Genomic DNA, 71,739 nt, shown 5'->3' with positions numbered 1-71,739 from the left:
AATAACTCTTTGATTTGTCGTCAATAAATAAATTTTAATCTTTTCTATCTTTTTTATTGAATATCAGAATCATCTATATAATGAACTCTGCAACAATCCTTGCCGTTTTAGAGCCGACATACATGAACCTCTTCATGTAGTTGATATGTTACTTTAAGAAATATCGAATCAACTATATAACGCAATGTGTGTATATTATTATTATATTTTTTCATAAAAACATATGTCACAGAAGTAAATGGCGGCTGTTAACCCTTATGTCGTATGCTTCTTCCATATTTCGTGTATCATGGTGCCACGTGCGGTATAGAAGCGTGGAGGAGGGGGGGGGCTGTAGGGAGGAGAGGAGTGTATCGGGTCTGAATTAGTTCGTGGTCGGAGTCACGTCGCTACTATACTTGGCGTTGAGTAACATTACTACAAATAAACTACAGTAAATTGTTGTTATTGCCCTATTCTTGTTTATGTTATCGTTCTACAGGTTTCTTATGGCATCTTTAGTCATGCTGTCATATAAATATGTATGTTTAGTATATGTTTATTTTTAACTACTGCTGTAATTACAGAAATTGAATACGAATGTAATGCGAATTATGGTCGTAATTAAAGGTCTGCTAAAAACAGTCGCGCCCTGATGATATTAGTAAGGACAATTGTATTATAAAAATAATAATACTAATGTTAGTAAATAAAAAGAAAAGTACATATGTTTGAGAATAAAATTGTCTAATTGAATCCCGGAAATTTTCAACGTAATCAAAATGGAATTAACTTATTAGTATCCAAGGGAACCATAATTGGCATAGACAACAGAGAGCGGCTTAACTTGGCTGAGATTCCATAAGGCTTGATGTTGGAGTCACGTATGAATAGACAGGGGAACGGACTTTGCCTTTCAAATACTTATTTGTCTTTATAGCAGAATTACACGAACTGTACAAACATATATGGCATAACGTCTATTTTACAAAAAAAAACCTATGTTGCCTGAGTATTCTAAGTGTTACACAGAATAAGTTTGATAACTAAACTTATAAAGGTTGGGTAAAGTAAATATACACAGACATACAGTAAGGAACTAAGTAATCATAAAACGTTTCGGATTGTGGAAATTAGTATTTTTACTTATCTTTGTGTGTATGTGTGTGTATGATATTTAAGAACGAATTTTAGGTATTCCCATAACTGGTGTGAGAATGTATTAGTTTAATAACAACAGTTAAAAGTGCTATAGTTTATTCGATTGTAAATGATATATGTCTAGTTTTATATAATTTATGAATACATACAGAAATATATGTAAAGACGCTCAAGTTAATGTGTAGAAAGGTGCTTGTGCTGGTTTCAGGAAGTGACTTACAGTCTCATTATCTAGATCGTAGATTTAAAAAGATGCCAAGGCTTTTTAAAATGTTACAAAAAATAACTCGTTTATTACCTTGTAAATAAATGTTGGACAGATTTAGTTGACGTACAAATTCGTACAGCAAAGGAATAATCTCAATGTTAACTAAGTTTTCATCTAACTTCGAGTTGATCGATGATAAATTAATTGTTAGTAGTTTTTCTCGGATTAGTAGTGAATATTTAAATTGATAACCTTTGGCCTTCTGTTAAAACAGCTAGCTACTGACGCATGTCCATGTTAAGTTAACGAGACACTTACAAATTGACGTAAAAATATAACTTATGTATAATGCAAAATACATGTAGTTATTAATGAAAAAATATTAAATCTTTGATTAAGAATGACGACAGTGAGTGCCTTTATATATTGAAAGAAAGGAACAAAGAGATTTTTATTTGAAAACTGTTATCGTACCCAATGACAAATTGTCATTTTTTGTATTTTGATTTTTTAAGAATAACCGGTTGGTACATCGTTTGAAACAATGATTAAACGTGTACGAGAAGAAGAGAAATATTTATTCGTTTTGAATAATACTCATGCATAAATTATTAAACATGTCGGCACTTGCGAAAATTGCTTTTTTATATGGAGTACTTCGCAAACACTAGAGTGTGGATGCACGTGTTAAAATTGTGGATAGATACTTGAGTTTGGGCACGGACGGTGCGCCAAATACTTGATTCACTCCGAAGGGAAAGTATTTTGCAGGAAAGAAATTGGAATTTATTTAAGCTCTCACTCACGAAAGTGAATCTAAATCGAATAATAGCAACAAACAAAAACACAATATAAGTTTGTTATCATGTTTTATTGTTATTCTAATGAATTCAATTGTTGTCGATGAGATGTTTTAGTTCCATTTAATTTGTGTCTCATGGTGTCCGTTTGTAATTGAAATACAAAGGTAAATAATAAGTTCGAGAAAGTATCTAGTTTGCATTAATGTTGCTGAGTAACTAGCTATACATTGCATATAATTTTTTCTATCTAATAGTCATTATTCGTGCGCGTTTCTAAACTTCGTTTCAGTAACAAAGCTCGAAAGCTCCCCTGACAATCTCGACCTGTCTGAGCATTTACTTTATGATTTTTACAAGATTAACGACTTATTTAAATATACAAAATAGATAACACCTGATGAGAGAATTGCTACCGATTAATAAGCAAGTAATTAATAAGCGAAGTAATTAAAATTTAAATTCAGTAAGTTAAATTAAAATTAAATCTATGAACAATGTACATACAAAACAATATCATTTGGTACTATACCTAAAGATATTATGTTAAAAGCCGTGTATAAAATGAATTAACACGTTAATTAAAGTAAACAACATACCTATCATGTAACTTTACATTAATCATATTCATGCCACATAGATTTAATGTAACTATAGTAATTATAAATTTAATTTGTTAGATATATGATTCTTTACTTTATATAAATAAATAACATATATTCTATATTAGGTGATGATTCAATAAGTTTTTACATTCCGATAAAAAACTAATCGTCTATCGATTAATGTTAGGTTATGCAATATTTTAATCACTTTAATAACTATATTAAAAAAGTTCTAGAAGGTTTTTTTATGAATAAAAATAAAAGACGATCGACAAGTTTGTTTTATTCTGTTAAAATTTTACAAACAACCTACTAGATTAATAAAAAAAAGAAAAATACAGCAGGTGAAGCTGACCGTAGGTGATCTGAACTGATGTTTTAAGGTTGAATAACTAAATGTTCAGCGGTCGATAAATATCCCGGTCATATCTCACCGGACGGCCCCCCCTGGCGCATCCGGCTTAGCCGCATCGCCTGCTGCAGTGGAAGCTTAACTTTATATTAAACCGGACAAATCGTAATAGATCACGCCTACTTAACAATTTACCTTAAAAATTCCATTAAGAATAAAAATTTATGAGTAAATAACGCTAAATTAGGTTAATAAGCGGTTGAGTGAGAAATTTATGACAGATCTTCTGACAAAATCTCAAACTAGAATATAAATATTGTTCTGTAGAATATTGGTGTTTTTTATTTATTTATGTACAGTGTAATAATCTAATCTCTATGGTAAAGTGGGTGGCCCTATAGAAGTAAACTTCGGAAACTATTAACAGCTTTTAGAACCTACCTTATTAAAGTTGACAATGAAGGATATGCGTGGTTTAGTTATATTGAGGGCTTTTCAAAGACACATCTGTATTAATTATATTGGCAAATTCTAAGTATAAATGTACAAACAAGTTATTAATGTTACTCATTCGGATGTAGCGATGGGGGCCGGAGAACAAAATCCGCACGTCGTGTCACGAACTGGCCGGCTGTGAGTCATAGCATGAGGAAGATCTAGGAGCCGATGCCGTCATATCTCATTCAATTCGACCCCAACTCACGAATTAACCACCATTCTTAGTATCTCTACTAGGAAATATAATCATTATTAATCAATTAATATTTACTTCCTTTTTCAATGAAGTGAAGTGACGTTTCGCCATTTCTACACAACTCATATATATATTTTTTTATTAAAAACTTGCCTAGATATTTAGGTTTTTTTTAATGACTTGTTCATTTAATTATTCTTGTTCAGAACTGCGTCATTGTATGATCGTGTTTAAATGTCACCTTCCCTATATTATAATGAAAAAAAAAAAACAAATTGTTTATGAATTTTTGCCTTAAGCTTTGCTTTAATCTTTGTTTTTTTTTTTGTTATGCCCTGGACAATGTCCTAATATTTAAAATAATTTTCCGGATATTTTTATGGAGCGACGGTTACTTAAGTTTACATAAATGATTTGATATTTTGTTAAAAATATATTTTTAAGATAGTTGAGAAAGGAATGCAAAATAATGTCCAATTACTTTGTTTAATAGTTTTTCAAGTGTCGGTCGTAAGTTACATAGTTGAAAATGGTGTAGTTGCTATGCAAGACGCGAGATCGTACAACTGTGTAACGGTTCGCACAAAAGGATGCTATTGCCTATATTCTCTTTACATGCAAAATTTATTTAAACAAGTTTCCTTAAATTGTCTTTTACATGTCAAAACAAAAGTATAAAAATGTATAGACGATGTAAAATTTGACTTCACTTGAGCTAATCAAGAAACGAGATCTATTCTTAATTGATGAAACTGAATGTTTGATTCCAATTTTGTACATGTATTATTTAACACGTTAACTGCGAGGCCATTTTGGCGGAACTTTCAGCCAGTGCGTTTGAGGTCTGTTCGTGGCAAAGTTGAACTTTTTTCCAGTGCTATTGAGGCCTCTCCTGCCTCACAAAATTATGTTTTCGAAAAACATTTTTAAAAAGTCCAAATTAGACGATATTTGCTTGAAACTTCACTCTCATGAACTTAAATATGTGCATAATATGAATCTAGCTTCGCATGGAGTTAGGACGTTTCGTTAATGAATAAAGTAAAATTAAAAATTTGTCATCGGTTCTGCCTCAAATCGCACTGAAAGGAATGCCTCGACTAGTGATGGGATTAAAAGAGAGTTGTAGTTACAATAAATGTTTATTGAGTATTAATCACTGAAAATGTTTTTCATTAAAACATGGTAAACAAAAAGATTTGTCACGCTGGACACAAAAAGTCACAATTGTCGCAGCAGATGGGGGATTAATTTTAATATTTTCCAAAATTTTCACCTTTTTTACGCAGCTATTTTCGGTTTTAGAAACATTCTGTATCGCTTTATTTTTACTTTGTTTTTTTTTTTTTTTTTTTTGCGGGATGGAAAAATTTTGTATTCGGAATCACTTTCGCTCTCATTTTCTGACACAACAGTAAATTTAGGACAAATCTGAACATTTTTTAAAACAGCTTGCTTTGTAACGGCAGTTTTCTTAGTTGGAACAACATTCTGTATCACTTTTCTGTGTTGTAACTGTTTCATCTCTTCCGAATCACTTGAGGAATTTGAATCACACAACTTGAGTCTCTTTCTGCATCGTTTATCCATAATAAAGCTAACTTAGTTAGAAATCGTAAGAATTCGACCGCGCTGTTGCGTTGACGGGCAGCGTGTTCTCTTATCGAAACTTTCCACAACCCTATGCTAGGATGCGCGGCGCCCGCGCCGCCCGCGCTTCGTGCAGTGCGGCCATGAGGCCTACAAATTTTGAGATAGATTTGACCTCAATCCGCACTAGGCGTAATTAATTTCTTTTCAGTGCGTTTGGGGCCTGTGGGACCTCATTTTTATCTAATTACGCCATTGGGCTAGATATCGCAAGAGAAACATTTCTATATATTTGTCTCTGTCGTACTCATAGAAATACTGATCTAGTAGCCTCCCGCACAGAGCGAAACAACCCGATTTTGACTGCCGCACCAGCGAGAAGTCACGCTTAGGGCCTGTCCTGCCTCAATCCGCAGTTAACGTGTTAAAAAATATTTGGAAATTTCTTTGCGTCCAGTATATCAAGTACGATGCGGTAATTTAACAAGTAAACACATCACCGGTTCTGAAGATGGTTTACGTCTATGGTTTTAAAAAATTCTCTCCGTTAGAAAAAGCTTCGTCGTGGCTATGGCGTGGTGTCAGTAATTGACACAGGCTTGCGGTTGTCCGGACCAATTTGTATGTTCACATTGTTTCTATGAATATTATAGTCACGTAGAACGATGGTGTTAACTTATCCCACGACCTGCATTCATTTTGCAATCTTCAACTGCTTCTAGTTACGGAAAATTATACACCTATTTTTAAATTCCGCGCTGTATTTATATTGCATAAAGTAAACTAAGTACATTGTTACTGTCTGATGTATCTCTTAGCTTTATATTGTTATTTAATATTAGAACTATATTAAGTATATGGTGTAATTTAGGCATTGGATCCACAAAAATTAAAATATTTTTTTATATGTTTAGTCTTAAGTCTATTGTTCTTAAGTCTAGATTCTTTTTAACATTATCAGAATATATAAAGAGAATAGCAGATTTTTAATATTTAAGTTCGCTTTTTAAAAAAATCTTTACCATTTGTAAACGGGGTTCTTTTCTTCTGTTGGAGTTTTAATTTTGGTAGTCTTGATTATATTTTTTGCTATTAAAAATAAGTAGGCTAAAAAATTTTAAACCTGCAAAAGACTACAGAGATTTATAAATTAAAAACAGCAAATAATAGTATTTATACCGATATACATATCTGAGTACCAATCTCATGTAATGTGACTACGCAATTCATAAAATGGAAAACTTATCTATTTCCCCGTTTACGTAAAAATAAGTAGAAATATTAAGCAGTTGCGGTGATGTCTAAATCTGTGTAATAGCAACATAAGCAAGCGTAACGTTGTTGTTGTTGAAGCGAGTCCGCATACTCGACCTAGACATTGATTCTGAATATATATCATCATCCGGCGTTATTATGTCCATTATAAACTCATTAGCGTCGCGGGCAACGGCACTCGGCGCGGCCGCCAAATTACCAACATTATCAATTTATACTCGCCGTGCACAAACAAAAAAGTCGAATGTAGGAGACCGGTTCCCGTTAACAAATTCGTATTGTGCAACGTAGCTAGTGAAATTGTAACGCATGTCTTACGGCCGCCGCCGCCGCAGCACCGAGCCGTGGTAGGGTTGGATACCGCTACGATCGGAAATGCCGGGCCAATGCCGGTGGGGTTACTAAATGCTTTCACTGGCTCGTTGTCCGTCATCAATCATCCTCCGCGTCTCCGCGATCTCCGCGGTCAGCGCGCAACGCATGAGCGACATCGCATTAGCACAATCATTTATAACTTGACCGACGTCTACCTTATTGAATCCAATGCATTTACATAGTCTTACGATGTCTGATTATACACAGCTCCGCTCGCTTCGCTATTAATCGATTTACAGACTGATAAATGAAACTCACTGCAATGTCGGTGTGCACCTTATCTATATCTACTTACAATTGGTATTCGTTAATGAATAACTTGACACCTTTGAAGTTTTTCTTTTATTTTTAATAATAAATGCAATAATGAATTTACGCAATATAGCTTGACATGTTTAAAAACAGATTGCCCAATATATTTGAGGTTATATTATTCTGAAGTAAAGGACATGTAAAGTCTGTAAAATGTGTAAAATCTCAAGTAAACGAAATGTAAAAACAAATGAAAATTATAGTATTATCTCAAAGATCGATGCATCTGTTATTATAATATCTTCCCGCAAACTGGTTCGGCGAAGCCCGAGCGAGCAATTTAACACAACTCTCATCAAATATTCAGAGTTGAACTTAATTGACAAATAATTGACGAATCAAATCAATCGTTGAATCTTAGCCAGGTGGGCAATGATCGAAAAATTGTGGGTTTTGAGAGTTACGTAAGATAAATTTGTAAATGGAAAATATTTCCATGATTCAGTATGACACATATTTATGGTTCAATCGAAACAAATTATATAACTTCAGGGGAATGTAAAAAAATTATATTACATTTGTTTTTACTTTTTAGTCCGCAAATAACGTACAAATGTAATGTTGTAGAATATTTCTAGTACTGGTTTTAAAACCTTTTTACATGTAGTCATGGAAAGGGCATATTTTTATGGTTTTTATAATAGCCTCATGTCTGAACAAGACATGTAGCCGCTGTGAGGCTGAAATAGATGCTTGTTGGTACGAGATGAGAAATTTAATTCGAAATAGAAGCAATTATGATAATATGTATTTGCACACGTATGTTATAATAGTTGTTAACATTCTATTCGTTTTGTAGCGATTTATTTAATTTAATTCTATTAATTTTTTAGTATTTAATAACTACAGATTATACAACGTTTCGTAAACGTTGTATTGTAACAGTTTCAAATGGTTCTTAATGATTATAATTAATACGTTGTTTAGGTACATTCGTGCATAGCAAAATGTTTACATATATTTGTTTTATCGATGTTTAAAGCTAAAGGTCATTTCCTCGTACGGATCAAATTCAAGTAACGAGCATCATCACGTCTTTAGGCTTTTAATTCCCGCGGATGATAACACGATGTACGCGGTATAATAGGCCGGCCTTCGCAAGGACAACGCTCTATAAGGTCGTTACAACATTCTCACTCCAATAAAACTCGAATACGTGAACACTGTATAATTACAACAATTAAATAATAGCTTTTGGCCTAGGGAATACATGTAATTATCCTATTCGATGGTTAGTGAATTTATCTAGAATTTATTTCGCATAAATAAACGTTTGCAAGCCTTATATTTATCCAATACCAAAGAAATTAAGTCGTTTGTTGAAAGTTTTTTAGGCAGCAATTTTTTAATTCAGGTCTATAAAGTTTCAGTTGATTAAATAGAGTTACAAAGTTTATATTATGAATACTATATGTTTTATATTACAGTTTGTACCACGTAAAAGGGAACTTGGCATATTATTACGATAGAGACAACGGACGAAGTACGCACGGCATTTTTCGTCAACATTTTTTTCGTCGTATAATTTTGCCACTCGAAACCTGTTTCCTTTTCGTGATACGGTTTCTTAACTAAATTGGACCTCTTTTAATAAAGTCAATATCCCTTTAAGCGACTTTTTACATTCCCATTGAGTTTTAAGACCGGTTGAGATTTATTCTGTGTTATCACAATCGTCTCGGCAAAGACACATTATTTTAAACGTCCAAAGAATTTCGAATTCACTTCGTTAAGATTTAATATAACATAATTTTCAAATCCTTTTAATATTTTTTGATATATGAGAAGAAATATTATTTATCACTAATATTTAAATAACTAATTTAAATTACAATATGTTAATATTTTTTTCCTTAATTCTATTAAGTAGAAAATGTACCTTAAATTCCTAAGGTTGAATTTAATCTTGGATTTATTATGCTTAATTTAGCGTCTTAAAAACGATGACGTGTTATGCGGGTTAAATACAACATAATTGTATAGAGTATTGTTGTCGAATATTGAAAAGATTTTTTAAAGGGACATAATTTTTTTATTAGGAGTTCCTTCTGAGAAACGTCGATAATTTTTAATAAATTGCTTCAAAGGCCAGAGAATTCTGATTTTAGTTCAAGGTCAAATATTGCGCACGAAAATTTGTCATTAATTATGCCTTTTTACCTGAAATACAATAGGCTGGAAATATAAGCACGATTAAAAAATACATAGCTTTTTGCTCAAAAATATAAGTTCAGGGTAATACATACTTGTTTAACACACAGAGAATATTAATATAAAAATAGATTAATTGAAAATCAATACAATAAATCCCTAGGAAGCAACATGTTCGCATCATCGTCCAATTGCAAAGTCATCGTGTTGGCGTTGGTAGCGATCCTGTACGTCCTCCTGCTGCCTCGAGCCGCATATCTCAAGTGTCCGTCTCATCGTGATTTATCCAACACGAGAGTTACAAATGATGTAATAACTACGGCCGCTGAATAATTCCGTTCGTATATTCATCACGTACCGAGCCTTCTATTTATTGAAACTGTAAACATAGTTATGAGAAAGCGGTCGAGCTCAGATCGTGGATGTAGGAAAGGTGAATGCTAACGGACGAATGTAAGCTAATCTGTTCATTAATGTGAACGTACGGAAAAATATTTTGTTGATAAATGACCTCGTTATTATAACGGGCACTAGTGTTGCATGATTTTCATTTCGAGGCCGCCATATCTCCGGCACGTCACACATCTCGACATTCGACATGCAGCCTGGACATGTTATTAATGCTTTTTGCATTACCTATTGTTATTAGATGGTCATTGTTTTCTAATTTATCTATAGATCTTTGAAAATAATGCGTTTAGTATGTAAAGATATCATTCTTATCTCTAAGGTGACCGCAATACATGTTTTAAAATTTTATTAACACTAATACACTAAGTAATGTCTGCATGTACGACCTTAATGAATTTAATACCAAGTTCAGTTCGAAAATAATGCAAACAAAAGCGACGAGCACCTTCCAGAACAGAATTTTAAGTCGATGTACGCGCAAATTGTTAAACATGAAGGGTTAGTGCATTTCGCGTGCGGCGTGACTCAGTCCCTGACATTCCCACCAAGGTATTCACAGGAAAGACTTATTAAGCCATTATGATAATGTGACCGTGGGATCTCGGTTATATCACATGAGTACGAGTACTTGCTCTTCGTTTGGCACTGAAGACGAAGAGAGGACTCGAAAGGCAGCGATGAAGCGGGCGCATGCGATCGATTGACCAAAATTGCGAATTCAATTAACTTTTTCATTTAAAGTTATGGCTAGAATCGATGTCGGCACAGAAACTCGACCCACTTCGGTGGCACGAAAGCACTTTTTGCATCAGAAATTAATAGAGGATGTTTAATTTGGACATGATTTGGTTTATGGGCGGCGAGAAGGCCGTTCGGCGACCTTCCGAATTTTGATCGTGGGGAGCATTGACCGTTGCGAAGTTGTCGCCGGCCGGAGCGCGCTCGGGGACGACACATCATAGTAATTAAGTCTTAACGATTTTCCATACATTAAGCGATACACGTTCATTAGAATCGCAATTTCGCACAAACACGAACGTGCTAGAGCGCGAAAACATGAAAAACGTTTATCCATATTTAACTTTGGTTGCACTGATATGTTAATTACAACTTTTATCTAGTGCTTAATGGAATAGTTTAGAGGTGAAAATATATTAGATAAAGTAATTGATTTAGAAGACATTATTTGATAAATTAAAGTAATTTTTGAAATTCAGTCAAGCAGTCTTATTTGGAAGCACTTTTGCCAGTCAATTTATTATATGATACGTAGAACTTTGGAGACTGGCGAATAGAGTATAATTAGGCACGAGTAAAAAAAGACAAGTAATTAAGTAAGTTAATACAAAGACAAGGAAAAAATGAAGAACTTATTGCGCTATATTAATTTATTTACTTTACACTTAAAAGTGTAAAATTTATGAAAACTACCTATGTAAAGTCTAGTGCTAGGGCGGAAAAGATGCGATGTGCTGTTAAGTTTAACGATAATATTTTAGTAACAAGTAAATGAAAATAAAAGTATGTGTCTTTTTTATTCGCTAACGGGATGTCCGTTTTCTTTATGTATGTTTTTGTCTTTATGACTTTTGTAAACACACCTAGAGATTTTTTAGATTTGAAGGCTTTAAAGAAAAGTGTATCCAAGTACATTAATTAATAATTTGTAAGAAATTATAAACAATGTGTGATATGACACATGCTAATACTCGCAACTTAATATTATTATTTTCAATAAACAATTATAACCGCAAACATTACATCAATATTCTCAAAACGTGTAGTCCGAGTGTGTGTATTTAGTCACAGTTTCGGTACATCATGCGTAAAAATATTATTTTTTATTAGTCATAATTAATTTTATGCGTTTTGAGTGGTAATAAAAATGTAAATAATATCTTTAATTACACTAGTTGGTATTTCCATGACTGTGTAAAATGTATGATACCGAAGTATTAGTATTAAATATGTATATATATTATAAAACTATTGTGATATAGAGAAAATACTTCATAAGTTAGACAATGACAAGAATACATAGATGACAAGAATAAATTCTCCGTATGCTTTCGTATTCCCTAGCTATGTATAGTGCAAGTATTATAAGTGATATTTTTATCATCCAAATTTCAAACATTTTACAAGGTCCAATTGAAATAAATAAATTAGTTAACGACTGAAATTTAAAATGAACATTTTATTTACATAGAAAGAAATAAGAAGGTTTGATGTAATTGAAGGTATTAAACATTTTACGTACGCGTTAATAAATAATTTATTCGATACATATGGTTGAGTTATAAATAAATAAACGTTTAGCTTTAATTTGCCGACATTCGTTTCTCTGTATTGTGAGCTTTAATTTAAACAGGCTCTGTACATACATATGCACATATCAACTAGGTGTAAAAGACTAACACCGGTTTAAATACATGTGAGAATTTCTACTTGAGTGCAATGTGTAAGAACAATTTGAAAGAAACTTGTTAAACATAAAAAAATGTGATTATTTTTAAACAGTAAAAATACGTTTCGTATTAAATTGAACTCTTAAGTAATGATTTATAAATTATTCAGAGTTGTCTATGGTACTAAGATTAAATTCAAACTTAGTACCGTACACTCTATATATAAATCACATGGAATATAAAACTATTTAGTTTTACTAATTGTCGCCCATTGGTCGAAAATTTACTATAATTCATAACCAAAGTTTTTATTTACAATTTGACTGAAAATAACTTTATACATTTTTTTTACATCACGTTCATCCGTTCACGCAATTTCCTTAAAATGGGGTAAGAAGTGTTTGTTTCACGCTTTCATATTAATAAAATGGTGATGTTACAATCAGCAACGCTGTAATTCTATAACAACACTCTGAGCCGAGTAAATCATTAGATAGTCACAACAGTGTGATAAAAACGGGATCAACAAGTTCAACAAGGAAGCTTCTTTTCATTAGACGCTTATTAGCATTCTAAGGTTATAGGCCTTTGCAAAAAGTAACATGAAGTGCTCATTAACATATTAATAACGACGAGGAAAGCGCTGCGTGCATTTTAATTATTCTTCGCACAGCGTGGTAATTGTTGAACATTAGGTACCGCGACCATCTGACTGGCAATCTATTTGACCATCACATTATGTCACAATAGCGATAGTCAAGAGTAACGATGACCATAAAGACGTGTTATATATTTTATACTATATTTATATTATATTAGATTTTATTTCTTGTGGCAGTCAAACAACCAGAAGATCTTTCATACATATATCAAACAGATGAATCTGTAATCGATGGTTCTGTGAGATGAAAGTTCCGAACTACCGGAGATATGTTTTATCATTGGTTTCTGAAATTAAAAATTATAATAATTATAAACTATTGTGACTAATTTTCACAACTAATTAGCGTTCTCTAATGTCAAAAACCCCATAATCAGTATTTACAAAAGTTAATGTATAAAACGGTAATTGTTATGTTCGCTTGTATTAGCACCTCTCGCTGTTAATATAAATGCAAATGAGGGCAAAAGTTTGTTTAGCGCTCGAATGTGACCAATGACTCAAGTATAAAGAATCTCAGATTCGCATGCGGTTAGGAGTTGGGTACTAAATATTCGCTTGCAATACAATCCCGGTAGGCAGGAGAGTATTATTATTTTTGTGTAACAATGAAAAAGAAAAACATTTCTCACGCAGTTACTTAGCCTTGGAATCTGTCTGTGATCGATAAATATATGCTCTGAATGAGTTCTCATGGGATAGACAGAGAAATGAATCGATTATTAATTGTTTTTTTTGAGCTTAAAGATTGCAAATGTGATGGCTGCAGGATTGGTTGCAAAAAAATAGCTTACATATTCAACTTCTATTCGGAAATGAATCTAGGAATCCAGTTACAGTTATGATGACTTTATTTAGAACATTTTCAATGGTGGTGTCGCAAGGTGCAGTCCCAGGGCGTGATAATTTGACGGGCATCGCGACGTGTCGACTCCGGCGGCTGTAAGACTGCGACACGCGTCCCCGCTCGTGTCTGTCGGTTCGCGTGTTTGCTCTCAGAGTGTAACGCCCTTTGTGTCCCTTGTTTTGTTACAAAATATTGAACACCGTTTCATTTAACACTAACGTTCAAATTATGAGTATATTGACTTGTAACGACACATACCGCTCGCTGATAGACTTCGAAAGGGTTACGTAACACGAAACGATTCAAATTGGAGCGCTCTTACAAGTTACAACCCTAGTATTATTAGTACTTAAGATAAGATCAACTAAAAGCTATAGAGCTATAGAAAAATGTTCGCAGGCTATTCGAATTCGGTTCAGCGATTAAAAACATTATTTTATACTAAAGTATCTGATCTTACGTTTTCGTTCGCTAAAGTTCAAAAACCTTAATTCATACGAAGCTTCTATCTCTCTCGTTTGTTGAGGGTCACTGATTAGTATTTATACAATTTAACTGCCACTTGTTAACATTTCTCATAATAATAAGAACAAAATATAGTTTTTATATTTGCCTTAAATTAACCTTTTAATTTGTTGTAAATTTACTTAATATGATTTTTTTATTTGTAGACATCAGTTAATTTCAATGAATGTATGGTTTAATGTTATGGAGTTAATTAATAATTAACAACTGTAAGAGTTATTTTTTTTTTAAATAATTTTATCGAGGTTGCATTTTGTATTCTCACTAGTATTACAAATGTGAATTTTTTGATATGTGGATGAATGGATGTTTGTTATAAAGTATTTGCATAACGACTCAACAGATCTCGTTGAAATTTAGTATAGATGTAGAACATAGTCTGGAAGAACTACATAGGCTACTTTTTAAGTTTTTTTTTAATTCCGCGCGGACGGAATAGCGGGCAACAGCTAGTAGTAAATAAGAATCTGTGATGTAAGAAGCGGAGAAAGGCAAAGCGATTTTTAATAAGCATATTCTATCTACTACAGTAGAGTTACGACTGAGACGTGACAGCATACTATTTACTTTATTTATTTTACATATTTATTTATACAATGTTATAAATCTTTTTCTTAAAAAGCAACCGCGCATATTATCTATAAAATATTTATGTAAATTTTGAAGTACAAGCGTTATCCTCAGCAAATCAACTTGTTAGAGCTACTATTTAAATAAATTATGTTTCCGCTCTAACTGTTATTCTAAAAATCTTTAAATGAATCATTCAATTAATTGAAGAATTTGACAACAGCATTATAGGAATAGTGACAAGCATTTTATTTCTTAGTCACAAGATTCAAATGGCGTCAATAGATTTAAAATCCCAAGAAAACATATGGCATTCTAAAGCAGTCAAAAGTTTGCTATTTGACTTTGTATATACAAATACACACAAGTATGAATCCTTGCTAAGAAACACATATAAAACATAACCACAGTAAGCTTTTAAAATAAATTATGATTATTAATATCTAATACATCTTGTTAATAATTTTTGCACAAGGTCTATCACGTGTTGAACCTTTACCGTCAATACAATAATAATTATTGCATATGGCATATATTAAACGAGTCTACATTGTTCGGGGCCGGTAATATTAAATCTTAGCTTGTTCAAAACTCATATGAACAGTGAGAGCTTTCAAGACCAAATTAAACTTTCGACGCTGTAAACCTCTTGTCGAGTATGATTATTTTGTATTTAATATGTCAATAAGCTAATGGCATACCGAAGATCGTGTTACTGAGCGACCGGGTACCAGTTTGATGGCGTTTGTTGTACAGTGGCTATGTGCAGGCTCACCGCTTGCCGCTTGTATCTCGCCGCATCTCTACGCAATGGATGCGCCAAAGTAGGAATGCCAATGAACTTAGGACGGCTATTGACAGGTATTGCGTTAAGACAAATAGACGTTCCGGCTGAGACAGACCTCCGTTCACTGGGCTGCTCACTGCCCATTGCCCACCACATACGTACTTACATGTGTGTTCCATCTTATACAATCAAAGGCCTCCTGAGAACTTCTATGTAAATACTCGTCGAGGGTAAATAGAGAATTCTTGTAACTATGTACCTATAACTTTTTATTTTTACAATACTCTCAGATTCGATTTTAGTGTTGTGTGAATGACGCCTCTCTCAGTTTATTGTTTTCCAAATGAATGAATTCACTTTTATTATCGACACCATCCAATACGATATAAAGTAATAAAAATCGATAGGGAAATTGCATTACACCATAATTTATAGGTCTCGTACATTAATACCATATCTATATAGGTACCATGTCCATTAAAAGCCCTTATGAACATGTTTTGTTTAAGAATTCAAAGATTATCTTTTACTAAACAAACATAAAAATAATGTAGTCATTTAAAAAACATTAATATATACCTATATTATGGATTTCAAACTATATTTATAGAAGTTCGATTTTATAGACTACTAATATTATACAGACCTATTTAGTAAACATATACCTAGTAATTGCAAAAAATCTGATCAAACATCCATATGATACTTTGGAAACTGGAACTCGATATGGGGTCACCACATTTGAAGGTCGGATGGACCACCCGATAGCTATAAGTTTTATGGCAATATTATTATCTAGAAAAACAGTGTTTTAAAAATATTACTTAATCAGAACATGTTGTAAGTAAAACAGCCAGTTAAATCAAATTAAAAAGTTATCTTTTTGTATATAAAAAAACATTACGCAAGTAACAAATGAATAACACAACATTAATTACTACAATTTTGAAAAATGACTTTAGAGATCGTTGCATTAAATTAAAAAGTACAGTTGTAGCGAAAATTTCTTCCATGGGCATAGTAATTACGTGGAATGCGTACGCGATGGGCAACCAGCAGTGTGCAATGCGCGGTGGGCAACGCGCAGTGGGCAACACGCAGTGGGCAATGTGGTGTGGGATAGGTGGAATTCATCAACGTTGATGGTGCAGCATTATTAATGGTGACGTTGTAATGAGTGAGCCCATTCCGCTACATAAATCACTTGCACAGAACACCGTCCGAACTGATTACAACTAAGACAGGTCACACATTATTTATTAAAAAAAAATGTTGGTTTTTTAAAAAACGTGTGTTATGAAAGTACACATAAAGTTAATTAGTTGTTACATTTTCATGTACGACTTTCACGTATCTAGATTACACACGAATCATACATTCTCATATAAGGCAGGTAACCGGAAATTCGATTATCGACTAAAAATTATTCTTAACGCGACGCTTAAGTTTTGAGAGATAAATTACGCAGATTAAAAATTGCGTTTCCAAACTTATAAAATAATGGTATCTAACTGTATCAGTATTTATTTCATCAAAGTACGGATTATAAGAAATGCTAAGGGTCCAAAACAAAAAGAAAGGAGGCGAGACAGCGTCGGTGGTGTTGAATGGTGAATCGTTGTCTTTGCGCGTCGTCGTCGGCGGCCGAGCGTGCGCATCGCAAACAACACGCCCTTATGTAATAGAATCACACAATGCTAACGCTGTAATGCCCATTGATTATCTTTTGTATCGCAATATTACATATTGTTCGCTTTAGTGTTGATAAAATATTATATTGCTTCCGAGAGATGTTGGTGAGCCGATGACCTGCAGGAGATTACGGTACTTCTATGGGCAGTGTGTGCTGCGAGCCTCGCTCTGTGCACACATTCCCACCGCCTCGCCTCGCACCGCCTCGCCTTGCACCAACTTGCTGTTAGTTTGTATTCTTAAAGGATGAGAAATATTCACAAACTCATTTGGATAGAATACTTGATCAATATTCAAACACTTAATACTAGTGAAAAGTATTGAAATTGTACATTTAGCGATATTTTTAATAACAACAAGTGCTTAAAATAAAATTAAAACTAACAATCAAAGCCTTTGTTTGTGTACAAAATTTCGACGATAAATAACATTAATAATTTATAATGTAACTATTTAATAATAAAGGCACTTTCTCTTTCAATAAAGAGTGGTTTATCTTGTTTTGATGAAAAATATGTTAATTTGTGCGTTATTAACAATACTGAATATTAAAAATCAAATTATATCAAACTTATTTTTTAGGAAAACAAAAAATAATTCTTTAACGATACACGAAAAACATAAGAAGTTCAAAGCTTCTGACAATGTTTTCGATTGCATTGACGCGCATAAAACGCAAACGCGCTAAAGGCCACATTTCTCTCACTGAGATAAAATAAACTTTGATCAGTTACTCTGAATCCATCCATTTTGGTAAAGTTGTTTTTTTAATTGTTCAGGAAATAATGACGTTAACAATAATTTTAATCAGGTTTTATTAAAAATAGATTATTATTGAATTATTTTTCATTTTCATTTTCACTTCAAGTTAAAGTAACGGATGTATAGTAATGGGCTTGAGCCTAAATTATGTATGAAACTTTGCGAATCCTCACCGCGGTCCGGGAAGTCTCGGGGGTGACATAAGGAGTAGCAGGTAGCTCGGTAACCAACAAATTGTTACAAACTTTCATACTAAGTCTGAACTTAAGTAATAACCTTTGTGCCAAATATTTCACAAACAACAGGGACTTGAACATAACTTTATGTATTGTGTTGAGAAGTATCTACAGGGACAAAAATTTAATACTCTGTTTAATTTATGTCAAATAATATGTAATGTACATAGAAAATAATGTTTTTATTTATTCCTATTTTTGACAACCTTTATTGTGGTATACTTAACAGTGGTAGATGGCAGTTACAACAATATCTTTTCAGGAATGGGCCGGTTCGTCCGGGTCAATACCACGACCACACAGAAGACATGCGTGAAGTGGAAGAAATTCCGCGTTTCGTCTGATGTATGGTACCGGAGGCCTAATTTTAGTCCTCTTTCCCTTCCCACCCTTTTCTTATTAGGAAAGGATGGGAAGGGGAAGTGGATTTGGCGGAAGAGAGGATGCATAGGAAGGAGAAATATCGACTTTCTTTGCGTCTCCTTCTCCGTTGATTAAAGGTAGGCAACGCATCTGCATTTGCGGATGTCTATGGGCAACGGTCTCCTCGCTATTGCGGCGAATTAAGGTGGCCGTTTGCTCGTTTGCCACCTTATGATATATAAAAAAAAGGTCGAAGTAATTTCAAATTCAGCGTTTCGTCTGATGGGTGTGCAGTGCAGAGGCATTTTTTAGCCCTCTTTTCCTTCCCATCCATTTTTCATAAGAAAATGGCGAGAAGAGGATCTTTGATGGAGGGGATTGACAGGAAGAGAGAATATTCTCTTCCTGTGAGTCCCTTACTCCATCGAATAAAGGTAGGCAACGCATCTGCAGCAGCATGTACATGCTGCATTCGCCATTTCGAGTAATTCAGGCGATCGTTTGCTACCTTATAATATAAATTACTGATGCTCTCAAATGTGGGATACTATATACTCGTATACGAGCATTTTATTCTTGTCTGATAGAGATGACGAAGTGATATTGATATTGTTCGTGTGGAAGCAGTATGTGACAGTATCAATTTGGTAAGAAGCCAAGCGTCGCGCGGCACTTCTCAAACTGCCAGAATATACCGTATTTCTTGTTTTAATTCAAAAATTCTGGAAACTCGGACGTCGAGCATTTTTACTTCTCATGGAAAAGAAAGCGTTGAAATATTCAGGCTAAATATTATGCACCGTCATGATAATTATCGCAAAACAAATTGCAACTTCGCAATAAAATGTGGGATAAATTATTCTTTTAGAAAGGATAGTACGTAGTATTAGAACAAAACCATAATTGTGCTCAGACCTAATTAACAAATAAAACAGGTTAAAAAATTTAAATATCATAAATGTAAAAAAATAGATGGACAGATTGTAGTTTGTTTTAAAGGATAAATACCGTTTCTGCAGTGAACGGTGCAGTTTCTTATCGACATAACTGATTTAAACTGTTAAGGAAATGTTCATCAATCCTTTTCGAAAATTCTTTACCGAATTCGTAATTTACTTATTGCGATTTTTATTCTGAAGCACTATGGTATGCTTGCGATATGCAACATAGCGGTTATGTTACTTTTATTTGGGTTGACATATAACTTTTTAGAGATAATATAAGATAGTATATAATTATATCAGTGTAAAATCACAAAAAAATGTTTTTTTTTATTTAGTTCCTGTGCAGTACACGAAGGGTTCGGGTCCCGCGGCACAACCTGCCTTAGACTACACGTTGCAGTGGATGGCGTAATATTGTAAATAGATGAAGTGGCACTTACAAACTCGATGCCCCGTTCATCGCCTGCAGGTGCCTGGTCACTCTATCGGTGTCAGTCGATTCAAATAAGTCACAGTCAAATAAGGCACTTGTGCGGGAAGAATAAAAATGATTCAAGCTACCTACATTAAACCTGCGAACCGCGAAATTTAAAAATAACCACAGTGCATCTGTACCGAACAGTTCCTAATATTTAATTTAAGGGTAGAAAATGCACCTGTTACTGAATTATAGAGAGATTCGTCTCTAACATATAATATTTTTGAATCAATTTCTGTTAAAAAACGACATTGGAGATTTATCTTTACTTAAGCATTATAATAAAGCCATACATGAGTAGGTATACATTTCTCATGTACATCATAAGAGTCACTCTGTGGGGACCCAATTATTGGTAAAGAGGCATCCCACCGTAGCACTTATGTGACAACGTAGTTTCATATTGATTTATTATTGTAAGAGGTCGTTGCCATACGCCGAGGATTCCCAACCCTCGCACTTGTCGTAAACAGCTTTGTATTGTACAACTATAAATATAGTGTTAACGAGGAAGAAATATAAATTTCTTGTGACACCGATGACATTAGAAAGATGTCTAACATAATGTACATAGCGCAAGGTTATAATGAACTAGTCGCATTATCACAGAGGTTCACTTGACCTCCATACTTCCTCGTGACAGTCGTGCACCCCATGACCGCAGACAGGCGTTTATATGATTCTGCATCAGGGTCAAGCGCGTTGCATGCCGAATAAACCGGGCATGATGCAACTGCCACTTATCACTGCCACTGCTGGACGCTAAATTGGCTCAACAACATGAATAACTGCTGCAAAAACATTAATGTCATATTTCGACATTTCCTTTAATGATAGGATCCTAATTTACATTTGTAGAGCAATGATTAAAGCGGGAGAAGACTGTCAATTTGACGGTTGAAATTCCAATTCAGTCAACCTGTGTGAAATCTAGATGTTCTCACAACAATTGTGTGTATAGACATAACTATTTTATATTTTCCTACCTACGGAATTTGTTAATTCGATGATAATTAAAATGAACGAAAAGTCACAATTTAGGTAAAAGATGTATGAGAAAAATAACGTATTTACTTTATTATGTTATGGGTCAATTAGAGATAACATGTTTGAAACTATGAGTGTAACTGTTTTTTCTGAAAGTGACTTTATATTTTAGTAGGTCAATAAAAATAATGCGGTATCGTTTCCGTGTAGGACAATGGCGACATTCGGTGAGTGCAGTGTGGGGTGACCGGCACTCGGTGACGTGTCTCGGTCGCGGTAATGTTTTCATTAAATTAATTCGCTGAATGGCGAGGCGAGCGACGCCGACATCGAGTGCGGACGCCGCGCCGCCTGACGAGGATGAGCGATGACAAGCGGAAGCTCAAACCATTACCAAATGTGAGCACTGTTGTGCACCAACACATGCAACACTATTAGGGATCCTTTACAACCGTTTGTTATACTTGATCCTTACTTTAAGTTTATTTGACATTAGTTTCAAGTTTAATTTAATACTAACCGTGGACAGATCATTACTATGCATTTAATTTTTCTTGCCTCGAAACTTAGTAAATAAAAAAATTGTATTTACTTAAATATTAAATTCTATCTAAATCATCAGAGAAAGCACAGAGCAGGTGAGAGTAGAAATTCTCGATACTTAGGATTAAATAATGAGACATTTTTTATTGTTTATCACTTTCAAAGGTTACTTTTAAATTAATTCATTCTGTTTTGGATACTGTTATTATTGTAACGTTGGTTTGTAAAGGCATCAGCAGAATCGTGACATCTTTTCGTTCAGTAGACTAACATAAAAAACTACCTGTATCCATAAAATTTTTATCAACAACCTTTTTATCGAAAATAAGTGATTTAAATGTTGTTTGTTCATTTGTATCGCAACGATAATTTAGGTTACCATTTTTTTAATATAATCTTTTAAGGTAATAAATTAGGTTGATAATAAATTGAATACAGAATAAATGCTCTAAAATTGAAAATATCCACCATAGCGAAGATTATGTTCATTTTTCATATGAATGAATTTTATAGATGTTTTGGTAAAAGAATTTATTCATAACTGATCACTTTTAATTGTCTAAATACCAGTAAATATTTTAATAGTCATTCTTAAGTTAGAGTTTATGTGTGAACTTTTAAATACATACCTAACGCTTAAGTTTACCGATTCACACTGAAATTAGCGTAAATATGTAAAGTAAACGTTCACTATAAGTAAAAAGTAATAGAATAAATCACATCTTCTGTAATTCTATAATATCCTCTAGACCGTGAAATATCGAGAGTACGAGTCGCCGCGGGCAAAATGTAATGGGGTCGTTTGATTTTAAAACATGGCATACTGTTATCTTTATATGAAACAATTTTTTTAAAAAATATCTATTCTATAGTTTTTCATATCCAAAAAAAAACTTTTTATATTTTAAATACCCTTAATCAGATTGTAAAGAAATGCTTTGGTTCATTTACGAAATGTTGTGACAAGGTTCCTGTCATTGCAAGAAACCAAAAAATAACTATAAACAATATTAATATTATATAATTTAATTATTGACTTTGTAATTTTATACTACGAAAGCATGTTATAAGATAAAACTTATATGATCATAAATTACATCTAAATAGCAATAGTGAATATGGAATAACATATATTATATACAAAAGATAATTTCTTTCACTTCGTAATGTTCTCAATTGTAATGTCTTTTACAATATTATTATATAACAGAAATCATATAAACAGCAATTTTGATATTGTCAAAAGAATCTTTATTTCGAAGGGGCCCAAGATCACAGTTCTGCGAAATCCTAAACATTTTAAAGTAATTAAAGTTAACGAGAAATGATCTGAATAGCGTCCGTTGACACGACGAAATATGATCCTAAAATAACACGATATAAGGGCATGGTGGTACCATTCTCGATTATTTTTACAAAAAGTTAATACATTTTAAAACCATTTTGAAACTCAAACAATCTAAAACATATATTTAGGGAGATTAGGAACTAAGTAACGATGTTAAATCAAACCATGTTATCGCAGGCACCTAATTCAAGCGTGTCGTATCACAGAGCGTATTTTCCGATGCATATTATGCAAATAGGGACCTTCACGCGGCCCGTGAACTCGCATCCTCTCGCAATAAGACAACACGGACCGATACGCAGTTTCCGTCTAGACAGAGATTATGTAAAATGCTATAAACCGATTCGTTTTTCGCAGAGACTCGGATAATTTCCGTTGTATTGTGTGCGCATGCTTTTAATGCAGCGGCGATTTCGAGTTCGCGCTTTGATATTAAGTCTATCGTTTTATTTTATTACGTGCTCTCAGCAGAGTTACGCTTGTTATCTTTTCGTTATGCCTTCTTCGTATGATCCCCTGTTTCAGTGATTCGATTGTGATAAAATAGATTCTTTTAACTCAAAATTATTGTTTTAAATTACACAGTGCGTCCTGCAAGAATACAGTAACGGTAAACCGCTCCTACACTGCCACAGTTATTTATCTATTTTTAACTTTTATCGGAGTTCAGAGAAACCTTTACGACCGAAGTTAATTGTTCCTTTAAATGGTAAACCTATTTTTAAATTGATGGGTAGATGTTACATCTTTATATATCTCGAGGGTTTTGGCACGACGACACAACCTTCGTGTATGCGTTTGGTATGAGGTCGGAAGAATTGCGATAAAACATTTCGCCCGCGCCAAGGTTCCCTATACAATAGCCTTTATTGAAATTTTCCTTAATAAGTAAAGTAGTAAAATGAGCGAAATCAAACAATGCAACAGATGTGTCATTCGGTGGGTCTATATTAGTGGAATAGTTCGCATTGTCATCATTAATGAGGGTCACAAAGTGACGCGCCCTTCCAAAATATTTACAAAGGAACTGCCAAATCCATCGGGCGAGTGTTCGCCGGTGCGCCGTTTTTCGATCCCTCTGAATAGGAATTGCGGAAACTTAATATAAATCGAATAATCCATTCGGGTGTAGGGGACGTTTCGGGAGGATAAATCTCAATAGGGGTGAGGTGGTGCCGGAGCGGAGTGTCGCGGGGGATGCGGGGTGCGGGGTGCGGGGTGCGGTGCAGCGCGGGCGGGCGCAGACGGCGGACACGCGGCCGGCCCGGCCATCTGCTGCGCTGGATAATCGATATTATTTAGCCAGCGAGAGGCTCGGCTCTACTTCGCCCTCTATCAATTTTCGTATGCACTTCCATGTACATGTGATCCCTCATGTCGATCGACATTTTGCTTAATTGTACGGTCTCATAAAATGTTATCACCCGCCAGTCACCTTTGCGACGATGGGGTCTACCTCTATATTAGTGTTCGCAAAACTGATTAAGTAAAATAAATGTTGACTGCAGGGTTTTATTTTATTACACAGACTATAAAGGATGTTCTTGTGTACCATATAAGTGAGATCTTCTTAATGATTATTTCATTTAAAATAATAAAAGGTTTGGTATTTCAAGTATTGGCAAAAATAATTGGTTTCTTTTGTTACTATACATAAATAAATTCATAATTGTTTAGATAATAAAACAAAATTTACATAATGTGTTTATCGATTAGTTAAGCGTATTATACGAGTACGTTTGTTTTGTTTCAATAGAAACAGGCACATTAGCTTGAGCTTTTAAATGAGCTCGAATAAGCTAATTCCTAAGAGACGGTAAACGTTCGTAATGAAGCAAAGGGTAATACAATTATAGAGCTTAAGGATCAGAAGTGAAAGAAAATGAACGTGATTCCGTGCTGGATACTGGCGTTGGAAACAAAAATCATTAAGCGTTTCTATTCATTAACAATTATGTCGGCTAAGTTACAGAATGCACGTTGAATTCTATAATTCACTTCATTGCTAGGATTAATGACATTGTTACATATTTCAATTTTAGGCATTCCTAAGTCAGTCAGTCCAGAGTCAGTCAAAAACGTAAGCGTCACCAAACCTCGTATACGAAAGCAACAGGTCATTTTCATTAGGTAATATAGTACTGCGATCTATCTTCTTTAGGCTTAATAAGTCGAAATGAGGGTTATGTGGACTTTCTTGATTGTTCCTTCACTTAATGACATATTTGTATTTGTATATACATGTTATATATTTCTAACTCTCATATATAGTCGCAAGACTATGTACTTGTAGTAATATACCTACATACTAGTTTACCTAAAGTTTTGGGGGTCAAGTACGACACGGAATCGAGTGCCCTCTGTTAAAAGAGTTAAATACAACACGTACCAGTAAATTGGCGTAAAGTGTGCCAATGAGAGAGACCACTTGTATCGATTTGATGCGGTGGTTTGTATCCATTTATACTTATGTTATAAAGCTGAAGAGTTTGTTTGAACGCGCTCATTTTTACTGATAATTTAAACTACCTAAATTCACAAATAATCTTTGTTCTTGCAAAAACAACTCGCGATCAAAAATACTAAAAAAATTACATTATACGAGTATAACGCAATAATTTATTAAATAAGGATATTAAGAATATATTAATATCAATATTAGACCATCTGCTATGAAACACAAAAATATATAACTTGAGGAACTTAATAACATCAGTAGGTTACCTGTAAAATTTTTGAATAACGAAGTGGTTATCAGCGGATAGCGGGCTATATTGTCAAGTAAGCTTAACCTTGTATATGTATGTCTTTGTATAACAATGAAACCAAAAAGTTGATATAAAAAAAGGACAGAACACCCTCCACCTTGGTTGACCGACTGCCTAATGAAAACTGCAACAAACAATTGAATGCACAGGACAAAGATCATTTAGGGGGCGCTAATTAGGTACCGCTTAGGTCTCGCGTTATACTTTTTAAAGGTTAAAGGGGTGGATATATGATTTTAAAAAAGCTCATAGAAATCACATTTAAGCTATACAATGTATAGCTTATCGTTATGGGATATTATTCACCCTAATTCAGTTTTGTTGATATAAAGTCCAAAAGAAGAAAAAAGTATTAATTTTAAAAATGTAAATTTTAATTGCTTGTCTTGAATATGCTCGTATAATGTTTTGCGTAGTAATTAAATTAAAGTGTAGAATAGATTATATTTAAAATTCGACGATTACGTGCAAAAAAATCTGTTTTTTTGGGATATCGTTGACCTCGTGCATGAACGTGTTTGCTTAATTTTCTAAATGATGACAAAAACTTTTTAAGATATATGTGTGAGAAGACATATTTTATGTTTTTTTTTTTAAATTTCAAAATCTTGTTTTGAACTAAATATTGAGCGTGGGTGTCTGTGAGTAGTAGTTAGTTTTATCTTAATTTTCAACGAATTTTTCACGGTATGATAATTTTAATATTAACGCAATTACACGGAACTAATTGTGATAAGAAAAACAAATAATAACGGAGGCGAGATTCGCTAACTAAGGTGAGTTATTTTTGGCGAGAAACTAATGAAATTCAGCGGCAGTACTGTTCGGTAACAGTATCGGCATTCGCAGCTTCTAAATAATTCCAATGACTTTAGTCCGAGCCGGTCGAGTCTCGTAAAGTTCTTTGATTATCTTCTGGGAGGCTCGGTGCTCAGCTCGTGACGTGTTTACCAATCCTTTCAATTACACATTCATACACATCTCACATACAATATGCATCCAAACCACAAACAAAAACAAAAACTTTGTTACCTCACGTTACCAAAATATTTTATTTTGCATTTGCATGTCCGTGCATCTTTCTTAACTGAGGCGATAAATTTATTTCGTTGTTTTTTAATCGAAAAAGAATTAAAAGTTTGCAAATGCACATAATAAAAAACTAATAAATAAGGAGAAACAGAAAGTTTGTTGAACAACATTAATTACACCTTTTACTTGTTGGATAACTTCACCGCAGTTGAGCCTTCTTCGTATTGTTTTATGTTCTAAATTAGAATAAAATTGTCTGCCAAATTTAACTTAAATATTCACAAAGGGCATCTAGCGTTTTCGTAAGAGTGGCTTTGAAAAGAGTCATGGAAGCATTAAGGGGCAAGGCCCTTTGATACTCTTTAAGAATAATTTTAAGGTTGGGGCTCAAGTAGATACACTTTAAAGCTCATCGATTTTCGTACAATCATTTGAAAACTGTATCATCTAATTTCATATTTTTTGTAACATAATTAGTCTTGCTGTATGTTTAAAGAAAATATTACTATTATTGTTTATAAAAAGTGTTAAAGATTATTTTAAATAAACCCTTTTAAGCCAAAACTTTTACGTTCCAGGTTATATATCAACGTCTTTGGTTTTCAGTTAATGAAAAAAAAAATAGTTAATGTCACTGCAAGGATAAACTCGATTGCAATGAGATGATGAGGTTCGTTGATATATGTATATCCCATTAGTTATCAATGATTAAAATACCAATGAGTGTTCATTTCTAAGAATTAAAAATTACCTGTTGCACTACTCGTATTATATGTTAAGATGGACCTATCATTTCTATCGCACCTATTTGTTTTTTTTTTTGTATTTTCACTTGGCGAGCATTATTTATTGCTTATGTCTCCTAATTACCCTGTATAGAGATATCACGGTTAAATGTTGTGTTTACTTCTAAGGAATAATGAGAAGTCTTGCCAACGACTAAGCATTCAATGTGTATATACTAAATTAGCCAATTGCATTGGCTGAGTAATCAAAATATCCTATCAAATATTTTTCCCCGACAACTTAATAAATTGAAATTACCCTGAACAATGAATCATTATGTTTTATTCCATTTGTTTTATTGTCGTTTAAAATTTAACTGAAAAACAATTTTTTTTTAATAATTGCTACGAATCTATTTTATAATAATCACACACTTTGAATATTTTAGTAATTAACGTTCAAACAAGTCCAAACAATGGATTAGTTCGCTCAGGGAAAACTGTAACGTCGTTAAATGCGTTAATTCGATACAATGAATGTGAACGAGATACGTCAAGATATTTACAATTGAAATTATAATAGGATACACAACCACGTAATCGGTTTGTACTATTAAACAAATTGTGAGGATATTGTAAAGAATCTATTCTTGAGAGTCATCGAGGAATAAGTGACGTCAATAGCAGCGGTCGGCAGCAGTTTTCGAGAAGGCGAGAGCTACAATTAGGTGCGTACTTCCCCCGCGAGAACGTGGTGAGATGTCCGCGCGGTGAGTCACGTCTGACTCGCCTGCGCCTGCCCGCTGCGCCTGCGCATACCCTGCGCTTAACCCGCGGCGGCGCTGCCATCGCGCCAACATTCCACGCGAACGTTGCCTCCCCGCATTCGCAATCCCTCTGATGCAATATTCAACTTTACCTCGTCCTTGCAATGCCGTAATTCGTTATAACGAGTATAATCTCCGGCGTATTTATCTTTATCTCGCTTAAGACTATAGGATCTCGTTTTCAAGGCCTTTTGAATGGCCTTGATTAAATATCTGAAATGATGACAAATAACGACCTTTAACATCCCGGACACTGAAACATTTTGTAATGTAAATATGTATCGAGTACAAAATAAGACAAGGTATATTTAGTGGAGCATGTTAATGTTATACAAATAAAGTGGTGAGCGTCTGACATGTGGAGTGGCAAATTGGCGTCGTCTCCGCATTTGTTCCACGCGGCCGCCGCGGTGGCCGCCTACAGCGGTCCTCAGTCGCGCCACATTCGACCTTGTTCCTTGTGTGTTATGCCTTATGCCTGACCATTTTATGCTGTCTACGACGATGCTGAGTATTCCTCTGTAATAAGCCTTACGAAACGATACTTTTTTAGTTCAACAAGCACGGTTTACCTTTATAAATAGTCACAATCCAGTTCTATTTAAACAGGGCTGTAAGAAAAAGAACAACGTGTCTCTTTGCTTACATCTCTCAGAATAACGTTTAAATAACTGAACATAATATTATAATAATACTTTCTAACAGACTCTATAACATTAGGTATCTTTAAAGTTATAGTTTGAGATTTTTCAGATGCTCAATCCTAAGCGCACAGTCACGATCGGTACCCGATTTCGTCATCTACCAAAAAAAAAACCTTTATGTACGTAGCATAGCAAGTGACCGTTGACGGCTCGATAACCGATAACCCCAACGTGACCGTAAGTACTTCGTTCGATAGCTTCGTTTAGAACTGCCGTTACTTGCAAAATTGCGGATATAATCCTCATCACTTTGTTTAGAGGCGCCAGCTTAGCGCTGCGCATGTTTTTATGTAGCAGTGTTTGATAGGATACGACTCGTTGTAGTCATTTTATATTTTTTGCGGCTAATCCTTGATAGTCAATAGTTACTTAGTCATTTAAAAAGCAAGATTCCGATACAAAGATTGGTTTTTAGTTATTTTGCGATACAGGATGCAGGGTCCGAGGCGTGTCGGAGGGGGCGCGGGAGGCTGCTGCGAGCGCCGCGGCTGTCGGGCCGGACTGGCCCGTCGCTCCGGGTCAGCGATCCAGTCGGCTATTTATAGAGATGCCCCTTAAACAGAGTAATTATTCATTGATTAGCACTGCGAGGAATAGGGGATTGCGTTTCTGATAGCCATCGCGCAAACGAGAACCGTCTCTGGCGCCGAGTTTCTTCGCTCCCGCGCCGCTGGCGATCCCTGCCTCTGGTGTGCCGTACAAACATTGCGCATACATATTTTTAAAGACGATTCACATACGCAGTACTTACGTCGATTAAATCCAATTAAGTCACCTTTTATTAGACTTTTACCTATAACATATTGAAACGCATTTGTAGAATTTTTCCTTAATGTCTGCTAATAATGCATTCCAGAAAAAATTTTAGTAACCACAACATAAAATTATGACAAACATTTGTGAATTGAATCCTACGTTAATGAATAACTGATCAGAACAAATCTTATTGGTCATAAGATGTCAATATTTCTGAAAATACACAAGACAACCGATGCAATGTTAAATTTTTTCTGGAAAAAAAGTACCCTGTCATTTGTCGAATTCAAAAAACGCCATTATAACGGAATACAAGTTATGTGAGTATTTCGGCCGACGCGCTAGACTCAGACTTGTCTGGACGCATTAAGAATAACGTTAATGTAACAAAGTGCTCCTTTGAACTTCTCTGTTGCAGTTACTATGCAATTTTAAGGTCACTAGTATCTTGTACAAAATGATTTCTCGCCTCATGACGATAGGCTCGTCTTCTACCACGTGCTATTATTATATTTGATTCAATTTTTTTAAATTATAAGGTGGCAAACGAGCAAGCGGCCACCTGAATTCGCGAAAATAGCGAATTCAGATGGACGCGACCGCTGACAATGGACATCTTTTAATCAAATGAAGAGAATACTAACCAAAACATACCATATAAATTCCTGTAAAACCGATCTCAGTTTTCAACGTTATTCAAAAGTTTTTTTTGTATACACCTTAATGTATACCTTCATTTTATGCTCATACTAGCTGTTGCCTGCGACTTTGTCCGCGTGGATATAAAAAAAACTTAAGTAGCCTTTGTATTCTTTCAGTCTCTGCTCTTCATCGATGCCAAATTTCATCGAGTTCCGTTGAGCCGTTTTGGAGATACCTTCATACGTCCATCTATACATTCGCATTTATAATACTAGTATTAGTAAAATTTTACATTCATATTGTTATAAAAAAAGCTCTAACAAAAATAACTCTATTTAAATAATGGTAAATTTATTTACTTAACCTAAAATAACTCAAAACACTTATCTATAAATGATGGTTAAGAATCAAGTCCGATACAGAGAACGATGCTTACACAAGCATTCGTGTCCAGTATCACGGAGGCTTCTAAAATAAATATTTCGCTTCTAATACAGAAACTGGTTGGTTACCGTCGCCGTTGGTTTATGGCGAGTGCGGACGTAAGTCTTTGTTAGGCCAACGGCACCAGCGGCATGTCCAGTCACATACGACCACTTCCAACTTGTTAACTCAGTCCACGAGGAACGGGAGAACCCAATAATCGATCCTTAATACTTATCCTAAGGTTATTTAATCAACTTTGTATATAGTACACATAAAATTATTCATCATGTTTCTGGGCTTTCATTATTTTTATTATATTGCCAATCTTAAAATATTTAATGAAATCACTGAATAATGACTCACCATATTTCATTACCTATTCGAATAAAGTAAGTCGAAGTCTATTTAAATTCAGGAATTTAGTGGTTTGAAATTAAAGTTAGGTCACTGATATTTTTAAAGCAGCGAAACACTGTTTATTCTTATTTAGTAACAGCTCATTGTAATAAGTCTTGCATTGATATTTCGAGTACTCCATACATTACAAGTTTTCCAACTAACAAAAAACTACACGACTGAGATATAATTATTGATTTTCCTGTTAGACTGATAAATGTTTTTGCTTATCTCTAATAATGTATTACTAATGGGCTACCAGCACATTCCTCGAAATTCTACAAGATTTTCCATAGTTAACTTTTTTTTTTAGAGTGAAAATGACTTTCTGCACTTCGTCACATTATCTTTAACTTTGAAAATATTATAAATGCGAAAGTTTAGATGGATCGATGGATGGATATTTATTTGAAGGTATCTCCGTTACGGCTAAACGGATCTTGAGGAAATTTGGCACAGATGTAGAACATAGTCTGGAAGTACACATAGGCTACTTATATGTATTTTTTTAATTTCGCGCAGACGAAGTCTCGGGCAAAAGTTACTTGAAAATAATGATAGAAGTCTTTACAAGAACTTTAAATTTAATTGCTGTTCTGATTACGATATAATTAAATAGATACTTAGATATGGTAAAATTTTATCTTACCCTGAATTCGCGACAAAGCCTTCAATACCGGCCTTTTTATTATTCTTGTAATATGTCAGTGGAGTTCACTGTCCTCGTAATATTCGGTTCTACTTAGTTTATTCCAAACGGCATTAATGTACAATGCCCTAGTTACATATCTAAAAATTAACAGTATATACAAAAATTTACTTTAGTATTACTTATTTTATACTTTTGTTTATTATAAAAAGACTATTGTTATAAGTTTGTCATTTTCTTGCATAGTTTAAAAGTGCTCGGGAATAAGTCTATCTTATAAGTACTGACCTATATGTTTTATTTACTCATTTAAGAAAAATGGAATATTAGAATAAGAAATAATAAAATACAGATTAAGTTTATAGTAAAGATATAATAAGTAACAATTGAAAAGAGAAATATACTGGTTGACTACATGAATATATCTCAAGTAACTAATATCAAAGCCTCTAAATCATTATATGGCGATTCGTCCACTACAAAGTGACGAATGACATATTTTTGCACAACCCCACTGACATGGTCATCAAATATATGGCTTCAGGCTTCAGGTGCAGAGTACACTATGAAAAATTCAAGGTGGCCGCCATTACAAAATGGCGGATGACATATGTTTTTGTACAACCATCCCAATATGTGTAACAAATGAAAATATTCCACTAATAGAGTAACGTGATAAAATCAAATTCTAAATATGAAATAAAATCTTAAAAATAATTTTAGCTTGGAGATGGAATTGGCTTACGAAATGTTTTCATAATTTATATTTTATTATTACTTGTTTCATTATAAATATTTATTTTAATATTACTTGTTGTATTATGATAACGTAGAAAATATGTGTCAAATGTGTGGCATGTCAAGTGGAAATGGTGAGCCATTATGAACATCGTTATGCGTGATTATGTCGAACGCCTACAGATTATGCAAAGCATGAGAATTCTTAATTTTGCAGCGTAAGTTATAACCTACAATCAGGATGCGAAAAAAGCACATCCGCTGTAAGAATTGATTTTACCGCCCACAACTGATAATTATTTTTGTTCATTTATAATTTACTTGTATTGTGTCATCTTTATAAAAATAGAAATTACAGATGGACATTTTTATTTTAGACCTATTTATATTTTAAATAATTTAATTACATTCTAAGCTATAGCCATGCATTGATTTGTTTAATGAGTGGTATTGCGAAGAGATTATCCTGCGAGAAAATCCACTACTCTGCGTCCTTAAATAATTAAAGGAAAAGTATTTACTTTTTACGTTCCGGTCAGTAACACTTAACGTGTCTTTTGTAACTGATTCTATGAATACTGCATCAAAACAAAGATGATGAAATACAAAGATATGAAAGCATTTGAGTCGTTCGAAGTAAAAGAAATCCAAGTATTGAACACTTATCACGTTTTATCGAAGCATCACCAGGCCATTCCCAGGCTTGACCGGTTTTATAATCAGAAAATTCGCGGAAGGCTCCAAAGATTCCTTACACATACTGAATATAATATTTTTTATGTACGCTTTAAGGAAAGTTGGTTAATTGATTTAATGTGCGTTGCTCGCTTCAACTTCCTTTTTTTTGTTATGCTGGTTTTTAGTTTTAGTTCGATTTAATTAATTTCTAAATTATAAGCATTTTTATTATTTTTACAATGAATAAGCCAGCGCTTTATCACGATCCCGTCTAATGTAAAGACGTGTTCGTGGATCGATTTTAAACATTTAAGTCAATATTTTGCAAGTAGTTTTTTTTTTAAATTAACTTGTGACAATATTAAAAAAAACTGAAAGTGTATCTGTAAATAGAAGGACTATTCTCGCGATTTGAAACAGAAGCATTAAGAGAATCTATCTGGAAATTTAGGGTGCTTATAAAATGATAATAATAGATGGGTAATAGAGTTCAGCGGGTTATATGTATGTGGCGCGGGGCGAAAGCGATCTGGGGTGGACAAAATCAATAGTCGCTACCTACGAATAGCTACCGGGTCGGCCTGGCCGCGGCATCTGCACGCGCCGCGCCGCCGGCAATCTTTATTTGGCGTATCATCCGCTCCCGCCCCCGCGTACCGTCTTCACACCAGGTGCTGGCTTACCTCATTATTTTGAGATAATTAGACCTTTGTTATTTATAAAATGATAAGTAAGGCTTACGTACCTACTATCCTACATATTTTATTTAACTTATTTGGATCACATTACAATGAGAAACAAAGAATAAATATATGTTGCCTACTCCTGAGACCGTAGAGAATATTTGTTGTGCCCGATCCTAAGTGACACTAGTCGTGATACTCAAACGGTCACCAATCAATCATCTTTCCGCTACAGTTAAGTTTAAAAAAATGTGTGTCATATTGCGGATGCCAAGAAAATACCCTAATAATAAATTAGCATAGTAATGTTATCCGCCGTTATGTCGGGATTGAGACCGTTTTAATTAATGTAAACAAGCGGTTGTATGTTTGATGTCGACTCCTAATGGGTTCCGTAGCTCTAAACGAGATTACTGTAGCACGAAACGACTTTGAATTATCACATCTTTGTAATATATTTGCTAAACGACAACAAAATTTGAACACAGAATTGTTACAACATAAATCATTGACACGGTGTTTTACACAAGACTTAATGTATAACTGTAAGTATGTTTTACTCTTCTTCTCTTCAATATACAGATAATATCAAATTATGGAAGTTTAGGTATAAGAAAATTGGTGAGTCCGAGACAGTTTGTATTATGTACGGGACTCTAAAAATGGCGTCTCTTGGTGTCACTGGCCGTATGTAGCAGTCACTTGTCATAATCCAAATAAAAAGTAATTAATTCCTGTCTATTTAATGTACAATAATATTTGCAAAGATTTCATCACTTTTTTGTTGGATGTATTAAGCTTATCAATAATATTCTCGCGTATTAATGGTACCGTATCTGCGGTTGCGTATTTCACACCTTTTATTGTCTGAATTTATTTAATAATTCTGGATTAATTAATTTTACTGTATAAATCACAACTAAACATTGCTGCTGTAATGAATGGAAAATACAACTAATAAATAACACTCAGTCTCTTCGCCCATAATATCGGCAAAGCTCAGAAATATAGCTTCGAGTTGAGTAAGGCCCTTCGTACACAAGCTGAAATAAATTTGCGAAACCCGGCGTTTTTTTTTGTGTCGTAAAGAATTCGTACACAGCGCGCGTCGTCTATATTTCTAGCTGTCATCAGCAAAGAGAGTCACTCGCAATCTATTTGTCAAGATCGTCGTGAAAAAAGAAAAAAGAAAGTCGCTGCAATTTTCAAAATGTCGAAATCTATATAGAACATGTAGACGCTATGCCTGTACTGACCGAATAGACAACTCGCGTCGGCGATTAAACTTTGTGTTTACAGAGCGCGCGCAACTTGATTCTCGGGACCCAACCTAATAATATTAGTTTCTACAATTTACGTTGCATTGTGTACGAAGGGCCTAAATTTACATTATGGCCCGACTTGCATAAGAACATGGATAAATATGGACAAATAAAAATCCTTCTCTACACTATGCTTGTCCATAAATCTATGTATTTATGTTAAGGCATTTCACTTTGTATATATGTTCCTCTGAAATACTTTGGAAGCGATGGTGTAAGAATATTGCTATATATAAAAAAATATCATATATGAAGTAAGGAATAAATAGTGTTAAATTTTACAAGGTTCAATGCAATTATGACTTCGTATATCCTATTTAGATTACAAGTTAGGGTTTTGTACTAACTTTGGTATAAATAATGTATAAACATAATATTACGTCCTACACGTATCATACAGTGCAAGTGTTGCAGTTTTGTAATTCAAGTTTTGGTAAACGAGCAAGCGGACACATGAATTAGCCGAAATGGCGAAGCGACCGCTGCCCATGGACATTCGCAATTGCAGATGTGTTGCCTACCCAGCAATGCCCTCAATACCCTCCATCAAATCCACCTCCCCTTCCCATCCTGTCCTTATAAGAAAAGGGTAGGAAAGGAAAGAAGACTAAAATTAGGCCTCCAGCACACATCAGACGAAACGCGGAATTACTTCCACTTCACGCCTGTCTTCTGTGTGGTCGTGGTATTTCACCGGGCGAGCCGGCCAATTCGAGCGACTGATGATGTTGTTGCTGGCGTCTATCACTGTTAAAATTATAAATATAATAAAAACAAACTTTTACAGATGTGAAAACACACATTATAAGTAGTTATTTTTTTATATTACAAGGCTCGCCAAAATGGCGAAGCGACATACACATCCGCAATTGCAGAGGCTTTGAATACCTTTAATTAAAGGAGGACTCTTCTTCGTGTGTCTCTATGCACAGATAGATAATATTTCCCTTTCTTATGAGTGCCCTCTAAATCCACTTCCTTTTCCCATCCTTTCTTTATAAGAGAGGGGTGGGCAGGGAAAGAAGACTAAAATCGGGCCCCCGGAACGCACACTCATCAGACAAAACGCGGAATTCCTTCCACCTTGATGCCTTCTTCTCTGTGGTCGTGGTATTGCACCGAACGAGCCGGCCCGTTAGTGCAACAGCATGTTGTTGTTGCTGACATCTGCCATTGTTAAATTCTTTACTGTCTTAAATGCCATCAACATTGATTGATATTTTATAAAAAGTTATTTCATTACTTATTTATTTTTAATGATGAAAGTAATTTCCGTGTATTCATTTAAAGCCAGACTATTGCTTAAGTATTGAAAAAAAAATCTTCAAGGTTATCACTTAAAAATTAATACTGAAAAGATTAATCGTTAAATAAAAAATAAGCAATCGAATAATTTATATCAATTAAACAGAAAGAGCTATCCACGATTCTTCAAGGCTGATAGGTATGTAAGTACTAAACGACGACCAATCGCCACGTTAAAGTTAAACGCCTATGGCCCAATAGAAAAATGTTCAGCTTGTGAAATAAATGGTCATAGGTTTAAAATCATATAACAATTACCAGATGATATAATATCTAAGATTTCTCATAAATAAACTTCAGATCCTTAACATACCTCACTGTTACTGGTACTTACATTATTAGTACTAAATACTTAAATATTTAATTTATGTCACTAAATCCGTAGCAATTGTTATATTAGACAGGAATTTCGCTTTACGTGCGGCAAATTGGGAAGTAAGAAGAATAACGCTGTATGGGATAGATATTTATATCTTCATAAAAATATATTCAGGTAAACGTATGAATACAAAGTAATTTTAATTCACTTGGAAATCCACGATGACGAATTTTACATGATGGTGTCGAGGGAAAACGGTAAATTTACGAAAAACGCACATTTGTGGAATAGCAATTATCAAGATGTTTGAGTCAATCTAAAATATCTAAAATGTTGAGCATCTCTGTTTTATTTTGAATTAAAGTCACGTTAAACGGAATGAAACATACAGACTAGATTCGTTTTAATTCATTCATGATACTACTTGTTAAAAATAATTGCATCATTATTTTAAGTTATGATGTTCCATCCGCAAAGCAGAGGTTCGCACGCAGTGGGAAATTGGGAAAGGCCTATATCCAGCAGTGGTTAGACAAAGGCTGGTAGTGATAATGATGTACGATTGTCGATGATTGATCAGCGAGTTAAGTAGGTTAAATGTAAAAAACATTACTTTAAAGAAGAGAAGGCTGGAATGAATAACAGATTACATTATACAAATTTTGTTGTGTTAAAATCGAGTTTCAGTAGAAAAAAATCTTCTCTAACATAGATCCAATTATAGATAAACAGGCATTCCCTCTCCCTGTTCAGGGATGACAGTACCACCTTATCTAAGAAATTGCGTGGCTAGCTTTATATAATCTCATATAACTTTCTTAATACTTAAAAATGTAACTAATGTCTAAGCAATACAAAAAAAAAATGATCCTAATTTTTGAATATAACGGAGTGACTATTGACATAACGGTTGGTAGACAGGCGTGGAGAAATATAGAAAACTTATTTTTGTCACTTTCATTTTCTTCGCAGAAACCGTGATATATAGTGTGATTTTCTAGGCTTGTTGTGAACTGATTCCATAGTTAAACGGTAATAGGGCAGGAGCATGCATATCCTAATATTTAAATCACATAAAATCGGTATTTAATTGCACAAGATTGGACATCGTTTGATGTCTTCAGTAAGTAATATTTCATAAATTATTAAGCGAATTAAAGATTTAATAGTAGTCAGTAACGGTTTGAGCTCTAGCGCCCTGGGCGAGATTTCTACGGTGCCCTCTTTTATTACCGTATCTTGGGAGGAGGGAGGGAATTAACAGGGTTTTGTGAGACTGTGTAATTCGCAGACCTATCCAGCGCCCTGGGCGGTCGCCCATCCACGCCCTATCCTAACGCCGGCCCTGGTTGTTGCTTATGAATCTGAATTACGAGTACGTGCAGTATAGAACCGAACCTAACGGATTCAAATTAGTTTACATTTATCTAATGTTTATTGCATGTCTTCTACTGTTCGTCTGGAGTTTCTACTTACAGTACGCTTGCTTTTGATTCAATTTCAATATATTATAATGTTATGTGAATGACTACGCAGAGTTGATTTATACATTTTAATTAGTTAGTCCTATTGGTGTGTAAAGCTTATCAACGCTTATATTTGTTTGGCATTTTACAATTTTAATGACGTCATTATATTTACAACGGAAGTAGCTTATCAATTATTATATTTTTATTTCATATATATTTTCGGGCACATATACGTTAGTCAATACATATGATGAGTATCAATTAATTAAACTGAAATATCAACGATAAATAGGACATTACGCGGGGATAATGTAGGCTAAATTAACAAAACAGAATAAAGATAGCCTTATTAACGTTAACGAAAGTTAGACGTAACGTTATATCAAAATAAAGAACGTAAGTTATAAAAGACATTCTACGTAACTATACAAGTGTAAAGTGCATCCCAGAAAAAGATAAGTATAATAATATAAACGCCGTGCGACATATATCACGTCTACAATATCAAAGCACAACTATTGCATAGATAAGTGGCAGCAGCCACTAGAGTACACCGGCTCAAGAGTGAGGGCTTTATTTCAAAACTATCGCTTTGTTTCTCCTCTTACGAATGCAGAGGTGTTCCTGTGGAGCTATCGCGTAGGCAGCGACTCTCCCACTGGTCAGACAAGTCTACACCGACACCGACACCGACGCTGTTGCTATATCGGGATGTTATTGCGGCCGGTCGCATTATCAGAGGAGCCGGGAATCATTTCCGCAACATAACGTCTTCACCGGGCACTCGACGAGCCTGTCGTGTCGCGCGGGAGTGCTCCGATGAGATATGGAATAGATAATCAGCATAATTATGAATGATCAAAGAAATCGACGCGTTGTCAACGGCAGGTAACGGGCATCTATGGTAATTCCGCAAGTGTACATAACGCCGCGGCCGGCGCGAACACGGAAGCGATCGTGACGCGCCGCCCGAGTGGAGCTTTTGCTAATTGGCTGTAACTGATAGATAAGCAATAAAATCAATGGTGGAGGACACCGGCTGCATCTTCAATTTATGTCGATGTGGATTCGCGATGCGTCGCGGGCCGGCGCCGTCCCCCGCCACCGGGCTTCATATTTATACGGTTAAGCGGGCAGTACGCAGAGTTCAAACGTGCGACGGGCGCTCGGGACATTAGACGATCGAGGAGAGAATAATCGCGTGGGTAGAGGCGGTACCGGGCGAGTGCAGTGTGCAGTGCGTGCGGGTCGTGTCGCGGAAAGCTCGGCCGAGAAGCCTCCGAGAGCGCGGCATCGCGCGCTCGCCTCGCGCTCGTCGCGTCAGTGCCGGCCCGGCCGCGCCGAACGCACAACGTTTACACAACTCGACAGCCCGACAGCCCGACAGCTCGACTCCTGCCACGGACAGTGTAGCGCGCATCGCAACCAGAATTGCCGTTTGCCGCCACGATCAGCGCGGACTTGTTTCATTGCTGAAAAGAGGTAAGTTGCTACGTTTTATTTAATCATATAGTAATTTATTTAAAACAGTTTTTACCTGTTTATTTAAGACATCAGTTTACAAATATAAAAAGTTTTAATAAGATCCCGCTCACAAACAGAGGTTCTTAAAGAATCGTTTGTATTTAACGGGCCGTTGAGCTTTTCCGTCGCTACGCTTCTGAAGAGTGCCCCTGCACTTAAAGCTTAATTTGAACATTTTACACCTTTATTTAAAAGTGTTATTAAACCAGGTGTACGATTTGTTGCCTTTGTAAAAGTTTTGGTTGCATTTATTTTTGATTTAGAGATTACAGAAGTTTATTTTAGTTTTTTTCAATGACTTTGCTTAGGAGTTATAGTAATTTGACTTCATAATATTTATTTGATAAAGATAGTTTTCTGAGATGTTAAGGCATAAAATATAAGCGATGTTAATAATACTTAGGTTTCTATGATGCTGTGATATTGATTTTAATGATAAAGTTTTGTTTTCTCCTAACTTTACATTTAAAAAGTAATAAAAATTTCATACTTTTAATTTGAGGGTTTTATGTAAAATATAATAAAGAAAATAATTTAAGTATAGACAAAAATTTTAAATAGCACAAAATAGTAATCAGAACTTTAGTTTATAATAAAATTCTGATTGTTTCTAATTAAAAACTAAACCAAAGATACGGTTGTAAATATTAATTTGGAAATCATTTTTCATTTTCATTTAGAATTTGTAACTTTTTCTGTAAGATTTCAAGGGGTATCTACATAACTGTCGGAGTTTCACTGCTGAAAAACATTACTACTAGAACAAACACAATGTTACATTTGTATTTTTTCAAAATATGGGTATGATAATATGATTTTTTACAAGTTTTTCGGTAAACTGACTTTAATATAGGAATAAGTAATTCATATACATTTCCTCATTTTCTCTTTTCAGAAGACTCTGTAAAAATTTTATGCTTTGAAAGTTTCATAGAATTTTCACATAGAAAAGCTCTTAAAGCATTACTCGTCAAAGTTATTTCGCGTTTACTGCCTTCATCCCATCCCTCTTAGCGTGATTCATTATTCATCTTTGTTTTCTGGCGCATCGCGAGCGTACCGTACTGTAGCTAGCGTAAGTAACACAAAGCGTGTAAAAAGTTAATGGAAAAGTTTTTCATACATGTCTTCAAACATCATGCACCCTTCAGAACAGAAGCATTTGTGCACTGAACTATGTCCTTTTAAATTATACAGGGTGTCCGGAAATTTATATCTATAATTGAACTCTACAATTTCTTGGGTTGAAAATTTATAAAAATTTATAGTCATTGATTTTTCTCTCCAAAAGTCGCGAACTACTCAACTCTATCAAGTCAATAAAAAGTGGTAGCAAATAGGTAAAGTGGATTAAACAGGTCGTTGTATAAATATGGATCAACAAGTTATAAAGCTTTCTTTATCAGGTTTTTGTTTATAAAAAAGTTACACGAAATTAGAAAAAAAGGAAGACAACATATAAAACACTTATAATACTCGCTGTGTAACTTATAAGGCTCGCTGTATGTATTTTACAATTACCCTTCACATTCGTACGCAGAACTACAATTTAAATTGAAACAAGTGAGCGCATTTTCAATGTCAGGTTCCTTTCCATTTGAGCATTTTCGTAGTAATTTGATGACTTATGAATCACGCGCAGAGATATTAAATTAATTTGAATGTTTTTGTATTTTTACTAGGGACTGATCCGTGTATTTGTGAGTGACACAGCCGCGTGCCACGGTACCGAGCGTGGCGGATGCAATATTTCACACTCACCACCGCTAATCATTCACGATTGCGCCAACAAAGTTGATTGAATTGAAATCATGCGCTTCTCGCAACCAATATCACCCGCTGATTTGTCTATCCTTAAGAAATAATATGCATTTATTATTAATTAAATTCTTAAATCTTCAATAGTTCAATAAAAATTAATTTAATATTTTTTCAAGTAAATTATTAAAAATCCTTTCTCAACTATTTTTATAGCTTTTATGTATATTTAAATATCCTTATTTTTTAATAGGTATAAAGTTTTTTTTTTTAATTATAAAAAGATAAATAATTCTAAAGTAGACCGGAATCCGATGTCTTTTTTTTTCGTAGTCTTATTTATATAGTTGATATAAATATAATACACTAATTAATTCTATGAAAAAAACACATAGGAAAAGGATTTGTTAATGCACATTTTGATTAAAACAATGCATCAAGCAAATATCAAGAAATTTCAATAATTAAATACGTAATGCTTACAATCGCGATAACAAAAAGTACTCCAATCACTTAGTTGCGATTCGCAGCACCATTTTTATTTAGACAGGTTCACTTGCAGTATTATTGCATAAAGTTTACTTCATTAAATTTTCCGTAAAAGTTTCCTGAACAATTTTTGAATTTTAAATTAAGTTACAAAAGCCTTTTAAGTTATTTCAAATATCAGCTTACATAGAAACTATGGTACCGTACAAAATCACTGGCTTTATAAGTTTACAGTAAATAAAAAAAAGAATTACAAACATATACGTATGTGTCATTTGCATGAACAAAGTTAATTGCGTACAACCCTGAAGGTAATCTTGATAGCATTTTCTAATTTTACACAAGAGCGCGCATCGAATGTCATCCTGCCCAACTTGTTTCGCCTCTCGACGTCACTTTTTTATCCATTAGGTGCTAGTAAACATTGTGCAATGAAATTAAATATAAGTTCGGTACATACCAATATGGTAGTTATGCTTTTTATGAGTTTTTCAAGGATGAGATACGAAATGAAAAAAAAATCCAATTTCAATTAAAATCCAATGAAAATTTTATATGTCCCTAATTGAATAGTGTAGCAACCGTGGCCGGAAATAGGTTAAAAGCTTTCTTATATAAAAGCTTTTTATAAAAAATTGCCTTTGAAAATAAAGTTACAACTTAAACGCTGAAATAACTGTGGACTATAGAAGAAATAGCAGGGCTATAACGGAAAATAACGAGCAACGCTAACGAGATTAGGGTTATAGCATTAGCAGTAAGGAGGAAGCTTAGAACGGAGAGCGAAGCGGACGATATGTCACTGGCAAGCTGTTTATGCCGCACGTTTGTAATTTGCCTTGGCCAATCGTAAAGACTTAGCAGATTATATATCGAATGAATGCACAAAATTAAATTTTATATTTGCACGCCTTGTAAAAATGGCTTTAATGGCTGTCATTTTCTGTGCTGCCAATAAAGAATCGCGGACTGGCAGGTACTGATGACAGTGCAACTATCACAAAACGTAACAGGGCAACTTGTCGGTACAATTTTCCTCGGCAAATTACAAACGGACGACGTACACGATTTGCTGGTGACAGATACAAAGCGTGGAGTGCGAAACGGCGATTCCGATACGCTTGGTTGCGCAAAGGCGGGCGCGGGTAAAGGCGAGCGGGCGAGGACGCACGGGCGCGGGCGCGAGTCAGGCGGGTTCAAGTGCAGGGTGAAGGTTCCGCGAACCGCCGCCGGCTTGTCACGCTAAAAAAAATATCCTTTTTCTTATACGTTTTATAACGAACGAAGCCCTTATATTATGTTACCTTTTTGCGTCATTATTATATTTGTAGCTCCATCTTAATGTAGAGCTTCAGTTTCTTTAGACTGTTGTTACAATGCATAAAGAGGTTATTATAGACCTTCTTGGCTTCAAAGGCTGTATAATTTCTACATAATTCTTTATATCTTTTATTACTATACAGTTATTGCATAGGCTTGTTACTGTATACAGTCTATTTTAAAAGATCTTTCTTTTTAATCTTATAGCTCGTAGGTAAAGTATATCTTCTAAGTCTAAGGTATTATTATCATTTTTGTTAAAGTTTTGTAAACAACTTTTTTCTGAATGAAAGTCCAAGAAAGTTCAACTATCTACCATTCAAAAAAATACATTTTAATAAAGGAAAGCTTTCGTACCTCTTTAGTGGTAGTTAGTATAATATATTAGATAGTATTTGAAGCCGATCGTTGGCAATCCATCCGACATAAATAAGCAATTTATATGTAAGCCACATTGACATAGAGTAGCGATGTATTCCGAGAAAGGAATTACGAAGAGCATATTAGAGTGTGTATGAAACATAGAGTATTTGTGATGAGTCAACGAGCCGTGGTATCGGAGGCAAGAGCCGTCAGAGATGTTAACGGGCAACCCACTTCTCTGTTGGCAGCGTGACTGTGCTTTTACTTCGCCGGTTGACAGCCGAGATCGATCGCTGTTTAATTCAATACACTTTGATCATGTATAAAATTGTTTACGGAATTTATTAGTAAACAATTTTATTTTTCAACTATTCGTACTTAATTTTTTTTTGTTGTATATAAAAATTTTAAAATTTATGTTTTTCCCGTTCAAAGTATCAATTAATTGTGAATTTAGTTAAGTTATATTACGTATTATAATACGTATTTGGCTATTTTTAATGAACACGTAATCAATCCTGTGCTTTTTTAAAATGATTACAATTACAAAAAAATAAGTAGTTTTTTTGATTTATGGATAAAGAGTTTATATTTTTTTTAATTTTTGTTTTGAAATAACTATCAACAAACTTGAATTTATTATGAAGTAACCTTAGGGACGATACGAGTAGTTACCATTTTATCTGGTCACACGAGTTCAAGCGGAGTTTCTTTTATGGAGCCTATTAAGTGCTCGATCCCTTATACGGCGCGGGAAAAAAGCCTTCTTCGTTATTCTAATTCGAAACTACACTAAATGGTAGCGCCTTATTGCCTAATACGCTCTCTACATCCCATTTAAACGTCCGTCTGCAGTGCCAGCAGGATCTCTTCCTGTCCTTGCTGATTAAGGAAAAGGAAGAGGATAGAAAATTATTTATATATGTATAGAATGTTATATTTATAGAACGTACTCTTTGGATGAAAGAAGAAGAATTAAACTGTTTTGTTAATATTACTTTGTCGCTTGTCTTTGACGATTGTCGACAAGGTTGTCGAGCTTCCGAGTTCTTTGTTTTGTTATAACGCTTCGCACTTAGCCTGCGGAATCACGCTTAGTGGCGCGACATCTAAATAGCTGGATGAGGTTTTTTCCGAGCCCCTTTAACGTTGTCAACGATTTTTTATCGCAAAAACTCAAGGCCACGACGACTCAGTTCATAGATTCCGACGTACTGTAAAACTTAGTCACATTTACGAACTCCACCGCAGAATCATTTGGCAAATACCGATAGCTAATCGGAATACAGTACGGTAATTAATATGGTCCGTGCCGAGACATGTACAAGGTGTGAGGTGAACTTGACTGCAAAGCGAGGTGAGCTTACTGACCGCGCATTAATAACGTGGCGTCAATATGCGCGCGCAGAGCTCTGCCGTGATAGAATGCGCTCGCGCTGGCGGCTGAGGTGACGCCCCGCCGCCGCGGACCATGCGCCGACGCTTCCTGAGAAAATGGCAACTTATGGGGAACTGAATCTGGGCCTCGCAGGTGCCATTGACCTGTGCAACTTGCCACACTCGACGCACATGTGCCGCCATTCACATTTCATATTTACCTATAAGTATACATTCGACGAATCCGAGTCTTAGAGTATGCCACATTGCGATAGAACTCAAAGTTTTTCATTAAAACTTACATAAATCATCAAAGTTCATCTATTGCAGTACTCAATAGCTTTTTATTCATAATTATTTAAATTTCAACGCATTATATGAACAACATTTGTTCAAACAAGTAATACATCATTTAAATAAGATAATTACATCGGAATATCCGCTGGCAAGGTGTCCGTGCAGGCAGGGGGCGGGCCGCTAGCTCTCGTTTCGGCGCTCGACATCGCTGGCACACATCGGTGGCCCCAGAACCGTTACGAGACCACCAAAATGCTACAGAAAAAAAGCTCGCAACTGTTTTAATTTCACTTGTTATAATTTCTTGACTCCGATTTCTTAGCGCAATCAACGAAGTTCATCAGCAAGGTTATATGTTATGCAACTGGTCACTTTGTAATGTAAGGTGTATTGATAACTTTATAGGGTCTTTAAGAATGCACCTTATGCAACGTTATTGCAGAATAAATTGTTGAATGTGACATCATTCATTCATCAGTCGGAATCCGAGTATCGGCGGCGGGCGCGTTACTAGAAACCGGCATGTGCATGCATATGGCGAGGCGCAGAGTACTTTGTCTTACAGCGGAATAGTTATTAGTACCGGCGAAGCAGCTCTGGGCGCGAGTGTATAAGAAACCTCGCCTCGGCTCGCCACCTGAATGTCAATATTAGAATATAAGCGAGTGCCGATGCCGGTCACAATGACCGATAAAGAGAACCACTCGAATATGACCCTACTCGGAGTCAATTTAAAATTCACATTCAAAAGAAACGAGCTCTCTCGGTACCCGTCGCCACCCGATGGTATGTAGGTTAAGATGTTATTTAGCTTGTGTTTTTTGCCGGTACAAGTTTTTATTACAATAGTTATCTTCTTTTGTGTCAATCAGCATAGTTATAAGGCGTAAAAGTACTGACGTCACTATACCAAATTTTGTCTGGTTAATGTGTTAATAGTCTGAGCTATTAAAAGATACTTACAATATCTAACACACATAATATGTACGTGGGAAAGATATAGCCTACTTTAAGTTTATTGCGGCGTCTTAAAAAAGCCTTTCTATTGTGTGAGTATTTTAATTTTGACCATTCATTACACTGTTATTCCAACTCGATACGAATCGACTCGCCACTTCTTATTATTCGAATATATTTACATTCATATGAGTGGTGACCCAGTTTGTGGTCGAATATTGAAATTAGTATTTGAGGCCTTCGATTGCGACCAAAATTATCCATTAACTTTATTGACTTGAAGGTCTGCAGGAATGTGTTGTATAATGTGACAAGATCGTAAAAAGACAAAAAAATTTAAACAACGAGAGCACACTTTTTCTGTTGAGTTTTCATAATTATTTTTTCTTTTTAAGTCGGATATACTCTCACTATTCTCCACATACCGCAAAAATTATTTACGATAATTCTTCCTCTAGAAAGATTTTTTTAATAAAAGCGAATTCAACCACCAATAAAAATTAATCTATTCCCAAACCTAACGTGTCTAAGGGTTTTCTCATATAAGATGTAGCAAAGTTGTAAAAGGCTCTGAAGCTACGGTGGTGTAGAATGAAATCGCATTTATCAGTTACAAAAGAGCGGGATTGCCTGTAGCTTTTCTTTTTCAACTAAAAAGGCCTTGAATGCCAAGCGCTCAGACGCATTGCACCCACACTCTAAACAACAAGACAAATAGACATGTCCACTTTACCATTTACCGAGTAAAAAACCTCATGTTCTGTTTGAATAGGTCTTTTACCAATTAATATTTGTACCGATAGAGGGCGCGAGCGCGGCGGAGGCGCGGCACAAACTTTGTCTAGTGGCCGACGCGCTAGGTCCTCGTGTACGGGCCGTGAGAAAATGAGGAGGCTATTTAACGAGCAACAATACATTGTTTGCTTTAAAACTCGAAGAGTTTTATGTTATGATTCTAAGCTTTTAAAAGGTTCGACGAGTCGAAAGCTGCCCAGGTTAACATTTTTATTTATTTCGACATCAACCCATCGTTAAATAAAGAAATCGAAGTACTAAAGAAGGTCAGTTTTCGTATTACTAAATCGCTTCACACGGCATTCAAATGGAATCCTCCACCTTATTCCGTGACTGAAAAATAAATTAGCCGGATAAAAATGATTTAATGTTTGCTTTAAGTCTTTTGCACTGGACGAATGTCTACCACGGTCAGTGATTCATTGCAAAGCGGTCGACCGTCAGTTATGCAATAGTAAAAATTTTAATTAGGCAATTACCGGTGATGTCTAAGTTTTTGCGGCGAGAAGGCCCGGGCGAGTGTTCATAATGTCCAGGTTGTTTTATCGTGCGGAACGTGCGATGTCATTGTCCTGCGGCGAGGCGCTTGCAGCTCCGCGCGTCTCGCGCCTCCCAACGCTTCGCTCACAACTTTTCACCGATCTTTTTATTGCTGTACTCGAATCTATTCAACAACATAATACTTTAAGCGGGCGCAGAACACCGTTTTAACATTTTGTAAGCAGATCAGGCGACGTCAAAGATATATCTTGATAATTGGTTCGATTGGAGCGATGTGAAATATTAAACGTTGTTTTAACATTCAAAATAGTAGCGTTTTTTACAGCCACTACTGTCAATTGAAGATACTAATGCTTTAGATCGTCACGATACATGAACACGATGCAAAAACATTAAAAGAAATATTCAGCTTTTTTCCTGAGTGCTTTACTATGTCCGAGCTTATTCAGTTTTTTCCTATATTTTTTTTATCTCAAAAGGGTCTCAGTGGAAATAATATGTCTAAGGCGCCGCATGAATTATTCAAACCAGAGAATACTCAAAGGAAATTGAAAAGGAAAATCAATAGCAATGCTTTACCGAGTAAACAGACTTGAAAATAGGTTGATGTAACGCTATTATATTTATACATAAACTAGTCTCTTCTATGATATTATTTTCACCGCAAATTTAAATAATCAAGTGGTAATGAAACAGAATATAGATTATTAGCGCATTGCATTATACACACCGCATGTTATTTAATGGTTATGAAACCTGTTTAAACTTTTTAGTGTTGTAAAGGGACGGATTTTGATTATTATTTTTTTACATCATTGGTGAATTGAATTTTCTCAGCCAGGGCTCGTTTGAACTATGTTCCCATAAAAAGATTTTACTTCTAGAAGTAATATAAAAACACATAAAAAACTTTTTCTGTCTACGAATTTCATGGCTACAGTGTAAAGTACACGAAATTAAATTAACTTGTGTATAGTAATAACATTTTGAAAATTTCAAGGACTTCTTTTTTTATAAAGAGCTTCCTTAAACCTAAAGTATTCCTGATCTAATCTTCGCCTTGAAAAATTAACTGTTGGCATTTTGTAGTCGTTATTACATTTATTATGTTTAGTAAAAATGTTCATACAATTAATGGCATACATAATCATGAGTGACGTTTGCAGAAACCTGCGCATGACAGCGATTTTAAACTCCGATAAAAGTATTGACGTAATCAGACATTCCCTTACTTTATAATTTGATTTCGAGCATCATATTTTCATAAGGCTTTTTAATTTGTAGCAAAAAATAACTTTACTGAAAAAACAAACATTATTGTTTTATACTAATATTACTTTGTTTACATTTAATAATGTAACTATTTTGTGAACAGATTAATTATATTTATTTAAGGATTAGAATATAGGTAAAATCTAGAATACATATATGTATAGTTCATGATATTTTATCGCATTGCAAATTCCAACCCACGACTCAATCGGTTAGATAGTGCCTTTAACCAACAGGCAATTGGCACTTTTTTTTAAATATCAAATCTTTTGATCTTACTGGGAAAGTAATAACAATAGTTTTATGGTATTCTAATTATATGATCCGTGACTAGTGCTGAATCAATCTTATAACGTGGGAAAAAACGCGGTACATTTCATTTGATAATTCGTGCCTAGAACATATGACACATCTAATCTCAATTTGATATTATGTCACTAAAGACAAAATAAGGTGAACTAAAAAGTAACGAACCGAATTGTTAAACTGTTTTTGCATTAAGCATACCATTTAGTTAACTCGTAACATTTAGATAGTTCGTATGGGCTAGTAAAGGTAGATATATACTAGTAAAGGAAAAATGACATAATTTTTCTGACACCAAAACTAAGCAGTTTCAATGATTCTTTTTAACTATTTTTGTTATTTGTAAATTCATACGGTCATTTTACACCTATCGCGTTATTGCATATATTATTTATTACAATATGTAATGTGTATTATTTGGTTACAGAACGAATATAATTTTCCGCAACGTCCAATACTCACAGCGTATAACCGGCTTATCTCGTTCATGGATCTAAATCAATTTATTCATTCGTTGCTCGTACACAAGTTAAATCTTGTGTAATTGTATGATTTCTTATCCTAACTAATTTTAGTTAATACATAGGTGAAATGTCCTATGGAATGTGGTCTGGCCGCCTACACACTTTACAATTCCCGTGGTCCTTGTTTCTACAGCGGTCAACTTAGCAATGCTATGTTCAGTATAGTCGCTATTACATTCTACGACGAACACAGAACACCGAAATACATGTACAAAAATGTAATGTTAACACTCTTATGTTATGTAATATTTTAGCAGTGGGACCTCACGATAATTTACCCTTACTTAGATGTCATTTTATAGCGCACGAGTTGTAGATATGTTCACCTAGTTGCCTGATCAAGACAAGTGGTATTTTCCTAACGGTACACAAGGCCATTAATACGCTAATCTGTATAGAATATACAAGTTCTTACTAATTTCCTGTCTCGACCACTATTTTATGAATTCTTCGGGGATTAAATTCAACTCTCTAATTGGACGTTTGAAAATAAATTGTGTTTCATGTTAAATGCAATTGTATTTACCTACTGTAGTTTTGCTTATCAATTTTTTTAAATTTAGTTTGTATTTTATATGAAAGTTTATGTACTGTATCTCTTTTACAATAAGTTTGAAAATGAAAGGGAGAGCAATATGTTTTTGAACGTAAGTATCGGCAGTGGACAGCTATGGTTATAACAAAACATTAATCAAGAATCGATAACGGAGTGATGAGAAGAAAGGCAATATTGTTTCTGCGGCGTAGACGCAAGCGCGGGCCGCGGACGAGGCCGCAGCGGCACCGACTTACTAAATCAATATTTGCGCAGATGCCGGCGCAAGAGCATGTTATGCTCGTGGCGACCTAAAATTCATACAGCTTATATGGCAATGTTAGCGGTAAATTCTCTCAGCGGCTACTTGTAATCCTTCAAATGTGGGTCGCTGCTGCACGCATTGCTTGACCCCTCGCCTCTCCACATACCCCATTAATATCAAGAGGCAACGCCGATATGCAATTCAAAGCTCGTCTCATCTACAATTACTGGGAGTAATCTATTCCGCATTGTACCGACCAGTCTTAGATACGTTCTTATTTGTTACCCATATACTAAACCTTTAACTACAAAACGATTCTTATCTCCATTATACACCTACTACGAGTATATGTTTAAGATTTCTATTATGTACAAGTATATAATCAAAGGTTTTAGACAGACATTCTCATTTAAAATTTATTTCTGTCAAAGTTTTCATCATTCTCCGTAATAATACGCCGTAATTCATACCTTTACGAGCAAGAATTCCTGAAGTTGTAAGTGAGCTTATGAGCAATTACACACGGGAGAGTTATTACTTAAGTTACGACGTAGAATATCATTACTAATAGCACTATCATTAAAACTCTTAATAGGTTCCATTCGAAAGCTCTCAGGTTCCCTAGGCTATAAGATAATCATTAATGCGAAGCTTTTACAACTACATGCGCGCGCGCCCAAGACGTGGAGGTCCGCGCATTAAATGATTGCTGCGTCTTTTTATAGCGAACAGATTTCAATTCCACATATTTCATAGACGTACGTACATACATAAGCACCTTTTTTCCTCGTGGCGACCGCAAGTGAAAAGGAATAGCATCGTTTCCTAAGCGATGACCACGACTCCCGTGTAATATGATAATGCGGCGAATAAATGTTTCACGTCTAGACTCCTCGCTATCGTTTTTGTGCGGAACCTGTTCTTTATATTGCAGTTCCAATGAGAAAACCGAGCCCCTCGCCTACTATTGTTGTTCGTGCTTTTTTTCTAAAGTCAGTAAACCATAGGGAATTTTATGCGAGTATTCCCATTGAGTTCATGCGAAAGGAATTTTTCCCTCAGCTTTACATTGTAATAAATTTAAAGTTGAACAGTACACGGTCCAAGTTTGTAGCGCGTCCGAGCCGATGTCACGGCATAGCTCGACCCGAGGAGTGGACCCAAACCCGTCGCTATGGTAACCGATAAAACGGCTCGAGGTATTCGACGTTAGGTCATATCGTTCGTGCGAAACGAGCTGCAGGTAATAAAACGGTTAACGGAAAACGCTGTTCGAACTTAAATCTACTACGTGCTTATGCGCGCTCGTTTGGAGCCCGGTGCCCGGCTTCGAGGTGCGTTCGTAAGCACTCACCATTCATTGGCGCGCAGAGATATGGCCGGTAATGAGTGACCGGTCTGCCGGCTATCGGTCCGCCGCTCGTAAACACTGTTCGACACGAAGCATTTGTACATGGCTGCGAATACGACTCAATAGACATAGCGCCGGGTTCACTCACTTCCTGGTAAGGCTAACTGTTCACACGGCCAAATGCTTCCACGCCGCCGCCGCCGCCGCCACCGCCGCAGCTGACCCGTCGCCGCTTGTTCCAAATTATAAACGATATTAATTAGAATGCACACCGAAAGTACTTTCGAAGTCGAAGACGATAGCAAAGAGCAGCGACTGAAGGTTTCTCAGGGTACCCGTGCAACAAATCGTTGCAAGGGACTAAATGATTTGTTAGAGTACGAAAATCCATTTCCCTTACAGTTACAGGTTTTTTTTCGTCGTAATTATATTATTGACATACCGAAAGTATGGTGTTCGGTTTTAAGTAATTCAAAGTTGATCATCTATTCCTAATTTTGTGTAATACGTATATGATAAGGGTTTATTATTCGTGTGGGCATACGGTATGCTATAAGGTACAAGCAGCCCGGGGCTGCCGAGGCTCGAGCGCCGCTTACAGGCATGGAGCGCGAGGCGCAAGGGGCAACGCTCATCGTGTGAGCGTCGCGCCCGCCGCCGCCCGCCGCCCGCCTACAACAATCGCGAATTCAACGTGTGCCTAGCAACAGCACTCACACTAACGGTGGCTGGCTTCCCTGCGTCCACACAGACAAAAGAATAGTGCATTTATGAGCTTCGAGCTTCGTCGGTCTCTGAGAAGTCATCGTACCAAGTCACTCGGTGCCCGTTGCACACCCGCGCCGCGAGCGACGAATGTATCATGATTTACACTGAAAATATTTTTCAACGAATTGTTTCGCACGATTACGTAGAAATTTAAATTCAACTTAAGTACTAAATAACTATATATTTGTAGTTTCGATGCAGATTGTCAATCACAGCGCGATTCTTTCGTGATGCGAATCGCTCCGCGGGCATTAACATATTCCCTTGTGATAAAAGAATCTGGACGATATAGATAAATCGAAAACAGAACGACATGGAAATGAGATAATTCGTCGGTGTATTCTGGTGGAATATCAAGCCGGTGTAACGGTGATGGGACGTCTAGCTCGGATTTAGCTAAATTATTCGGACTACGTTGTAACGACGTGAGCTCCCCGCTCCGCCGCGAGACCAGTGACCAGAGGCCATATTAAGGTCAGCTTTAAGAAGGCCGTGAGACATTATGCTTAACACGCAGATAAATGGTAATTCGAACGACCGAAAAATATATTAAAAGCATCGATCGATTGCACGCATTATTCTGTGCACACATGTTCTAATTTACGTATTCATGTTATATTTACTTTAAAACAATAGCAAATTGTAGTTGCTACATTTCGTATGACAGGTGAAGGGCAAAGATTTATTGAGTGAATAAAATATTCATTGCAGCGCATTTTATCTTTAATTAAAAATTAGTAAAATTATTGGTATCGCTTTTGATCATTACTAGTACTATAAATATAACCTTTACTTGTAGTCATAAATATTAAATAAACTTTTTAAAGTCTCAGTTACTCTCTGCTTCATATTTTAGTGTCACAGAAACTATATTCAAACCGCTACTTAAACCAGTAGATGTTTTTATTGCGATAAAGTATGCAGAGTGCTTAAAAAAACCCAGGCACTGTTATGTGGTGTAGTGGTCTAGATAGTTTTTATTAACATCATCTGACACAAAATTTCGCGAGTCAACGAACTTGCGAGTGGCTGTATAAAGAAGCTAATATTTGTGCTCTTCCTACTTATTTCCATAACGGACGCAGTCGCCTTCTTTAAAAATTCCTTACGTAGAATCATTTATAATGCTATAAACTGTTTTTGAGAATGAAGCAATTTAATTAAAAATTACACGAGTTCTAAATGCGACAAGTTATCACGATTTAACGATCACAATAATCGCTCGACATGCATCTGAAGTATGTTAAATACTGGAGATTAGTATGCGAGCAGGCATCGGTTGCCGTTAATCGACCGCTACACTTGCACGACAATTATCGCCTAATAACGAGTGAGGGTGTTCGTAGCCGAATGTAATGGCGAGTCCCGCCGTGTCCACGACTCGTATGCTAATCACTTGTAATTTACGAGGCTCGATAATCGCGAGACGCGTACGTGCACGCATTGTGCGAGCGCGGCGCCGCGCAGTGCGAGCACGGTGAGGGCGTGGAGCGGGATGTCTGCGCGTCGCGTCACGTCCCCGCACGTCCACACGTCCGCCGCTTTACAATGCAACAACTCCCTAATCAATCATAACACTGAATTATACACGACTGTCATGTCTCTTACGATTTTTTTTTTTATTTTATTCTTATCCTTTTTATTTAATGTTTCATTTAAAAGTCCTTAAAAGTATTTTCCGTTTTGTTCTAATTCGAGATCTCTATCTTTTTAATTGTTTTCACATTTAGAGATACTATTCGGACAGCTACATTACATTTAAAAAAAAATTGTAATAGTCAATTGATTAAGATTGAAACCCTTTATGGTTGAGTTTTTTTCCGGAAGTCGTTTTAACGAAATATGACACATTTTATTCAACATTTCAAACCCAACATGTTCAATTCAAGTTAGATGTAGGGTTGACAGTTCAAAATGTGGTCTATCTTTTGTGATCAAAGATACGAGACGTCTGAATGGTTGCATATCGCGCGCAGCATCGGCGGCGGAACGCAGCGCGAGGCAGACAGCGAAACCACGGCGCCGAGCCGTGGCCCGTCCTGACCCTCTACCATCTCATCTTGCATCTTACCAAAACTCGTTTAAATTACAGTTCTAATACAATGGTATTGCTTCATAACCCTTAATAGCTAATAGCTAAAATGATTTTTAAAAACATCTACGTTTTTACTTTTAAAAAAGAGGAAACTTTGAAAACGGAAAGACCTTCCAATTTTTTTTTTAGTTGACGTAAGTTATAACTTTAATTTATATATCATTATTTATTCTAATTTATTTACTTATTGGCCTTATATATAGCAAGTTTTATACATTGCGAAAATAATTAAAATAGTTTAGGTAATTAGGAAGTACATTTTTAATCATTAGCTTATGTAAATGTAAATAGATTAAAATAGAGTTATACAATGTCATATTTATTTTGTAGTTTTTAAACTAATGTATGGTTAAACCGATAGTATAATGGGAAGTAGTGTGTGCATTAAAGCATATTCAAGAAATCGGTGTCAATGCTCGCTGCGGTTGCAGTGGTCCGAAATGATGTGTTGGGCAAGAGGCGAGCGCGGCGGCGAGCGGGGCCGGGCACCGCCCCCGCCAATACCTTCCTAATTCCCGTCGCTCTTATTTTATTTATAACTTCGCTTTACGAGTGTTGTTAGAGAGATGCTGCGATAACAACAACCTTTATATTCCGAATGCTTCGACATAATTGCGAAAGCGTTCATCTACATCGGACCTTTCTCGATTTAATATTTTCCGTTACATCTTCAAAAAATCGTACACACCGATCTTAAAACATCGCCCAAGTACAGTTACACGTGTAACGAGTGAGAACATTGGCCATCGATGCCGTGCACCTCTTTCTTTCAAATTTCGGTTTATTTTAATCAGATTAACAGTTACGTTCGACGCATACCACTGGAACGAATGGTACGCCAAATTACACCTGAGAAATAGGCTCCCATTGTGTAGGTACACTCAGAAAAACGGAGTCCCCCACTCGGATCGGATATTATGATTCGTTCACGCACCCAACCATAATATTATTCCGAGTTTCCGCGGAGCGAAAGAATAAAGTAGACTTAACGTCATTTTGTATAAAGGAAATATTTAAATATATACAAACTACGGTAACAAAGAGCTCATCGTCATTTAAATTATATCTGGGTACACAATACGTAAGAAAAATAAAACATACTTTAATTAAATGTCACAGGATTTAGTTAAAGATTTGAGAAACAAGAAAGATATCTCTTAAAGCACAAACAAATCTTCATGTGTCGAACGCATATTTTGGATATGGCAAATAAATAGACGTCAGTGAAATGTGTGCGCCCTCACCCTCCCGCCGGCCGAGGTGACTTGCGAGAGCGTCTAGACGGAGGGAACATTCCTTATACATATATACCGACAGGCGCAACAATACCTTTGATTTGAGCAATTTACCCGACACCGATTGCTCGCAAATATTAGCAAATCCAAAGAACTGACGTAGTCGCAGTTAAAATAGATAATCATAACATCTTTAAAAATACTTAAGAAATTTAACGAAGTTATATTTCTAAACCTAATAAAAATACAGCATATAGCTGCTATGACACAGACTAGTTAAGAGTCAGGTTTTATATTCGTAGTTATTAACATTCCAAACATTTATTTGAATTAGGTAGTAATTAACACTTAAACGAAAAATTGTAATGGAAAAAACTAAAATTTTTATAAAATCAACTATTCGCAGTTTAACGTATGAATTTAAAACATTTAATCACAGTGACGTCACAGACATGCCAATTAGAGCAATAATTAATGAAATCTCGCAACATATCTGTTTCTATATCACCTGTCATTATTGTCACTATTCCACTTGTCATTAGTATCACGAAGCTTCCCTTTAATAAGTGGCAATGTGTAACAACGCATAACATCCGTTGAGTATAGAAGGACAAGAGTTGGAGTGTGATATTAAGCATAAGGATATATATCCGGAGTTGTTGAGTTAAAAACATCGCTTGCGGAGTGTAGAGCGCGCGAAATGTGCTAGGGTGCTCCCCCGCCCCCGCTCCCGCCCCCGTTCACTCCCCGCTCAGAGGAGTGTGCGTCCCCGAAGCTACTGCCGCGACACATATTCCCGCTATCCCTCGCTTCCCTCCCGACTCCCGTCTCCCGCGATATATTTCTGCCTCTATTGCGCCGCCCGAGAGCTTCTTTAGTTATTTTGTTTGGAGTACCTTCACTTCATTTCATTCCACCCCTCCAATTAAGATTGCAAAAACTTTTCGCTTTTGAACTTCGAATGAAAACAAAATGTTTTCTGTTGCGAAGTTCAATTTAGCCTTAATAAGCTTACTTCGCGGCCGGATGTATTAAAGTGCTTCATTCAGACCAAGTTTTTTAATAATCGCTTTCTCAAGATGGAGGAGGAAGTTTTTGTTCTAAAATCGTATCGGGTGTAATAAACGTCTTGATTACTTAGTTTGATTTAAATAACTTTTAACGCTACGCTTTGAATTGACTACTTCATTTTTTTAATTAAATGTTGTATTGAAATTTGAGACATATTGAAATGCATAATTTGTTATGAATGTGAGGTATAAAGTTTTTATACTTTTAATGTTTGGTGACTATGAAGCTAATTTTTAAACTGATGTGCTTGTTACAGATATATAGGCAGAGGCAGGCGATGGAGGGGAGGCGCGCGGCGGCGCTGCTCGCGCTGGCCGCATGCGTCGCGTGCTCACACGCAGGTCAGTACCACATCCATTGCCAATATCACCACATACCATATACCACATGACAACACCATTGTTCACTACATACCATAGTTGGACTAGTTAATTGGTCACTAAAGGAGATCCTAAGAATAGATTTCTCAAACTAAATCTCCAATAAGTTTATCTCTTACCTGGTGACGATATCATTCGGTAACATAACTATACACAATACTGATATGTATGCAAAATGAATTACAATTCATCCGACATCTTTAAAATAAGGTACATCATGTACTTATGTAATTAGCGATGATACTGTATGTAGTTTTACATTAAATACAAATCGTAGGATAATGAATTGTGTTTTTTTTTTTCAAAAAAAAACGTTTATATTTAGTAGCTGTCAGATCTCATCTGAAGCTCGTCAAAAAAACTTTCAATCTTAAAAAATTCTGAATGTCAAGGCTACATTAAAAAAAAATGTATTCGAAACATTTTGTAGACAATGACGTCATTGCTCTTTTCTTTGCTAACAATTGTTATAATTAATTGACAATTTGTAGTAATTATAAATCCGCGTCATTAAGTCCAGTCCAGGAATGTTAAGCAAGCGTTACTGTATTTAAATCGCGTGCGACGATCTTAAAAAAAATTGCAAATTAGAAGGCGAACGGGGTTCTGTTTGCCAACGTGATTGACTAAGCCAACGAAGAGAATGTAATTTGAATTTATTAAGGAATTAAAATATAATGAGTACGATCGGAATTACTGTTCTTAAGATATTCTCGTAACTCGTTAAATCACATTGTAGCTGCATCCAATGTATTTCACGATTTATTTCACATTCGAGTGCAGCCTTTGGTCGATTATCGAACAGGTTTTTCGAGGGCGTTGATCTTTTAGCGATTAATTATGCACAAACGTCCAGTGCATCTAATTATTTTTTTCCGGGTAATTGAACAAAGGATGCGTTTGTATCCTGCCTCGTCGTGACATATGTACCTTGTGAAATGAGTTAATAGCATTTCTTTTAAAAGAATTATGACTTTTATGTGCGGTTAATGAATAATGGGGAGGCCGGAGTCAGGCTCGGTTCGCGCGGTCTCCCTTCGTCTAACAGTAAAGGTCGACGCGCATTCTCTCGCAGTGCATGTTATCAGATGTTGCTATTTCGGTTCGCGAAGATTTAGTAAACGTGGCACGGTTAGTTCGCAGAAATCGCATAGAACTAATGCCATACATAGGAAGTATATTCAAATGCGGCCGATGTTTAGGTGTACCGTGTGAACTTCATCGCGCATGGCGGCCACGGCCACATTCATTCATTGAAACCACGATCCATATTAATGCAGTACAAATTTTAAATTCACGCTGCCTCCTCATTTCGATCGCCTCGACCCATGTCTCTAGGCGCACGAATTCGCATTAAATAGTTTTTGCTCGTGTAGTTATTTTTAAAATAGATAGAATTTGTAAAAATTCTTCACAAAACTTCATATTAATTCATTACACGACAGCTGAATGAGCAAAAACTAAGTTACGACCATCGCCATTAGATTAAACTGAATCGATTTTAGTTTACTGTTGCGTTGAATTTTATATTTTTATGATTGAGGTCATTGTCAAAAAATGGAAAAATATTATAATTAAAAGTCACGTCTGATAAAAACTGGATGCTGACGGCTGACGGCATTCCTGGCGACCGTTAGGTGGACGAGCTGGCTTAGGCGACGCGGCGGCGACGATAACGGCACGACGCGATCTTCAACCTCGCCCCGCACGCTTCCTTTCATCCTAACCGACTGCTACCGTTAAATTACCAAATATCAAACTCAATATTTTATTCACATTCATATAAATCATAAAGACTTACAGTAGCGATTATGCACAATTTGTCACTCTTAAAAACAATAACGATGTACAATGAAGTTATCACAAAAATTGCGCATCTAAAAACCACAATATTACAGCTAAATATGCTAATTTACTTGCGTACATCATCTTTTATACATTCTTGTAAATCACTATCACATCCATAACAATATTTAATGATAAAAACCAACGGTACTATCGAATCTGCTTTATTCCCCGATCAATAACTTCAAGAAATTAACCGCGACATTATGACTCGAAGCAAAGTATCGACTCGACGATAAAGCTTCGGTTCGTCGTTAACGACGCTGTCCGTTACTTTAATTACAGCTTTGTCGCCTGCCGCTCTGCTAATTATACGCACTGAAACGGATATGTAAACGACGTAGTGACCGATCGCAAGTCTCGCCGATTCGTGTCAGACATCCTCGCCAGCTATTACGAGCATTAAGCCGACATTAAAAACAACAATAAAGTTTTCTCGGAACAATATACTTGTTAGAATATTATAGGTTCAATTAACGTATAGTTTAAATATTTCACTAATTAGATGTGCAATATTTGAAGAGTAAAATAAAATATCTTTACAAAACAAAACGTTTTTTTTTTATTTTAAAAACTGACAAGTGAATTTTCATAGATAACCGTATTTGCTAAAAATATTGAGAACAAACAATAATTATAAACAAAACAAAAAGCTTTTATGGCTACTTCAAAATACACACGTGTAACTTGATTCAACATAGTCATAGCGGCAGTCGCTATAATTAGCAGAAAATTACAATTATATCCTTTACTTTTAATGTTATTTGATTAGTCATAAAATTAAACTGTGAAACTTCTATTGTTTTCAATCAATTTAATTTCTCTTTTTTAATTTTCAGCACCGACGGCTAGCAATCAGACAGCACTAGACTTATATGAAGGTAACATTATTTATTTATCTTATTAATTTCTAAATATTTTTATCATTAGTAAATTAGAAGATATTGAGTTTTATTATTAAATTATTAATATTGGTATTATCAACTTTTTCAGGTGCACCGGAAGGCTGTTACTATAATTTTCAGCACTACGGCGAGGGTGACCGAATAATGACGAACGAACCTTGTCTCAACTGCACTTGCCACAATCGAATGTTGATGTGCTACCTTAGGGTTTGTCCATTCACAAAGCCTATTGGACAGGACTGTACTGTAGAGAAGCGTGCTGACCAGTGCTGTCCTATCGTCACTTGCCCTGACGGTGAGTAACATACAATATATGAATAATCATACTGTTATAAAATTCTTTATAACTATTCTTTTATTTAATAATGCTATTACACTAAATTCAAAATTTGAATAGTTGTATTATATTTAATACTATTTTCGATAAAAAAGTATACATTTTTTGGACCCTTCTTCCTGGGCAATAGGTAAATGCGAATTTAAAGTACCAGTTTATTCAAATAATTTCTTGAAAATAAAGTTAAAATCATTATTTTCCAGTTCCAGTTGACTTACTGACGTCTACCTCTACATCTTCGCCAGCTGAGTACGGAGCTACTGGAGTAGGCCATCAAGACAAATATGGTTGCAGCATTAATGGCAGATATTTCCCCGAAGGCTCAAAAGTGCCACCAACGCCTAACAAGCCTTGTGAACATTGTTATTGCATTCGAAATATGACTACTTGTGTCATGCAAGAGTGTACCTTACATGTTGATGGATGTGTCCCTATTTATCATAAAGATGTTTGCTGCCCTGTCAGATACTCATGTGGTAAGTGTGATTATTGTCTTTGTCAGGAAAAAAAAGTGTAAGAAATTATGTTTAGTCTAACCGAAAATCTTTCGATTGCAGATCACCCAGAAGATGACATTAAACTTTTGGATGATATGACCACAACTGTACGCCCAACTCCAGGATTTTTACTGACTACGACAACGTTATCACCAGTCACTCAAGTATCACAGGACTGTGTGCATGATGATCAAATATTCGCTGATGGTGCCTTAATTAAAACTGAAAAAGCCTGCGAACATTGCTATTGTATGAAAGGTGATATAGTATGCGTTGTACAAGAATGTGGAACTCCAATGGAAAATGAAGGCAAAAATTGTACTTCGCTTCCACCACGTCAAGGACAATGTTGTCCAGATACCTACATTTGTGAAGGCGATGAATTGACTACTGAACATATGTTAGAGCTTACAACTGAAGAAATACTAAAATCTACATCTGTAACACCTCCAAAGAAAGGCATCGAAGGCAGTGGTTATAGAAACGAACCCGATGAACCTTATACCGATTTACCAATATTTGAAACTGTTGAAATGGAAGGCAGTGGAGAAGATCAGTCTACACTATCTATTGGTCAATCCGAATCAGTTACCCCCGAAAAACCAACACCAGACTTTGCCGATGAAATGCTTTTAACAACTATCAAGCAGTTCGAATCTCACCCTACGAGTGCAACCGAAATAGATATTGGCACTATGGTAACAAAATCCGACAAGTTAAATACTGAAATAACACCTTCACATGAAACTGAGTATGACATAGTCACAGAATCTACAAAATCCGATGGTGAAGAAGAAAGCAAAACCGACTCCCTAAACCAGGTTACAGAAACAACACATATCGATTCTCATGATAACAAAGTTACCGAGAAACCTTTATTAACCACATTGAGTGATTTCATTTCTTCTACTTTGGGTGAAAGTCTCATTCCAGTAGAAGATAAATCCGATAAGACCACTGAGTCTTCATTTAGAAAAGAAGACGACCTTTCAGCTGTACCCGAAGTTACTACTAAACAAACTTATGATGGATTGATAACTGAAGGCGAATATAACGAACCGAAAGAAACTAAAGAAGATATGGTACCTACAACAGCTACATCTATTATTTCTGGCGAGGAAGACGACAAGAAACTTCATACAACAACAGAAATTGTTATGACGGCTGATATTGATAAGGAAGTAAAAGAGAAAGTAGAAACGTATAGTTCCACTACTACGATGAGATCGGATACCCTCGAGACAACTAACCCAACAGAAAATGAAATTGATGAAGAAATATTGCCTATACTTTCTCCCGGAAGAATTCCTGGCGAAGGAGACTGTCTTCTTAACGGCATTACATATAAAAATACTACAGATGTACCTAGTACAAATAAATGTCATACCGGTTGTAGATGTGTTAGTAGTATTATCAAATGTGATCCCATAATTTGCAGTCCACCACCGGAATATGCAAACATGAATAATTGTGAACCTATATATGACTCAGCTGAATCTTGTTGTCCTACTTATATATGTGATCACTCGATTGAAGGTACATTGCCAGAATCCCACAGTCAAATGTCTGGTACAGAAAGTCCAAAACCAGTTAAAAACAATGAATGCATTGGAGACGAATGTTTAACAGATGAACACACTATAAGCCCAACTCAATCTGAAAAACGTCCTGGGCAACCTGAATGTGGAAAGGAAGGTTGTATCGATACAGTTCCTGTAGTCTCTGAATATCCAGATAAATGCGATAAAGAAACAGGTTGTCAAGTTACCGCTGTCACACCTTGCGAAGGTGATAATTGCAAAGATTTCATAACTCCAGAACCTGACACTCATATCTCATCGCCAGATAATCAAGACGATACCATTGAAAAAGAGTGTCATAATGAATCTTGCAGGCGTAAAGAAATTTCTCAGGATACGATAAAACTGCCATCTCCGTGCGTAGGTACACAGTGTGAAACCGACACTCAAACTGATGTGATTACATCAGAATTAACGAGTGAAATACCAATTGTCTCTGAAGAGGCTACCAAAACAAGCCATGTACCAACCACGATTACTCCTGAATCTCAAACATTTAGAACTGAGGAGCAATTAACTACTTTAGGAGATGAATCAACTTCTAAGTATGACAGCACAAGTAGAAAGATTGACGTTGAAAAACAAGAACTTACAACCGAGTCCATTCAACATATCGACGAAGTATCTGATACGGGTATGACCAGAGGACCGGAGACTTACATAACTGAACACCCAAAAGTTACAGGAGTTGTCGATGATTCATTTGCTGGTGACTTAGATAGCACAACCATAGCTGACACAGAAGAAGAACATTTGACTACTTCTTCTCATGACCTTGAAGCGCCGGAACCTACAATATCAGAAGAAAAACCTGAATTAGAACAACCTGTTTCAGACCTAAGCAAAGATTTTACAACCATGCCTCAAACCTCTGCAGTAGAAGAATCACAGGGAATTACTATGTCTGAAAAAGAAGAAAAACTAACAACAACATCTCTGGAGTCTGCTAGCCCTAGTAGCCAGACAGAAAAGGAGTCTGACCAAGATGAGTCCACAGAACCTATTGATGTGCACTATGAAACAACACCTGTTCTTGGTGGGGACTTGACCACAAAAGAGACTTACGCCACTGAATCTGCAATCATTAAGGAAGAAAAAGATCATCAATATTCGGAAAAACTTTCAACAGTACAAGATAGTGATTACACAACCGAAACCTCTAAGCTCACCAAGGCCGACGATGGCACAACTCCAGAGATAATAAAGGAATACTCCACAAGTTCACCGCAGTCTCAAGGCAACGATGAAACAACTCCAGAGATAATAAGGGAATACTCCACAAGTTCACCGCAATCTCAAAGTGTTGAAGAAAAAACGACAGAAACTGCTATTGATTCAACGGAAAAAGCAATAAGTAACTTGCTTGATGAATCCCCAGCTATTGTCGCTAAAGATGGAAGTACTACAACAGTTTCCGATATTATAATAACTACAGCTGGTCATGAATTTGTAACTGAAAGTTTTAAAGAACCTGAAAAAGATATACAACCTACTGAACAAAGTTCTGAACACAGTATAGAAGGTGAAAGCACGCAGAAATATGACAAAACGCCAGCTGATCAATACGATATGAGCAGCGTTGCTTCTGAGTCAGATAAATATGATAAAGATCAACAAATAACACCTGAGGCAGTATATACAACGGAAAATCCTATTTTCGGTATCAAAGAAACTGCCAGAGAAGAACCATCAACGGAATTACCAGTTACTGACAATGTGGTTATCAATGAAATAACTCATCCATCTCAACAAGATGTAATAGAATCCCTGAATGGAAGGGCAACAGAAGGTCCTGATGTATATGAACACGATGGTTTACAAACCATGGCACAAGACGCAGATTTATACACGACTGTGCTAACAGAATCTGCCGTCACCAGTAGTGATGAAAAACATTTGGAAACAGTAAGCACTGAAAAAACAACTGAAAAATCATTTGAACAAGATATCGAAACTAAGAAACCAACGCAGCTCGAATCTGGAACTGTAAAAGTAGTAACTGAGTCCGTTACGACAGAACCAGAAAGAGGAGACGGCATATCAGAAGATGACAATCTTGTTGATGACATGGACATGATGTTAACTACAAATGTATTATTAAATGAAATCACAACGGTAAAAATAGACGCTACAGAACAAACTTTAAAGGAAGAAGCTGAAGATCACAAAGAAGAAACGATAAACGAGGTATCTCCAACAGTAGAACATATTTCTAGCACGGAGACCATTAAAGATAGTACTGAGGTTAACACTGAAACATATTTGGTTACTTCATCAGAAAAACATGATGCACAATCATATTCTACAGAAACATTGTCTCTTGTCACTGAACGGACGGTTCCAGAACGGCACGAACTTGAGGTAACACCGACTAGTTCGTACCCAAGTGAAAAAGAAACAAGCGAAGATAGTGAAGGTTCAGGGGAAATAAATAAGCAACAAGACGACCGAGAAGAGCAACATACATCAATACCAACAAAAATGTCAGAAGAAATCACGACTGAAAAGCAAGACGTACCTTCATCAATTACAACAACATTACCAGATATATCTGAAAATATTCTACATACAACCTTACTAGAAGAACACATTGCTACGGAGTCACCGTCATCACAAGTAACAGAAAATATTGTACAAGAATCTTTGCCTACCAGACGTGTTGTAGATCAAGGAACAGAAGTGACGGTTTCTTTAGAAGAAGAAACTACAACTAAATCATCTGGTTTAACTGAAACAATCACCGAAAGTCCAGATTTAACTACAAAAGCTAATGAAATGCCAGAGAGAGAAGAAGAAAAGGTCACAATTCCTTCGCATGCTACCGTGTTTAACGAAGAAGATAAAACTACCAAAATAGATCTGATTTCAGAAGAAGAATTTAAAGAAAAGACAACCATTATGCCTGAAACAGTTACATCAGAACAACTTTTTACCAACGCTGAAACACAGAAAGACTCCGAAATAACAATTATCGAACAGACAAAACTGACAGAAGTTCCCGAAAAGTCAACATCAAAGTCAATTGTAACTGAACTAGAAGCAGTCACTGAAAAACTTTTTACATCGGACCTGATAAAGACCACCGAAGAGCCGGAGAAAACCACAGCCGGACAATACTACACTGAATCAATAATTGAAAATGTAACTGCCGAAGATAAAGATGAATCTACTGGATTCCCTAATACAGTAACACCGAGTAAATTAGAGACAGAAACCCCCGAATTAACGCAAACTGTCCAAGATATTTCTATTCAAGATAGAACAACGGTAATCCCAGACTTGCTAGTTACAGAACATATCCACACAGATTTAGAAAAGACAACATTTAAAGCACCAGAAATGAATATTGATTTAGATGAAAATACCGTAAATATTGAAGACTCAGATAAAACTCAAGTAACTGAATTCCCCATCAAAGCAACAGAAACATATGAAACCCATGAACAAACACCCGAAAAACTTGCAACTACACAACAGGAACCTTTGCTATACGAAACATCTTCACCAGATATGCTATATGCTGAAAAAACTACAGAGAGTGCAGAGAAAATAAGGTACCCCGAACAAATTTCAACGGAGTCATCTGAACCAATGGACGTCTCTGCTGGACATGAGGATGGATTGTCAAGTGATAAGACACAAGAAGAGGTGACTTTACCTGACATGATTACGGAATCAGTAATAATTACTACTGAATCATCTAATGTGGAAGAAAATATGAAAGATACTGAAACGAGAGATGAGAAAACAACTGAACAGCCTTTGATTGATACAGAGAATGCTGAAAAAGAAATAGATTTTGCAACCGGTAAGCCCTTAATCCAGGATCATGTTACAGAGAAACAACCAGAAGCTAATGTCTTCGAAGAGAAAGCAACTGAAAAGCCTTTCATAAATGTAGATGATGTCGAAAAAGATGTAGATTTAGTAACCGATACGCCTATGATACTAGAACATGTTACAGAAAAAGAAACGGGATCTCACATCTTCGATGAGAAAATACCTGAAACACCTATTAAAGTAGATGATGCTGAGAAAGAATTAGATTTTACTACTGATAAACATGTGATACTTGAACATGTTACGGAGACGCTCCCAGAAACTCACGTCTCAGGTTATTCAAGAATAACTACTCTTGCTGAACAAACACCAACAGAGCAAGCTGTTACAGAAATGCCAGAGTTTGTTGACAGCCAACAAGATACAACAACTATAAAGCCTGAAAAATCTACTTTGGAAAGTGCAACAGTTATTCCTGAACAGAAAGAAACGGGTACTACCGTACTGTCAGAAGTAGAAACTTCTTCATATCTACCAGATAAAAGCATAGTAACTGAAGAAGGTACCACAATTAGCGATGAAAAATCCCCTGAAACTGAATCTAAACCAGTTGAAAGTACTGTCGTAACTGAATTGCCAGAACTGTTAACTACCTCAAAATCCGCCGAAGATTTTGATAAAGTCGATGTTACAGCAGCTACAGAATCTAAAATTTCTCAGAGCGGTAGTAAGACGACACCTATCTTAGACACTGTACCTTCTCTCATTTCACAAGAAACAGACAGTGAAAAACCGACTACCGATGAGCCTCACATTTTCTCAACGATTTCTAGTAGTGAAGAAAAATTAGAAGGTACAACTCTAAAGACAATACATGAGAAGACTACAGAGATAATAGAACCAAGCACTGTTGGAGAAACTAGCATAAAAACTGAATCACCAGAAACCACATCAGAAAGAGAACTAGATGCTGTTAAGATAAATATAGATGGAGAAGATAAGACCGTCGCCTATACACCTGAACAATACACAGAAATGCCAGAACAAATACTTACAGATATACACAAATCTCCAAGTCAATCATCTGAGAGTGATACAACCATTACAGAAATATCAGATATTGTAACCTATTCTCCAGAGAAGCATACAACGAACATCGAAGAAGAACAAACCTTTACTCATGAAAAACATGAACATCTCACGACAATCGCGGAAAGCTTGATGACTCAACAAGTTGAAACAGAAACTGTTTTACCGACGACTTTAAGTACAGAAAGAACGACGCAAGGTATTGAAACCAGCGAACACCTTACTGAAGCTCAATTAGATGCTTCTAAAGCACCAGAATTATCCAAATATACTACTGAATCAGGAGATATCGCTACTCCAACATTAATGGAACATACTGTAAATGAGGAGACCGTGCAAACAGAGTTACCTGTAACGTCTATGACACCGCGTGATGAAGATACGCACCATGAAGTTATTAGTGAAACAAAAGAAACAAAACCAGATTATTACACTACGGAAAAAATTGAAATGAGCACGAAGTCTAACATTGAATCAGATATACCAGTTGCTACGGAATCTAGTATATTGGAATCTAGACCATCCAGTGAAAGCTCAGCTCATCCACAACATACAGAAGAAACATCTGAGAAAATAGATGAACATTCAGAATCTACTCCATACTTTGTTGAATTAGAGGAACATACACATAAAGGCATAGAAGAAACAGCACCTGAAGTTTATCACGAAGATATAACTTCAACAATAAAACCTGAAATCCTATATCCTGGTAAACTTCATGACGAATTGACAACGGAAAAACAAGAAACTGAAGAATCACTGGAAATAACCACAGAAAAACAAAATATTGATGAATCATTAAAAATAACCACAGAAAAACAAGAAACTGACGAATCAACGAAAAAGGAAACTGTCGAAACTTCAACATCTGCTGTCTCTCAGATTGATTTAGGAACGCCTGAGATATTACATGAAATATCAACGGAACTCCCAACTAATGATGACAAAATTACAACCTTATCTCCGAAGCCCACTGAAATTGAAACCGACGTTTCAAAACTCAGCACTGTGTCAAATGATAAGGATAGAACAACATCTATTCCAGTAGTAACTACACCAAGTTATGAAGAAGCAGAAACGCCCAAACAAGAGGACCATGCAACAACCATAGAAAAGGAAAAGGAGAGCATTCCTGTTAAACCGACTGATGTGATACCGTCCTCACAAGAGACAACAGCACCTGAGGAAGAATTTATCCCTGCAGTAACACAAGGTACAACTGGTAAAACTATGGAAGATATAACGACTCTTTCGCCCACACAAAGCCATAAATTTACTGAACCGAAAGAAAAGCCAATGGAATCCTTACCGTCGACGTCTGCTCCAGAATTGCAGAAGCCTGGATTTAATGATATGTTACCAACAGATGAAATACCCCCAACAGACGAAGATAGTCATTTCCCACCGACCGGTAGCAGTGGATATGGCCAAGAACCAGATTATGGAGAAGAAGATCAAGCATTTGGACCTGGCACCTGCCGATATGGAGGCAAAGTATACGTTTCTGCCCAACAAATACCCAGAGACGATCCTTGTGATTTCTGTTTCTGCTTTAGAAGCGATATTATTTGCTTGCAACAAAGCTGTCCTCCTCCTATCCATGGATGCCACGAGGAACCTATTCAAGGGTTCTGTTGCCCGCGTTACGAGTGTCCAGTTTCGATGGCAACTACTCTTAATATCACCACCACAACGACAACAACAACTACAACATTGCCGCCTCACTTCCTGCCCCACGCTTACAAAGGTGCTGCGCAAAGACGGGGATGTCAAATAAAAGGACATACATATAAAGTGGGAGAAGTGGTACGCGCATCTTCAGGACCATGCTTACATTGCACGTAAGTGTCCCGAGTTTCTTATTTATTAAATAGACGCAGTTGCATTTTTTATCTTAATATTACCTAGAAGACAATACATTGTTAAGTTTTGAAAACTAAAAAATCCATGAAACTTTACAGATGCGGCGGAGACGGCCAGATGAAATGCGATCCGAAGGCATGCACCCCGGAGCCGATGCTGCGGCAGATGATCGCGGCAGCCGTGTCGGCCAAACGCCGGAGATGAAATGCCCCAGCCCCCTCCTTAATGATCGTCACATCACCGGCTCAACAGCCTATGTGATCATTTACGTCTATTCTCCTATGCACAAGAATAATGCTCAAATTTCGCGACGGAGTAGATTAAGATTTCGTGTCATATGTAGTAATTGATTTAATTATTATTATTTAATTTACTTTTCATAAAGCGTGGCACGATCGACTCGATATCGATGAAATACGAATCAACCGTGACTGTGATTACTATTCATTAAAATATTTTGGTAATTCTTACCACTTATTTTACATTTTTCTGATTAACAAAACAATCGTTATAATTAGTTGAGACTATTGAGAAAGTCAGTGCCAAACGGTAGTGCTAGATTGTAAACACCTTTATGATAAATATATTCTAAATTTAATGAATTTAACATTAATACAAGTAAATATAGTGACCGATAGATTAATACGATGCTGTTGTAGCAATAGGTATCTAAAAGGAATATCAAACTGTATCGGTCACTGCAGATCGCCGAAATCTTGACCATTTACAAACTTAAATTGTTTTACCCAAATAAGTTTAGTCAATTCTTTGTGTCGGCACGATGTTACTACTGCAAGAGGTCTAGTATCGTGTAAATGCAAAGTTTTATAAGAATCCTTGATATTGTAAATGCCTTACTTAATTTGTAATAATTTATATATTTTAGGTGTATAGTACTTAAGCCATGTTTTGAGACCAGTGACTATTTTAATTTAGAAATAAAACGGAGGCCCTCTAATATATCCAGAAAAGTGCCAGTCGACGCGCGCCCCTGGCCGCCTTGGCCGGTGCTTTTCCTACTTCGCGTTTTACAGAAAGCGACACATTTTTTGTCTTGTTTCCTGTAACTCGTTGGAGCGTAAAAATTGTACTAGCACTCATTTAGTAAAAGTGGCCATCATTTTTAATCGTTTTGTAAAAAAATACACGTCTAAACGATAAAAAAAAAGTAAATTGTAGTATATTTTATAACTTTTGATAATAAAGTGCTGGTAGATTTTATAAAATATAAAATCCAAACAGATCGAGATGGGTACGGAAGTCGCAGGCTGTTGTGATCGTTATAATAGTAGATGTAAGAAAGCGGTTACATTAATTCGTACCGATCTCTTTCTGTGTACGCAGGTTGTAGTTATATTTTGTCTTATTTATTTAAATTTATAACAATAGCGTTAATTATTATTGGTACTTTAATACTGGTAATGATTTCTACTATTCAGAAAAGTTGACCGCAGTGTATAGAGTTCAACATTTACCTAATTCTTATTTTATTATTTTGTCGTCTCTTGTATGCATCGCATCGGTTGCACCGGACACATCCGCTGCACCGGACACGCGTAGCTAAGGTCTAGCAATTTGTACAACTACGAAAGTAAATTTAAATAAAATCCTTACAACACAATGTACTCTTTTTATTTCATAAATATACTTATGTCACATAAAATATGGGGTAAAAATGTAATATAACCCATTAAATGCCAGTAAAAAAAAGTCTTATCTCCGTATTTTTAAGAGGGTGAGAAGGATTACTAAATGTTTCTGGTGCATGTGTTTCGACAATTGAAACCTACAGTATTTTCCTATTCTAACTGCCTAGGGCTTAAGGAGCACCGTATATATATTTTTTTCATATTGAGAGAGGTCTATATAAAGTAATTAATGTTTTACTTCTATTATGACTCTTGCTACAAATAGAAAAGTCATCGTTAAGAAATACTCTCTATCACTGAGTACGTATTTCTCATTCCTGAGGGTCATGACCCGAACGTGATATACGAAATACATTCAGTTCATTTCATATTTATTTATAAGAACAACGGCATCTAGTACTTCTAATACATACAAATAAAGTCATATTTCTATTAGCTGGTGTCAAATATTTGAATTTTAAACCTCGTTATAAGAAACACCAGTAGCCACGAACAAGCGTCTAGACAA

General features: G+C 35.7%; 1 protein-coding gene across 1 annotated transcript; it reads left to right on the top strand.

The window, feature by feature from the left end:
* Positions 1–39,664: 39,664 nt before the first annotated feature.
* LOC106720310 (mucin-3A) lies at positions 39,665–71,197 on the top strand. The gene is made up of 7 exons (XM_014514927.2): positions 39,665–39,985; positions 57,563–57,647; positions 60,371–60,412; positions 60,525–60,731; positions 60,977–61,249; positions 61,331–69,560; positions 69,681–71,197. The coding sequence occupies exons 2-7, from the start codon at positions 57,584–57,586 to the stop codon at positions 69,784–69,786; spliced, it is 8,922 nt and encodes a 2,973-aa protein (XP_014370413.2). The 5' UTR covers positions 39,665–39,985; positions 57,563–57,583; the 3' UTR covers positions 69,787–71,197.
* The last annotated feature ends 542 nt before the right edge of the window (positions 71,198–71,739 follow it).

Source organism: Papilio machaon, chromosome 4 (assembly GCF_912999745.1).
Source record: "Papilio machaon chromosome 4, ilPapMach1.1, whole genome shotgun sequence".
Lineage (NCBI taxonomy): Eukaryota > Metazoa > Arthropoda > Insecta > Lepidoptera > Papilionidae > Papilio > Papilio machaon.
The sequence above is the reverse complement of the archived record's forward strand: the minus strand, read 5'-3'. Positions and strand labels throughout refer to the sequence as shown.

Excerpts from the sequence above, each read along its gene's own strand:
- LOC106720310 (XM_014514927.2), top strand. The coding sequence starts at position 57,584 with ATGGAGGGGAGGCGCGCGGCGGCGCTGCTCGCGCTGGCCGCATGCGTC. Across the intron at positions 60,413-60,524 it reads AGCACTAGACTTATATGAAG|GTGCACCGGAAGGCTGTTAC; the intron begins GTAACATTATTT and ends CAACTTTTTCAG. Across the intron at positions 69,561-69,680 it reads GGACCATGCTTACATTGCAC|ATGCGGCGGAGACGGCCAGA; the intron begins GTAAGTGTCCCG and ends GAAACTTTACAG.